This window comes from Leiobunum rupestre, chromosome 3 (assembly GCF_980474605.1).
Source record: "Leiobunum rupestre chromosome 3, qqLeiRupe1.1.hap1, whole genome shotgun sequence".
NCBI classification, from domain to species: domain Eukaryota; kingdom Metazoa; phylum Arthropoda; class Arachnida; order Opiliones; family Sclerosomatidae; genus Leiobunum; species Leiobunum rupestre.
In genome coordinates, this window is record NC_143386.1 from 39,804,282 (window position 1) to 39,865,229 (window position 60,948).

General features: G+C 35.2%; 6 protein-coding genes across 10 annotated transcripts; 3 read left to right on the forward strand and 3 right to left on the reverse strand.

Moving 5' to 3' along the window:
• The first annotated feature begins 15,037 nt into the window (after positions 1 to 15,037).
• LOC149951759 (uncharacterized) lies at positions 15,038 to 15,804 on the forward strand. The gene is made up of 2 exons (XM_090170108.1): positions 15,038 to 15,418; positions 15,607 to 15,804. The coding sequence occupies exons 1-2, from the start codon at positions 15,127 to 15,129 to the stop codon at positions 15,711 to 15,713; spliced, it is 399 nt and encodes a 132-aa protein (XP_090026234.1). The 5' UTR covers positions 15,038 to 15,126; the 3' UTR covers positions 15,714 to 15,804.
• A 14,539-nt stretch (positions 15,805 to 30,343) lies between these two features.
• LOC149951760 (zinc finger protein 711-like) lies at positions 30,344 to 34,603 on the reverse strand. Its single transcript, XM_090168192.1, has 4 exons — positions 34,411 to 34,603; positions 32,592 to 34,350; positions 32,371 to 32,511; positions 30,344 to 32,300 (listed from the first exon to the last, which is right to left on the reverse strand). Exons 2-3 carry the CDS (start codon positions 34,312 to 34,314, stop codon positions 32,408 to 32,410), a joined length of 1,827 nt encoding a protein of 608 aa, XP_090024318.1. The 5' UTR covers positions 34,315 to 34,350; positions 34,411 to 34,603; the 3' UTR covers positions 30,344 to 32,300; positions 32,371 to 32,407.
• Positions 34,604 to 36,786: 2,183 nt separating this feature from the next.
• LOC149951761 (uncharacterized) lies at positions 36,787 to 38,841 on the forward strand. The gene is made up of 2 exons (XM_090168193.1): positions 36,787 to 36,932; positions 37,003 to 38,841. Exon 2 carries the CDS (start codon positions 37,037 to 37,039, stop codon positions 38,756 to 38,758), a length of 1,722 nt encoding a protein of 573 aa, XP_090024319.1. The 5' UTR covers positions 36,787 to 36,932; positions 37,003 to 37,036; the 3' UTR covers positions 38,759 to 38,841.
• A 69-nt stretch (positions 38,842 to 38,910) lies between these two features.
• Positions 38,911 to 40,609, forward strand: Adat1 (Adenosine deaminase, tRNA-specific 1). Of its 2 annotated transcripts, none has more exons than XM_090168195.1 (5): positions 38,911 to 39,256; positions 39,321 to 39,912; positions 39,973 to 40,257; positions 40,318 to 40,389; positions 40,494 to 40,609. In XM_090168195.1, the coding sequence occupies exons 1-5, from the start codon at positions 39,103 to 39,105 to the stop codon at positions 40,579 to 40,581; spliced, it is 1,191 nt and encodes a 396-aa protein (XP_090024321.1). In that variant the 5' UTR covers positions 38,911 to 39,102; the 3' UTR covers positions 40,582 to 40,609. The 2 variants fall into 2 exon arrangements, with proteins under 2 accessions (XP_090024321.1, XP_090024320.1); XM_090168194.1 differs by having other exon boundaries at positions 38,914 to 39,256; positions 40,446 to 40,609.
• On the reverse strand, positions 40,584 to 41,479 carry LOC149951763 (gamma-aminobutyric acid receptor-associated protein-like 2). Its single transcript, XM_090168196.1, has 3 exons — positions 41,262 to 41,479; positions 40,965 to 41,193; positions 40,584 to 40,908 (listed from the first exon to the last, which is right to left on the reverse strand). Exons 1-3 carry the CDS (start codon positions 41,293 to 41,295, stop codon positions 40,773 to 40,775), a joined length of 399 nt encoding a protein of 132 aa, XP_090024322.1. The 5' UTR covers positions 41,296 to 41,479; the 3' UTR covers positions 40,584 to 40,772.
• A 2,424-nt stretch (positions 41,480 to 43,903) lies between these two features.
• LOC149951764 (P2R1A-PPP2R2A-interacting phosphatase regulator 1) lies at positions 43,904 to 48,365 on the reverse strand. Of its 4 annotated transcripts, none has more exons than XM_090168197.1 (10): positions 48,216 to 48,365; positions 47,718 to 47,860; positions 47,542 to 47,650; positions 47,395 to 47,474; positions 47,247 to 47,298; positions 47,035 to 47,154; positions 46,867 to 46,961; positions 45,996 to 46,051; positions 45,856 to 45,937; positions 43,904 to 44,942 (listed from the first exon to the last, which is right to left on the reverse strand). In XM_090168197.1, exons 2-10 carry the CDS (start codon positions 47,840 to 47,842, stop codon positions 44,759 to 44,761), a joined length of 903 nt encoding a protein of 300 aa, XP_090024323.1. In that variant the 5' UTR covers positions 47,843 to 47,860; positions 48,216 to 48,365; the 3' UTR covers positions 43,904 to 44,758. The 4 variants fall into 4 exon arrangements, with proteins under 4 accessions (XP_090024323.1, XP_090024326.1, XP_090024325.1 ...); XM_090168200.1 differs by having other exon boundaries at positions 46,867 to 46,958; positions 48,216 to 48,364; XM_090168199.1 differs by lacking the exon at positions 48,216 to 48,365 and adding an exon at positions 48,033 to 48,056.
• Between the last annotated feature and the right edge of the window lie 12,583 nt (positions 48,366 to 60,948).

The window sequence follows — 60,948 nt, forward strand, 5'->3', positions numbered from 1 at the left end:
CCTTTTGGGAAATTTCAAGTTACATAAAGGTCTACTTATCCCCCGAATTTAAACAAAATCATTATCTCTAACTATAAATAAATACATTCTTTATGCAGCAGCTCAAAATTAAATGACAATAATATGTTGTTAAGAAAGATAACTCCGTTTCACTCTAGAAAATGTGTAAAATAGTAACTATAATGCTACCTTTACGATATTCATGTTTTCAGGTTACGATATAAAAAAATGATTTGAGAAAATGGTAGAATAATGGAAGGTCGTGATTCTGTTTGGGGTTATTGCAGTCATAACACGCGATGTGCCACATTAGTATCGATGTTCTGTACCCGCTTGAATAACTTATCGGGTTAATGATGCGCTCAACTGAGGCTACTTTCAACTATAAAATGAAATGGGACACAAAAACCCAAATTGAACGAAAAAAATAAATTGTATATCGAAAAAAGTATTTTTTAAATCCAAATTTGAATAGAACCAATATGGAACTTCGATTAAAATTGAAAGTCAATTCAGAGCCAAATTTACGTTAATAGAAATAATTTCTTTATATTATGTATAAAGATATTAAATATAATATTATGAATAAAAATAAAGGGAGACAACGATAGTTAAAAGTTGTTTCCCTTTATTTTTATTCAGTAATTTTGCACAAGTAGCTAATAGATTATGATATTTTTATTGCAATTATTCTTATAAGCACATTCGAATTTACGTTCATTTTGTTTTGGGAAAATATTACCTAATTATCCATGCATTTATAATTTGTACGTTTTCCAATGAACTTTAAAAACCGTATAAAATTTACATTTGATTACCATTTAAACTTCGTAAGGGATTTCAAAAAAATTACCCAATAAATAATTCGACTATGAATATTTAATATAATTAAAGTTAAGTAATTATGAACTGAAGAAGTGTCAAATATATATTTTATGTAATTTATATTATAAATTTAGAAATATCCAAAAAACCACCAACATTTAAATTCAACAAAATTGTTTATTTAACCTCATTCATTTTGCCGAATTTCATTCGAATCAAGTTTTAATGTAAATCTCACGAAATATTTTAATTTAACTTATATAAAACTGTAATAATAATTAATGAAACCAGTAAATTGAAAAGGTACGAGGCTAATTAAAATAAATTACGATTTATAAGCTACCTGTGTGGTAGTCCTAAATTAAGGCTAATTACATGAAACCAAATGTAGGTAATTAATGGTTATATAAATGAAAATACGTTTTGATGAAACACTTACCAAACCAGAAAGAGTAGCTACATCGAGATTATGAATTATTAATAAATATTTTGTAAATTTAAACCAGCTTTTATTAATTACCTAGTACCTAGTTAAATACTCATTATGTAAATAAATTAAAAGGAAATTAATTTTCATCTCCAGGTAATTAAATATCCATTAAAATGATGTATATGATTCAAAATTAATTAGAGATGTTTGTAAACAAAAATATTAAAAAAATAAATACAAAATTAAATATCGTTAGTGTTGTCGTGCAAATGATATTAATTTTAAACCAATTATTGTATTATAATATTTTCAAATTAAAAAGCTAATAAAATGCGTATGCCAAACATTTGAAATTAATTTAAATTATATTTTTTCGATTGTATCATAATCAAATTTCATAAAATATAACGTAATTAAATTAGCATTCAAATTCCAAATTAAATTATATTTAATTCTTTACATCATAATTAAATTACTATTCTAATGGAGATTAAATTATATTTTATCTTTTGCATCATAATTAAATTCCCATTAAAATTATAAATTAAATTATAGTTTACAAGTAATTAAATTTCCATTCAATTTCTAAATTAAATTATATTTTACAATCTATAATTTATATCACAATTAAATTCCCATTCAAATTCTAAATTAAGTTATATTTTACATCTATAATTTATATCACAATTAAATTCCCATTAAAATTCTTAATTAAATTATATAATCTATAATTTATATCACAATTAAATTCCCATTCAAATTCTAAATTAAGTTATATTTTACATCTATAATTATATCACAATTAAATTCCCATTAAAATTCTTAATTAAATTATATAATCTATAATTTATATCACAATTAAATTCCCATTCAAATTCTAAATTAAGTTATATTTTACATCTATAATTTATATCACAATTAAATTCCCATTCAAATTATTAATTAAATTATATTTTACAATCTATAATTTATATCACAATTAAATTCCCATTAAATGCCAAATTTAATTGTGAATTTGTGATTTATCATTGCCACGATTACTTATAATCTAATTAATTTCCTATTCAAATACCATATTTATTTATTTATTTATTATAATTTATACCATTATTAAATTACAATTCAAAAGCCAAATTGTATAAAATGTTATCATTTATATGTTACTAAATTCCCAACAAAATAAACAAAGTTTATAGCCGAAAAATATGAAAAATAGTAACTTACCGTGATATCAAAAAAACCTTATTCCAAATAAAGCCAACGAAAAAATCTACGCTTTAAATATAAACCTGTACAACATCAGCCGACCTCTAGTTATCAAATGATTCCGTGGACGAAAAGCATCGCTCCGCGGACTGGGACAGACCGAGTGTTATTTGTTTTTGGCCCTGCGAGGGTTGCGAGGAAGACCATCCAAAAAAATGGGGGTAGAATAATGGTGGGTAATCAAGATGCAACTGCGAAAAGAATGCATCAAAGACAACCTGGCTGAATTGTGGCGTGACTGATGAACAGTCTTTGGTTATTCGAATGAACGACATTTTCAATCTTGATTAAAGAGATAAATCTGTTTTATTTTATTTTTTTGGTATCTTTTAAATGTGTTGAACACTAACAACATTTTCACACTCCGGTAAATTTCAATCGGTTGTAGTGTGATTTTTCGTATAAATATGAAAAAAAAGGTCTTTTTATACAAGAAGAAACAGATATTTTGTTGCCAAATTGTCGAAGTTATAACTCAAGTGTTTAGTTTTTAACTTTTGACAACAAAGTTAACGTATCTTGTGGTAAAGGCTTAAATTATCTATTTCCGATTATATTATTGGGTGCTTAAAGGGAGTATAAAATTACGTATTTATGGTGGATCACCTAATTTGACATATCCGCCATCAGATTTACTGGCGCTAGTTACGTTCATAACAAATACTAGGCCTTATTAGCTGACGATTTTGTAATTGTTTTAAAGTATTAGTTTTAAAAATAATAAATGCATTTATATTTAGGGTGAATGACGTCAAGGTCGAACTTTCCTCTGACACTGGAGGGGGGGGGATAAAAATCGTCCAATGAGATAACCAAAATTTTAGAAATTGACAACTTTATTTACGTAATAAAAGCAATTAAAACATATTTTCATATGTTGTTATTTTTGTCGTTGTCAATAACAATATATGAAAATATGTTTTTAATTGCTTTTATTACGTAAATAAAGTTGTCAATTTCTAAAATTTGGTTATTTTATGCGTAAGTAGTCAACCATTAAACTTAACTAATGAGTTACCAAAAGAACATTTAATTGGGTAAGTTTTGTCTGTAATTTCGAATGTCAATAAGGAATAGATTATTTCATACACGTTTGTATTTCTCACTTGTGTAATATTACTAGTCACTTGTCTCATGATTTTAAAACTATTTTATTTTATTTTATATGAAACTATTGCTTTTGTATATTGCACTACTAGTCACTGTACACTACTCTTCACCTATGTTTGACCATTGTATCTCGATACCTACAAACAATTCGATCCGGCTTAGTAGGTCTGTTGATTTAAATAAATACATAAATAAATGAAGTCTCAATTTAAAATGAAATTCAGCCTTACAATCAAAATTTTTTAAACTAATTTTTTTTATTTTGGAATTGATGTTAAGAGTATAAACATTCTAGACGTACCGAGCGAGACGTACACGTACCCGAATGTTGAAACTTTGCAACGTTGTTTCGTAACTTCCATAGCTTTGTTTTGATCCGGTAAAAATATGAGGTCAAAACAAAAGGCGAACACAAACCGTCTGCGGACGTTTGATGTTTCAACTGCACTAGAGCGAAAACATTTCTCCGTATACAAGACCTAACCTGTCAGTCGGATAGGATACAACCTACTTACACTTTACTCTATTCCCGTCTTTGCTTTCAACTGTTACGTTAATGGCTAAAAATGAGCTACAATCATTAAAGGTTTTTTTGGTAAAAATAATTTTATTGTTTTGGTGAAGATACGAAAAAAAATGCCTCGTAAGGCTTTCTTAAGTTAAACCAGAAGAATATAACATATCTCTTATCAGATAAGTATTCCTATAGGCTTCGTGCGTAGTTAAAATTTTGATCACAAGTATCGCCGCCTACCGACCGAGTGTTTAATTGAATATATGAAAGCTGTCTGCTTGATCAAAATTCTCTCTGCGCAACAGCTGGAAGTTTGAAACGAAAAACATTGAAATTGAAAAGTCGTCTGCTATTTCTTCACATATTTAGTTGACGGATATTAAGGCAGATGGCGTTATATTTCCTAAGCTCGAAGTCTATACTGATAACATGTTATTCGCTTGAAACACATACAAACTTACTAAATATATTACATCAGGAAAATATGATTTGAAAATAAAGTAAATGTCCCTACGCAGAGTAATTTTTGACCTTTTAGTTAATTAGGAGGAAAACCGACGTCACTTTAAGGGAACAAATGAAATGACGGGCTGATTTCATCGAGGGGCAGGTCACTTAATTGATTAACGACGCACCCCTCAAAAGATTAAATCCGATTTAATCGTGATTATTTTGATTAAATTCAATTTAATCACGATTAATTTGATTAAGTCACGTTTAATCATGATTAGAATGTTTAAATCTGATTAAAATGATTAAATCTGTTTCAAATGATTAAATCCTAGTTAAAAAATTATATCGTGATTAGTATGATTAAATCGTACTTTAGTTTTGATTTTAATGATAAATTATCTATTCGACCGATTATATTGATTAAATCGTGATTAAAATGATTAAATCTAATTAAAAAGATTAGATCATGATTAGAATGATTAAATATCGTTTAAATTATTAAATCCTGATTAAAAAGATTAGATCATGATTAGAATGATTAAATCTCGTTTAAATTCAGATTATATTTTCTAATCTTGATAAGATATTTAAATCTTGATTACCCTGATTTAATCACGATTACCCTGATTTAATCATTTTACTATGATTAAGACGCACCCAAAATGGAAGTGACCTGCCCCTCGGATTTCATTTTGAAATGTGGAGCCTGTGCTATGTATTATAGCTGTATGTGGAGCCTGTACTATTTATTATAGCTGTATGTGGAGCCTGTATAAGTTTATATTTCTTGTTTATTTTAATCTTTATTCTGCGCGATGTTTATACCCCTCATTGTTTACGTTATTGATTTCCATTTCGTGGTTGTGGTCCGTTTTTTAAAGTCCACTGTTTTGATGGGATGATTTCTGATCGACTTGTTATCTGTTTGGATGGTGGTGTTGTTTATTTACGGGTTTTTCTAAACCACTATTTCTTGAACTGTATTTGGTTTTTTTAGCAGTTAGGCCATTTCTTCATTTTCGATTTCTAGACTTTGGCAACTTTTACTTTTCGTAAATCTGTTTTATATCTTCAGGTTAGATTTGGTCGTATTACGTGTGTCTGTTTTTTGCTCGACCTGACCACTAATACTTTGTTTTCATTCTTTATGGTTTTATGTTCTTTCATAATTTTTCATTTCCTATAAGGGGCAACAAAAATTACTATCGTTATCGTTAATGTAACATTATGGTAACTATTTTAAATAGAGTTGTAAGTCGGAAAATGTTCCGTATATTTCCGAAAAAATAAAAAAAAAGGTTTTAATTCCATGATTAGCCTAATATTAAACGGAGTGACGTCATCACAAGAAGAAAATATCACCCGAGCGAGGTGCTGACAAAGGCTACGTGTGACGCGGGAGCAAGCGGACTCAAAACGGCAACAAAGCCCGTAATGCAGTCTGCCTTGTGAACAGCTCTCAGTTAAACCTTTGCATGTGAAGAATAGGAAGTGTCACACTTATGTAATAATATTATACACTTATGGTAAGACTAACCTCTAGAATAGTCTAGAATAAAAACCCTTAAAAAGTAATTGATCAAAAATTAATGATGTTTAAATTTTTTATTTTTCTGGGAAATGTTTCTCAACAACAATTCATGATACTGTCAATCGATTTTGAGAATAGAGTAGTGTCAGTGCTACATAATGCAACGTCACCCATGCTTTTTCCTATAGAGAAAAAACGCGCCTAAAATGGCGGCCATGGCCAAAGCTACGAGGTGATACTACTCTATAGTAACTTAATTTGTTGTAATGATTTATAATAAAAAGTACTGCTACTACATGAAGTAGCAGTACTTTTTATTATAAATCATTACAACAAATTGAAATAGAACCATGGAACAAAATTTTAAAATTCAAGAATAGTAACTTAAGGTTGCATCAAAAATTTTATTATTTATACTAGGGATAATACCAAGGTCTAATTCTTGTATTTTCTCCGACTCGATGGTCAATTTTATAAATTTTGGAGGCTTTAAAATTTTGCAGTGTCGCGTAACGCGATAATCTGTTATTTAAGGTAATAGACAATTAAATCGATAGTTGGTTACCATGGTAACAATTAAGCTAATATTTTCGGAGTTCCAACAGGAAGTGTGTAAACGCTATTGACTACGCTCAAAGCAGTGATTTCGAATTTAGGGTACGAGGTCTGTATTATCTTTGAACTAACTGTCGCTGAATTTGTAAGAAACAAGTTGGCAAGCCAAAATATACCTCTCCTCGGAAGAATTGTCCCTAGTTGTATTAATTTATCGAGATGACCCTTAATGATATATATCCGCAATTCAGAGTTATTTACTGAAAACGTATCCTGGTTCTATCCCACCCGGTATAAAATTTTAATTATAATAAAAATAATTGAGACGAAACAACCGAAATTAATTTATTCAGAACGCAGAGATTTCGAGAAACTGCGTACGCAGTGATTACACTTAGCACCGAAACTGCGAACGCGTTCGCAGGACACACACACAGACAGACAGACACACAGACAGACACACAGATAGACAGACAGAGAGACAGACACACAGACAGACAGACACACAGATAGACAGACAGACAGACAGACAGACACACACACAGACACGGTGATTGTATAACCCCTCCTAGAGGACATAGTCCCCTCGGAGAGGTAATAATTGTGAGATCTACGTAGTTTCCATTAGGTTTCGTTCAGCAGAAACTACCAATTAGTTCCTCGGATTAATTAATGCGGCGATGTTTCGTTTTCCCAAAGACTAAACAAAAATGCGTAACTCACTCTGCGCATGTGTGAATGTATCATAAGGAGCAGCCATGTTTAAAAACATGATTAATGTCTACTGAATGTTACACTACCTTTAAGAATTCATTTCATCTAACCATCGACCACAGCGACACCAAGTTTTGTTCGAAATTAACTAAAATAAGCCGTAATTTTCCGATTCCAAGCAAAGAATATAAAGCCCCAGGAATGGAAGGTGTAGCTCCGTTTAGTGGAACTTTTGCGCCTCTCGTTTTTAAAGAGAGACCGGGTTGCGTTGACCGTTTCCGGTTACTCTGATTTGCTTTGCCGGAAGTTTCTAGCTCGGCCAAAACACGCGGCCAATAATATCAATCCTTCCATTCCGGGGGCTTTATATTCTTTGTTCCAAGTATGGCTTTTTCCTCTCTACAAGACATTAGAGAGGCTCCAGAAAACGTGTAGAGGGAACTTGTTGAAGGTGCATGCTGTACACCGAAAGGTAAGTCTACAAACCTATAAGTTCCCCCTACACGTTATCGGGCGGTGACTTAACCTGCTTATTATCGCTACGCGTGGAATTTGGCAACGCCATCTGTCACAAATACAGTCGCCAGAAAATCAGTCACGTGGTAAGTGTAACTGACTCTATCGGCGTTTAAAAGAGCCTAGCGCGTGTTAGAAATATACTCCTTATAAGCTTGGAACATCCCTTACATTCCGATAAAGATGATATAGTAATTCATCAGGAATCCATACTTCTACTTGGAATGCTTATCCTGGCGTGTCGCGTATGGTAAAATCACTCTGACGGCTTTGGCCCCGCCTACGAGATAAAAAAACACAGCTGCACGCGCTCCCCTCCCCTCTCACCACGTTGTTGTTTGTTAAAGGCCTAGGTTTTCTTCTGCCTGTCACCCTTTAAATTAACTTTCCTTCCAAACAAATACCCTGGTGGTAGGCTAACGTGTTCCGCTGTTGTAAAGTAAATTTGTAGGGTGACAGGCAGAAGAAAACCTAGGCCTTTAAGTTAACAGCATAGTGACGTCAAAAAAACCGTCTGCCACATCGAGACGAAAATCTGCCGCGATAAGCATTCCAAGTAGAGGTATGGATTCCTGTATTCATTAATAAATATTTCGTTAATTTGAAATCTTCGGGTAACTCGATTTAAGCGAATTAGTTATTTGAAGTTTTTTAAAAGAGCTTTTCAACTTCATTTATGATAAAAAAAAATTGTAAAATAGTCCCCATATAGTTATTAATTGTTTACTATTTTGAAAAAGCATTGAGTAATATTTATTTTAAAACTAAAATAATTTTTTAAACAAATTTAATTTTTTTGAGATACTTGTTTTTGGAACTAAGGAAATACTGGCCTTTTCGCCACTACTATCACAATTCATAGTAATATTTAACTTTTTAAAGGCAAAACCACGTAATTAAATTTCAGACGATGGCTAAGAGTAAAAATCCATCTTCCATGACCCTAAAATACATTTTAAAAATAAGCGTAAACAATCCGGTCTGGTAAGTTGAATGAGATAGCTCAAACATAAAGTAATTGACGTAAGCATCGAGGACGACCTGGTCCGGAAAACAAGGAACCAGTCTGATACAATTACTTATCAAAAAGCCATTGTTGTCTGCTTTACCCAAATACATTCTTAAAGCCGACGTAACATAGGAACTCATCTGGACCATGCAATATTTTCTTACCTATTTATTTATAAAAAAATAACGTCGTAGAAGAATTTGTTGATTTCGTTTTCAAAGACGCAAAAACGCGAAAGTAAATTAGACTCGACATTTGAATGACAGAACAATTGTTAGAGTGGGAAAAGGTTCGGGGTTAAAGATACTCTCTTGGCAGTAACCAGTTTCTCGTCGGTCTCACGTACGTTAGACCGGACATTCTGGTTTTCTAATCCGCCCATCTCATATCCTGCTTAATTGTCTTTTCTCTCATCCACAATCGTTATCGTTTATTTGGGATGAGTTCATGGCTTATGATCCCTTCTGGTCTGCTATGAACTTCCTCGAGTCGAGTGCTTAGTCAGTTCGAGCATAGTTCACCTACATCATGGACACTAGAGATACAGTGTCCATGCTTACATTCAACGGGACTAAATAATAAAAATATTCTGGTGGAAATACTTCGGTGGCGCCATCATTTTTCGGTTAATGTAAACTTTTAAGGTGCCTTATAAATAAGTTATTCATAATAATTCTTTAAATATTTAGAATTTTAAATAAATATGAATCTAATTAGGTTCTTGCTAAGAACTATCTAGAGCGAGGGGTAAGACAGTCTGAGATAATCTGTACACCGAGTTCGTGCATTTAGCACTGTCAAAGGTACATATTATCAAGAGTTCGCGAGTTCCATTTAGCACTGTCAAAGTTACGGCAGTGTACACCGAGTTCGCAGAGTGTCTTACCCCTCGATCTAGAGCAGCGGTTTCCAATTTTGTTTTGCCATGGAACCCTAAATTATCCACCTAATTTTGGCGGAACCCCAACTATTTTTTTTTTACTTATCTTATAAGACTCTTGACACAAACAAAGATGGCCCAGCTGCGAACTCTCGGAACCCCTATGACCCTTGAACGGAACCCCAGGGTTCCGAGGAACACCTTTTGGGAACCGCTGATCTAGAGTCCTAGAGTCGTTTCGAGCTCAGACCACGTACATTCAATGGGATTCGTAACGCCACACTAAAAATATTCATCACCTAATGGTAGCGGATAAATATTGGTGGCGCCATCTTATGTCCGTTTGTGTAAACCTTTAAAGGCCGACTACATAAATCTTCGGTTTACTCTGTCTTTCACTGGAAGTAGGCTGACTGCATGGCACACGTGTATTGCAGTAAGCCTACTTCCAGTGAAAGACGGAGTAAACCGAAGATTTATGTAATCGGCCTTTAAGGTATCTTCAAAATATAAAATATTGTATGAATAAAGATGATTTTTACTCTGAATATACTGAAGATGGCGCTACACAACACTAGGGGGTTTTCCCGCGTCTGCTTAATAAAGCGTGTTCCACTCAACACGTGCCACCGAGCGTGCGACGCGTGCCGTTATTAAATAGTAGCGGGAAAACCCCCTATAGTGTTGGGTAGCGCCATCTTCAGTATAGTCAGAGTAAAAATCATCCTTATTCTTACAACATTTCATATTTTAAATTAATATGAATTATTTAATAAGAATTTTGTTACGAACTATCTCAGCTCTTTGACCACCTATGCACCACGGGACTTGTAACCTCAGATTATAAATTTACGTGACCTGACGATAGCGGAAATATTTCCGTGGCGCCATCATTTATCCGTTAATGTAAACTTATAAGGTATTTTTAAAATATAAATAGACAGTTTATACTAGGAGCAACAAACACAGCACCCCACACAAGGAGAACGCAACCCGTCAAAAGTCGTGCATTTTCATTGTCTAGACGCTTTAGCGCCTGCGGCCGTCGGAAGGGGAAAATTCGGAAATTGTCTTCCCCCTTTCCGTAAATCGTTCAGCGTCAGGGCTCGTACAATGAAATTTGTACACAACACTGCGTTAGCGTGTTCAAGGATCCTTTATTGTGTTTGTTGCTCCTAGGTTCAAAGGCCTAGTTTCACTTCGAATCCCGAAAAAGGGTTCATGTGGGTAAGTGCCTACCCTTTCTGACCCCTCGATTCATATCGAGCGCTTGCTGACCGTACCGCTCTCGCCGATAATCAGCTTATCTCTCCGCCACTTCTTCGGGTCCAGCGCGCTACAAATTTAAATAGTTCTTTTTATAAAATAACCTTGGCCATCTTGTTGAAATGTTGCCTCCTCGCTTCAGCTGTGGATCCGTTTTCTCTCCCACTAAAGAGCTTATGAACTCATTCTTAGGCATTGGCTGAATTATTCCAGGGCAACATTTCAACAAGTTGGGCAAGCGTAAAGACATTTTATAGCCAAAGGTATCTGCCTTAAGTGTCCTATGGGATGACACTTTTATTGTATTATTTATTGGCTTTCAAAAGTTAAAAAGAGGATGCAAGGAGTGGTTATTGGGGCTCGTTCGGAATTTCGGTGAAGGAGTGGGCTATTCCAAGAAACTTTCACAACGAAGTTCAACATTCCTAACCCTACCCGGGGACTTAAAGTCGCTAAAGGTGGTAATAGCCCCGGGAAATGAACGAGTTAACCCCGAGCAACGTTGCCAGATTACGATAATTATCGTACACGTCAATAATTTCGAGATAATTTTTGGGACGTACGATACTTTCAATGGCGTACTATATAGTAATTCCACTCACGTTTTTTAATTGGCTGAAATCTAGTTAAAACTGCGACTTTTAAACATAAGTTTTCAATTGGTCGTACTTTAAGTGTTATTAAAAAAAATATTTCCCAAGATTAACTTCAGTATTTAACACACAATTTAAATTTACCGCCAGTTTTCAGGCATACGATCATTTTTTCTGAGATCGATAATTTTTTGGATCTGATACGATCATTTTTTCTGAGATCGATAATTTTTTGGATCTGATACGATCATTTGAGTTTCAGGAACTGGCAACGCGTCCCCCGCTTTTCGTCGGTCCTTCTAAGAAAATTAGAAGTCAGATTTTGTTTGAAGAATGAAGACCAAATGTTTTTAAATTGTGGAGTTTGATCTCATCTTTTAACCTACTACGCGGGTAATCACGTGTTATAATTAAAGTACCGTTAGAGTCCGGTGTTTCAGTCCGTCGGACTTACGTTAACAACAGCTCTCAAAATAAAGCTACTTCGGTCACGACCATAGGTAACATCATCCTTAAAGAGACCATGGGCCAAGTAATGATTTATCATTACTTGGCCCATGAAGTAATGGGAGCTGACGACCTAGAAGCTTTATTTATTATAAAAATAATTTGTTTGAACAGAATGAATTAATTTTATTTTTAATATTTCGCGCAACAAAATTTTATGGTTTTGATAAATTTTCAATAGGTGTTTCTATAAAATACGGGAGTGGATGGGCCACAAATGGCAGTAATTGAAAATTTATCAAAACAATAAAACCATAAAGTTATTTTTGTTAGAAATAAAATTAATTCATTAAATTCAAAGATAATGTGTTTCTTGATCCTACAACTTTGATCACTCTTTCAGTAGAAGTATTTTTCGACGTTTTTATTAATTAAAAATGCAATTTCAAATTTGGAACTATGACGTAATAGAATGTCACCCATGCTTTTCCGTATGGATAAAAAATTATCTACCAGCTACGAAGTACCATTACCCAATACCCATGCATTACCAAAACCAGGAACTCTACTTGGAATGCTTATCCTGCCGTATCGCGGATGGCAAGATCACTGACGGCTTTGACCCCCCTACGAGATAAAAAATCACCTCAGCGCGCGCTCCCCTCCCACGTTGTTATTTGTTAAGTTAACATAGTGACGTCAAAAAAACAGTCAGCCACATCGAGACGAAAATCTGCCGCGATAATCATTTCAAGTAGAGGTATAGTTTCCTGCCAAAACGTATGAAATATACGTCAAAAAATTTTAAAATGAATTTTCAAATTTTAAATTTTCAAAACACACTAAATATGCATTTAAAATGTCAAAACGTATTTTCGCATTTCAACTACTCGATTTTCCAAACCCGACTCGAACATACGAGGAAGATTCCTTGATAGAAGCGAGTCTTCGATTTTTCGATTTCTTACACGAATGTGGTGGTGTCAACCAAACTTTATATATTGTTTAATCCTCAATCGTATTTATTTATTGTTTAACTGTTAATTTTAATTTCAATGTTTTACCAAAATATGTTTAATTGCACTTATATGTGGACTTATTGTAAATCTTTTTCTGGATACCGGTTCACTTCCTTCTCAAAAAATACTATTTTCGAAAATTTAATTGGGTAAATAAATGTAAAATTATAAATAATTATAACACGAGGTCGCCTCACTAATGGCACCCGTATCATATAAACCGATACATATTTTTTTTTAATTTATTTCGCGAAATGACGATAGGCCAAAAAATAAAAGGTTTTTTATGAAATCTGCCGGTTGTCATCTCGTAGCGAAGGCGACGCTAAAGACACCGTAGACACGTATTGTCCCTGCTGACAAGTGACAAGAGTTAGTCAATGTAATCTAAGGAAAATAGTAAGTTACACTTGACACTAACGCGAAGGCAGTATTACTATAAAGGTTGATTGTCCGGTGAAGTGGGAAAGGTTAGATGAATAGGCGAGTGTGAGTTTTACTTTTGACGCTTTTCAATTAATGCTTAGAAGGAGCAGAGAAATTTTAAAGGTTGACCGTCTGAAGAAATTTTCGACCTTTCGGTGTCGAAAAAATCTTAACGGAAGTTCTCGTTCGGTAACCAAAATGAACTGACCACGAAACAGGCACCAAAAATTAAATAAATTCTAATCTAACCAAACTTGACTTTTCTTTAAAACTAAGTTTTAAGTTACATTCTACAGTTCGCGATAACCCCAATTCCATAAAAATTAAACTAAATCCAAAGGCGTAACGTGTATTTTGTGGTCGGCCAAATGAGAAGTCGGACAAACGAAACTCTTCCAGGCCCGTATTATGGCACGGGCCCGACGGGGCCCCAAATAGGTTAATTAAGTAGGTATAGGTCAATTTTCCAACTCCTATATAGGGGCCCCCTCAGCTCACTGGGCCCCAAATAGGTTAATCCGCTCCTGAACTCACCCAAGAAAACCGCAAGATAGAGACACCTAACGGAGAATAGGTGCAAATTCAAAATGTAATTAAAAAAAGCCCATGGATACCGGCCCAGATGATGGCGCCGCGCCGCTAACGAGTAATCGTTTCATTTATGCACCATAAAAGCAACGTCTACATAAATCCAAGTTTTTTTCGTATTGTAGTGGTACTTCTGTTTAAAAATAAATTATGAACACGTAAATTACCGTAATTTTCTTTATTTTTAAAAAAAAGGTTTTTTACGATTAAAACAAAGAATACAAAGAAGAAACGCTTTTATTGGGTATTATACATTTTATAAATTACCACAAAAGGTTATAAATGCCCAAAAATGTTCAATTATCTTCATTTTGAGATGCATTATCAGTATCATCATATTTCTAAGGGTACTCACTATCGTTTTCATCCTCATTAGATTCATCGATAGTTAATTGAACCGGTATAAACAGGGCTATAAATAAGTATTCTTCCTATTAAACGTATGAAACTATTCTAACACGGCCTTCGACTCCTTGGAATTTCGCAATCAAAACGAATCTAGGTGGCGCAGCGGTGCCTAGCTCTTCGAGTTAGTGCGTTACGCGGTTTACGCCTATGATCTAGTGTTTGCTGGAGTGAAATAACATTATTAAACGATGCAAAAATACTCGAAAAATACACTAAAACGCGAATAACGTTAGGTTTTGAGTTTTGTAATCTTGCGCGACGTATTTTAGGTATATTTTAGCCCGAAAGATCAAAGAAAATTGAGAAACAGTGAAACACGAATACGATGGTAGCCCTGGTAATTACCAGGGTAATTACCATTTTCGTAATTTACCTGAGAAAATTGTAAATTACTGTTACCCTGGTAATTTACGCGGTAAATTACCAGGGTAAATTACCGATTCGTATCTCTATGAACACGATAATACTTTGCGCGTGTTTTCCACAACACGTTGCGCGCGATTTAAAAACTCACACATTTAAATTCCACAATTTAGGCCTAACGCTTTCAGGACGCAAAATTTTCACCGTAACAAAATGGAAATATCAATATTATTTAACGTTATTTTGGTCCTTTTTCTTATTACTCTCCTCAGAGTTTTAGTAATACCTAAATTAGTAAATGATGGAGCTTCATCGCTACTACAAGAACAAGTCGATGTAGATTTTCATAACGGATTGTTCGAACGGATACTAAACGAGCAAATAGCAAACGATTTACAAGTATTGGCGGGTACGCAAAGCCAAGAAGTCGAGCAGCAACATGATTTGGAGCCCGTACAACTTGGGGGCTACAAAAACAAATCGCATCAGAATTCGACATTATTCAGTAAGAAACGCTTTGTTAGATTGTACATGAATGAATATTTGCTCGATTTGATCCAAGTGTTGTTTCTGTAAAAAAGTCCTTTAACGATATCACAATTAATTCGACGCAATTGAATAACCAAATGGAGCAATACTAGAGAAGGCAATTGGTTAATTGAGTTAAAAAAGGTTTTCTTTTGTCGTTTCTAGTTTTGATTGTTGAAGTTCAAGTTCACGTAAATGTTGAAGTTCAAGTTCACGTAAATGTTAAAGCTCAAGTTCGAGTAACGGTTGACGTTACATTTGAAAAAATCTAATTACGAAATATGATGGTCAAGAAAGGAGAAAATGATAAATTTATCATCTGTACAAAAGTGATATAATAAATTATGATCAATGTTTGATTGACGCAATGGAAAATCTTTTGTCAGCCACTTTACACCGGATATACCAGCCGGAAATGTTTGGCGGATGTTCCGTCCAACGGCAGGGCTTCCAACTAAACATTTTATGGTGTGGCCCCCCAACTATTCTCAAGGAGAACGCAGCTAGCCTTTAAACACGCCAACGCAATGAATTAAAGGCTTTAAAAGTCGCTTGATGATTTAGGCCTAAGGTGGTGCCTTGGGTATTAGCCTAGCTGATTATTATTCAGTTGAGCTCGGGCTCTAGTGGAATTCATGGGTCAGGTTATAGTGATTAGTAGCCACACTAATAATATATTATTATATTTTTATTTTCGGGTAAAAAAAATACGGTAACTATATTAAATATCAAAAATTAAATTAAGTTCGAAAATATTTGTCATTATTAATAATATAAGTAACATAATAACATAAGTATGGCACACAACGAATGGTTAATGATAGTCTGTCGTGGAGTGATTGCGAAATAGGAAGTTTCCGAACAGGAAACTCGTCCCTTCCTACTCTCTCCGTTGGCCAAATAGTTGGTTAGTTTAGATATGAAATTCGAAAAACACTAACTTCAGAAATGAAGCCAGTGTTTATAATAGTTATTTTTATCTTCCGATTCAATAATTCTTCATTATTATCCAAAAGTAAGCGTTATTTACACTTTCGAAAGCATTTCAATTTTCAATAGGCCTTGGCTGGTCCGTCGATAAGGCTGACGGCGGACCGTCGGCGATTTTCCAGGCATACTCCAAATACTAGGAGCAGTTCGCGGAGAGTTGTCAGTCCGTCGGTTACGTTGCGAAACAGACTATAATTAAAAAAATTGAATTGGGTGAATAGTTAATTATGTTACTTATATGCCAATAATAAAAATAGTTTCTACTTCATTTCTTTCAGTGTTGTACTTATGAAATTATGTTACTTACGATATTAGGCTATAAACACGAGTAATTATTTTTTTCAAACAATAGGCGGAAATTTTGTCTATTTTAGGGGGATATAATAATAATAATAATAATAATAATAAGTTTTTATTATATCTGTCATTTCTGACCATCTCTCTGTCGATAGAGGTAAGATCATAAGCCTACAACCTCTAAGTTTGAAACGCGCATAGCGCCCTTTGTACCACCACTGGACGGGCGAAAAAGAAGAAATCAGGCGATAGTATCGGCACCTGGTAGAGATAAATTGAAGCTTCTTCCTTCCCCCTTTCTCTCTCTACGCACCTCTCTCTTCCCAAAGCAGCTGGCATCATGCATTGCGGGACGCGTTACGTTTCCCTTTTCCGCCACCGGGTGGATTTAGCGCTGTACTTTCGCCTGTCGTTTGCTTGAACCAATGACATTGGAGATGGACTCGGATGCGAATCTCGAGCATTCAAACGGAAAAAGATAGAAGTTATATATTTTTTTTACCAATAAGCCAATTACCACCGTAGGTCAAAGGTTATATCATCCTTTAATCGGCTTAACAAAGTCCTAGACGGAATTCGATACCTTCCAAAATAAATAATCCCCCCGGAAATATTTTACAAGAACAACTCTACCCCTCCCATAAAATTGTCAAAAGACTTTGCTGGAGCTAAAACAATACCAAGAAGGATCAAAACAAAAGTGGAAATTAGCAGAAATTCTACATCTGTTTACTCTCTTTACTCTTGTTTTTTTCGAGGAGTAAAAAGTGTAGGTAGCTCCAAAACTCTGACCAAGACGAATAGTTCACGATGTAAAGTAATTATCTCCACCAGTACAGTGCCGTATTTCCGCCTAGGTCAACCTAGGCCGTGGCCTATGGGTCCATCCTTGGAAGGGTCCCTCCAGTGACCGTAATTACTGCATTCGAAGGCATAAATTCATAATATCAATCGTAATTTATATTGGAGAAATTCCTCGCTAGAAGATTTTGTTTTAAAATTACCAAAATTTCTGCCTGGCAGTTTACGGACGCAGCCTTAAATCGCAATGTTGCGTAATTATCGCATATTTAGTCGACGATTGTTAAGAGCTTTTATTTAGTAATTTAACCGTAGAGCTCAGACTTCTACGTTGAATCAGAGAAATTCAGGCACAGCCTAGTTCCAGAGATAAGAGTAAAGGCAGCGCGTGAAAAGGGGGCCCAGACTCCTTATCTGCCTATGGACCCAGGATCTCTAAGTCCGGCCCTGCCACCAGATAGTTTAATTTAGTGTAAAAGGTGTACACCTTTTGTTCCAGAACAAGCAAAAAGTATCCACCTAATATTTAAATATGTCCAAGGTAAAATATTTTACTACCGGACGATAATATACTACTCAGTTCTGTTACGAGTCCAAGTCGGAGCTTGGTGAGATTGTCAATGACAAAAACGAGTTTCAATAACCGTACCGCCATCTATTAGTTATTATATGATACTTTATAATAACAATGAGAAGCCTGAACTGATGCCATAGGTCACCAAGGTCGATTCAGTGATTAGCATTAAAACAATAGAAAGTGTCATACTTACTGTTATTATGTTACTTATGATGAAAGTGTACTGGAATAACAATATTCTTAGATAGAACGATTAAATGAAAGATAAAGTTGAAAAGTTTCCTAAGTCGGTATCGGGGAATTTTCCATCGCTAAATTGTACGGGTATTTAAATCTTTCAGATGAGAGCGGTAGAAACCTTGAGATGCTTGAAGACCTAATATTTGACAGATTAAGCAAAACCATGAATATCGAACTATATCATTACCCTTTCTACCATCTGCGGCTAAGATGGGCGGTGCCTTTTGCGTCTTACGTAATCACTTGAGCCAATCAGGAGACAGACGATTGTCATTGACTCCATCCACAAAACGTTTCCGGGATTGCGCGAATTAACTGGCGAAGAAAATGACTCGTGATTCTTAGAACAATACCTGTACTTTAACGAAATTACTTGATAATCATAAATAAAGGAATTTATTATTAATATTCTTACCTATTTTCGTACAATCAGAAAGATGTGTATTCAAATTTTCGAAACTAAATTTATCGGTAAGCCTTGGCAGTGAAAGCTAGTCAAGTACTCAAGTTTCAAATCATTGCCCTTCGATACAATTTATGACCAACGTCATAACGATTAAGCCCCTCCCATCCCAGCGACTACCTAACAGTGTTTCCACACGGGCGACTTTATTTTTCCCTTTTTTTGGAGCGGATAAATTAATTTTTCCCGTTTTCGAAAACCGTTTTTCCCGCAATTTTCCCCGCTAAATTCTAACCGACGGCACTTATGTTAACATCGCTGGCGCCGCAGAAATTATTATTTTTTTTTTAATTTCTGGGATTTTATTCGATTGGCAGCTTCCTCCTCACTAGTGGAATATTCTTCTGACTCTTCGTCCATTTCTAAGTAGTGTCAAATTTTGTTATTATTTAGTCATCGCTCTTATCATATAATATAAATCGTAAAACTTACTCGTGCCACTGCCTTCTATTAAACTCTGATTTCGGGCGCTCTCCGAGTCTGGACTTCAAAATGAATAAGTGATATGGCCCGGAACTTCGTAACGGCAAGGATACGGGTAACCAAGGATAGGATCCTTGGGGTAACGACCCAGCCGGGCCGTAGCAGACGATTCTAACTAGAACAAGAGCTGATTCGAGTACGCAGTGAACAATATTGCGCAGTGATTCAGTGAATCTAGCGAGTTCAGAAAAGGTCTAGAAATAAGCATGCACTATATAGTTTTCTCTGTCGTTAACTTTTCCCGCGAAATTTCCCGTTTTGAGTGATTTTCCCCGCTTTTTTCCCTTTTTCCCGCTTTCGAATATTTTGCAGCTCTCTTAGTCAGTTTTCCCCGAAAACGGGATTTATTCCCGCAATGTGGAAACATTGCTACCTAATGCAGTTCGATATTCATGGTTGAAATGAATACATTCATGGCAAAACTAGCTTGTAGTTTGAACGGAAAAGTCGGCAGTACCTAAACGTTAGAGAATAAATATTTAAAATCGGTTAAAGGGAATATAACCTGTATCATTTCTGTCGCACCAAAGTGGTTCCAATATTGCCCACTCCCTCCTATTGCTTATGATCAGTGCTTCCCCTCTGGGAAATTTGAAATTCCCTTTTTCTATATTAAGTTGCCCTTTTTTCCCCTTTTTATAATATGAGTTAAATATAATATTTTAACCTTATATTTAAGTCAAGGAATATTTTCAAATAAATGTATTTTATTAGTATAGACCACGAGGCTTGAAAGGGGGCTACGGCCCGGAAGCTCGCCAAAATAATTAAAAATTTCTTTTAATACAAGGAAAAAAAAATAGTCATGAAATATCGTGTCTCTTTGAGTTATTTTTAATGTTATACAAAACCATGACTTTTAAAACTATAAATGTTAAAGATAACAATTTGTTAATTTACATCCGATAAACGAAAATGAAACCGGAAAGAACTCGATACAGAATTGCAGACGAATATTTCAAAGCGTCTATTTTAGCAACAAGAGTCCAAAAAGTATTCCTGAAATTTCTTCTATAGTCAATGTGATGGACATGATATTCAGGTGTAGGTTAATTAATCACAACGTGTTTAGTAACTATAGGAACTGTGCAGCTGATTCCCTTACTAGTCAAAAAAGCATTCAAGTTGGAGAAAAGACTAGACTATATTTATTTTCAATGAACTATATTCTACTCATAATAGCATATGTAACATAATTACTCATAAGTATGCCACTGTACCTTTATTCCATTCAAAAATCTTCACTAACGGTTTGTTTCACCACGAACCAGCAAAAAGGTGGACTACGTTAGATTTTAACCTTTTTATTCATCCTAGTAATTTTGGGAGTCACACTATTGGCTTCTAACATATTTATTTAAGCCAATGGAAAACCTCTAAATTGAGACGAAATTTTTTGCGTCGGAATTTTAGTCAGCCCAATGTGGCTTTATTGAAATTTATAAACTCGCTCGGTTTGTGCGGATGAAGTTAAATTATGAGTAATTTAGAAAAATAAAAGGTTGGGGAAAATTATCAATAAGTGATCGCTTTCCAAAATGGAACAAGTCGTCGAAGTGGAATATTCCACCAGCGTTATTAAAACCCATATCAAGCCTAGAAGAGTTAGGCCTAGGCTCAAAAGAATCTGCAAAGAGTCACTCCAACCTTGTAGATGCGCCAGAAAATCTCAACCTGAATTTCAACTATTTTTTCCAATAAACTTGCTTCTTTTATTTGACAATGCAAGTTTATTTTAGAACGTGAGTCTCCGAGAATTTCATTAATTTGCAAATTAATTACATTAATAGAACTTGACACTATATTGTAGTTCATTTTAGCTCCTAAGCCTTGGTTGTTCAAACCAGTTTTTTACTAAAATAATGGCCGTCGGTTTATCAGACGTAGAGCTAATTATACGACGGCATTTTCGGCATTTGAGATTTGATGACGTCAAATATTACGTCAAATATTACGTAGGGTACGGATGACGCAATATCTCTGAAACAAACCGTTAGTGAAGAAATAGAGCTAGTGGCATACTTATGAGTAATTATGTTACATATGATAATAGTGGTAATTTAATTTTTTTTTCCAGAAAAATGGGAAATTCCCTTTTTTTCCCTTTTTCTCAAATAAAAATCCCTTTTCTAATTTTTAAAGTTGAAAATTCCCTACAAAGGGAGAAATGACTTTTTTGCTTGGTTTCTTGTAGAGGAAATAATCCCTAAACTTTTTGAACCTTCCACGTTGGAAGTTACATTCTATTTAAACTAGGACGTCACAAAACCCCAAAGGGTATTTTGACACAGACTTGAGGGGAGCGAGCGAGACGTGAAATAAGAGCATACAAGAAATAGTTATTAAATTGAGCAAACATATTTTATACATCGCCAAAGTTACAAAAGCTCTAATCTCTCTAGTTCTTTTTTTTTGGTTGGTAGCCCGGGTTTACTATTAACCTTCAAAAGGCGCTCAAAATTGAAACCTGGATCGAAGATTATGCCATCCAACGTTTAATGAGTAACGCCTGTTAAAACCGTAGGAATAACGCCTGTTAAAACCGTTGCAGCAAAAACAAATCGTGCCTCACCCCAAAACGTTGCTGCCAAAACAAATCCTACCTTCGCTACTCAATCGCCACAAACAACCCCTAACAAAAAAGCAGCCGCTCCACCAGCAAAGTACGTTATAATTAAATTTAAATTTAAATAATGTAAATAAACAATTTAAAATTAGTAGTTAATTACCTAAAACCTAATTAAATACCTAATTAAAATATATAAAGAACTAATTAAATACCTAATTAAAATATATGAAGAACTAACTAAAATAAATAATTAAATAACTTATTTACAAATGTAACGATCTACAAATAATTCATTATTTCCAAAGGAAACACCTTTTGGATGACCCAGCGTTCGACAGCGACGATGAATTCAACGAAATGGCCAATTTCATTCCAGTTACTTTAATGCCTGGGCCCCTGGGGAAATATTTGTAAAATTAGGCAGTAGAGTCATTGAAATTGAAGTTGTGGAAACCATGAATTTCATTTTGGACAGAATTAAATAAAAAAATGCATAAGAAACCGCCTTTCATTCTTCTCATCTCCCTCTCTCCCGCAAAGCATAAAAAAGCCTTTCAATCCCCTCCCCTCTTACACATACTTTACGTGCACTGACAGGTTCTCTATCGAAAGTCGCCTTACACACATGCTATCTAGCGATACTATTAGACCCAGGCTTCGGACGGTTTCTACTCTCTCGCCTTTTACGCGCGCTGCGCTGCCAGGTTCCCTCTATACGCGCGCTATCTGGCTTCTCTCTCTCCCTACTCTCTCCCTTTATACACGCGGTCCCCGTTTGCGCACGCTTCCAGGTTCACCGGGTGTTCACCGGGCGCCAGGCTTCGGGCGGTTTATACTCTCTCGCCTTTTACGCGTGCTTCGCATAGGTTATTTTGACGGCTTCGGACAATCACAGGACCAGCATTTTTTCCCCATAGCAGTCGTTGCTAAGGGAGCTACGCTCTCTTCGCTCAATAATATACTACTCAGCTCAGTTAAATTTTCAAACTCCAGCTAAAATACGGCTCTAGCCGCTCTAGTGATTATAGACTAACATTTTGGTCTATTTTCAAAGCATATTTGTATAATTTAGCTATTTTTCCTCTACGTAGAGACGCTATCGCCATCTACGATGAAGATATTTAACTAGATTTGTAATTTTTCGTCTTTAATATTAATTAATATTCATTTTATTTTAATACGAAAATTAATTAACCGTCCATCGTTAAGTATTAAAGTTTCTGTTAAATAAATATTATTTAATATTATTTTATTTATTGAAAAATTATATTAACCATTTTACCTAACCTCATCAAAGGATTCCAATATCGATCGCTTCCGTCTGATCCGTCATCCGGTGCCCAAATTCGTAGGGTATTTTTCTCGATGAACCTTAATCCGTCTCTAGGTTTCGTGTGTAGTATAAATAAAGTATCGCCGCCTACCGACAGAGTTTTAAATTGAATATATGAAAGCTGTCTGCTCGTTCAAAATTATCTCAGCGCAACAGCTGAAAGTTTCAACCGAAAAGCATTGAAATTCAAGAGTCGTCTGCTAATTCTTCACATATTTAGTTGGCTGATATTAAGGCAGATGGCGCGTTACATAGTGGTTCGTTGAAGGGGTAATCGCTGGATAAAACGCGTATGTTATATTCCCTTTAAAGAGCTACATAATCGTTTGAATTTCGAAATAGCGTTTGAAAAATGTCAAAAATTTGATTGATAATATATCTGAGAGCCAGGACCTGCAAGTTACTGTTTATTTGGTGCTTGTTGAAATAATGGAAAATTTTTACCTGTAAAAAGAACGTCTTGTTTTTGCTAAGCGTAAAAAAGCTACCTGGTTAAAAGGAAACACTTGTTGCATACCGTACAAATTTCCATTATTTCAACAAGCACTATATAAACAGTAGCTGGCAGGTCCTGGCTCTCGGAAACATTACATCTTGGCGATTTCCTTGAAGATGTTTTATTGAAGTACCTATTCTAATCATAGAAATCGTATAACAAACTAGAACGCTTAATCGAATGGCTGGCAACCCACCGATTAGATTCTTGACTAAAACGACAGTAGCACCATCAACGCCGCGCGCACGAAGCTTTTTTTATCTAGTGATCAGGTCTATTTTGTGAATAACGTAGGCACTGATGCAAATAACCATTTACAAGTTTTGTTGATTCATTAGTGGTCTTTTCCACTTCCTTTAACGGTTTGAGCTGTAAGTACAAAGCGAGACAAGGCTGCAGCTATCCAGAATGTGGTTTTCGGATTCATTTTTTTAGAAAGGTAAATACAGCATTTCTTTGTTATTTTACGAGATGATAGATTATCTTTTGAATAATTGTTGTAACTTATCTTTATTATTTAAAAAAATAGTGTACTATATTTAAGGCTAGTTAGGAAGACTTAGGCTTAGCCTTTGCTAATGTTATGCAATTACCTAGATAGCTCATATCCAAAAGTAAAATTTTTCTTCACTGTTTGTTTGGGAATTTTACATTGGTCGCATAGGCCTAACTATTTATAATACTTAGTTTATAATAAGTTTTCAGTTTGATTCTGTTAAAATTAGATGTACTTTTGTTTAGAGAAACTGCATCTTTGCTAAAGGATTATATAAGGTATTAACCAAGTATATTCTTGCTGGCTCTGAGGATAATACACAATGTATATACTAATTTAAAGTATTAAAGAGATAGTGCCAACTCAGATTCATTTAAAATTTTGTTCTTTGGCTTACACGTTATGATAGATAAGTCCTGAATCAGAATATATATACATATTAGCACTTTCAATTAGTATTTAGTTTTATATTTTAATGTAAAATAATGGTATTTCAATAGCCGCGCAAAGCTTCACAGATTGTTGACGTCATGAGTTCGGTCGATTTCGGGGCGCTCGAGCGGCGGGGAATTTCCAGTAGTCTTTTTCTACTATCGCGTAGAGGATTTGTAAGCGCGATTTTTGACTTCCTTCTCGCGGACCACGCGGTTCGAGATTCTCGAATCACGACTTCACGAGCCGGCTACGTGTAAAAACAGTAAAAATATTATTTTCAAAATAGAAATTGAAGAAAAAATCGAGAACAAGGTATTGTTTAAAAATTATATCATTATTTCTTATACGTATTCATTATAACAATATTTATATTCTACGGAAAGATGCCACCGAAAGCACCGAAGACCGTGTATTGTGCAGTTCCTTCCTGCAGTAATAATAACAACAAAAGTGGCTTATCTCAAGGGGGTCTCATGTACGAAAATAAATGCTATTGGCCGAACCAGGTGACGTCACTTGTAACTTTGAGAAGCCTAGCATTTTCCGAACCAGTGACGTCATGTACTACAGTAGAAGGCTGAGTAAGAGACCTAGAATCAGACGACGGGTAAATCAAAGCCCCCTTTTCGAGGCAACCTTTTCTAGTCCAAATTTTACCAACCTTGGCTTATCTTTCCATTACTTTCCATCGAATGAGGGTCTTAAAGCGTGCGAAAGCGGGAAACCTGGATCAAAGAAAGTGATGGGAGTAAAATGTCCTCCTGTAATCCCCTAAAAATTCTATTTCCAGCTCGCTCTAGTAGCAACCAATAAACATGACGTAGACAGTATGTGATAAAAAAAAGTTACGCTATCTTTCTATTTTAAAATTTGAAATTAATCTTGAATATTTATATTTATACCAAATGTTTTATAGCAATATTTTTCTTTACTATATTTTTAAATAATTGATGAAAAAACTTCATATACGTAGAAAATTCTGACACTATCTCTTTAAATATAATTTATTATACGTTTGATTCGCTCGCGTTCTTCATGTCGAACAGTCTCATCGGTGTCGTGTTTTTTTTCTCAAAGCATTGACAGGTCTTGTGGATTTAATCTTTGCGGCAGTCAATATGAACCCATTATTCCGACTTTCCAATCATTTTATCTCACACAACCTTCACAATAGCTTCATTTTCAAGCGATTTATTGCAGAAATAACAGAGTTCGCTGAGTGGTAAATTTTAAAAGCAGTTACATGAAGGCGCAAAATTGTAAGACGCGTTTCGGGTACAACGTTAAAACCTCGAATGCGACACAACGATTGCTCGTATGTAATATGTTCATTGAACATTTTTTGTAGGAAATAGCCGGGCCCTAATGTTTGTAATTGGGTTTATAGCCGAACATACAATACTAACGTAGATATTCGCGTTACCTGTGAAAAGATATGCTTTTGTTTGAGTAATTACTCAAAAAAATAATGCATTTTTGAACGATTCTTCATTTTTTAAAAAAAAAACTAGCTTTCTATGATTTGAAAGAAACGCGTTTTCTAGTGCGTTCTTAGCGATTGGAAATTATGGTAAAAAGAAAACTAATTCTAACACTAACCTGTGAAAAAATGTTTTCTTTTGTGTATTTACTCTTACACGATTTAATTACGCAATTTTGAGCCATTTTTCAACTTTAATTAAACATAAGTCGCTTTAAAGATGTCAAAAAAACCGCGTTAGCGTCGAGCTAAAGTCGGCCATTTAATCTTAGGCGAAATAGAGTGTTAGTTCACCAGTGCGGCGCCGATGGCGTAACTTTCGTTGCCAGCCTAACGTAAAGCATGGGCCAAAGACAGGGTTCTTTAAAAGTTCTAATCGGAACCCGCGACAAAATTTCAAAAATCGTTCTAGTTTGTTATCCGATTTCTATGATTCTAATACTTCTTAGGAGGATCTAGTTGACTTTGTAGTTGATGGTGGGACTAGCAGATATTTCAAAAGGCTAAGGGTAGGGCTGATACACCTTTGGGTTTTAGTAAGAGTTCGCAGAGAGCTATCAGGTCTCTTATAAAGAAAATGGTTTATTGATATGGTCATTTGTGAAATTAAAAAAATTGGCGTAACGAAAGTAGGAAGTGCCACTTTTATGTTTGCTCCCGATAATTTTTGGCGGAACAAAAAATTGTATAAATGATACTTCTAATAGATGTTTCCATAAAATCCCCATCAAAGTCAAATACAGAGTTTGTGCTGAACTTCCATTAAGTTTTTCATTATATTGTCCAAGCTGTTGTCAAATTTCTGGCAGCAATGTTCAGAAGGAAGGTAAGACCCATAGAAATCTCATAGGTAACTAGAATGCTGCCGCCTACGGCCGAGCTTGACGCCAGTTCGCCTTGAACCTTCAGCCAATGAGAGGCCGTAGAGTTTTTCCGCCAATGAGTATAATAATCATCCTTGGTTCCGTTACTATAGCGGGAGATAGGTGACGTCATTCTCTCCGGTGACATTAAATTCTTGGCAGAACCGCTCTTTGAGCTCTGATTGGCTGAGATCTGGCGTCGTCTGCCACGGCGTTTGGGCCATTTGCCAGTTACACGGCAGCATTCTAGTTACCTATGAGATTTCTATGGTAAGACCGGTAAGACCACGGGAACGGCCAACTTCGATCATGCGTACCGCGCTTTAGCGGCTCCGTCAATCGCTTTGCATCGAATGTTAATTTGCATGTATGAATAATCCCGATAGGGGCGCTACATACGACCAAAAGCCTACTATCGCCAAAGGCGGGGAATACAAGCGAAATCGCGGAAAAATGTTTTTCTTCGGTTTTCCACTTTCCTTTTTAGAAAAAACAAGGTATAGTAAGTTAAACTATCTTTTTGCAATATATTTATGTATAATTCATAGTTTTAAAAAAATATTACCTTTTAATATTAAATGAAGAAAAAGAAGGCGCCATATTAGAATGCAGCATAGTTTGGAAGGCTGTAGAGGTGTTTAGAGCGTTTTGATGCATAAATAATGTATCTCTTAAACTTTATAAATCTTTAATAATAACAAATCCTTATTAATAACAAATCTTTATTAATAGTATATATATATAGCAAATTCACGAGTTTATAACCGTTCTTAGGTAGTATTTTCTGTAAATCTAATTAGTTTTAAGAGTAAGAATAAATAAAACTAATATAATTGAAGATAAAAGATGCTTAGGTACATCTTTGGAACTAAATAGGTAAAATATAGAAATATTCATCACAATGCCTTCGTGTTGCGTACCATATTATACATCAAACTATGTAAATAGAAAAAACCTACGTTTTCACGAGTTTACTAGCGAAGAAAGCCTTAGAAGTTTATGGTTAAAAATTATTAGTCAGGATGATTTTGTACCAAAAGATACACAGATGGTCTGCAGCCTGCATTTCAAGGAGGATGATTTCTGTTTAGGTTTGTACCTTTATTATGGAAAACATTTTCAGTCAGATAAAATTACAAACCGGCCCTTACTAAATATACAATATTATTCTGGGTTTAAAAAGATGAAAGCTTAAAACTTCTTGAAACCTAAAATTATAATTTATTGCGCTTATAATATATTTTAACTTAATATTATTTAATTAAAAATGTTAAAATAATATATTTACCCTGAAGTTATATTGAATCTTCTTTTCACTTTTTGTTTTATTTATTTATTTACATGTGTTTCAAGTATTACGCAATAATACTATGTTGCAGGGGCGTAGGAACCGGGAGGGGCAGGGGGGGGGGCAATGTCCCTCCCTAGAATTATGTTGGTAGGGGCAACTAATGTTATTGCCCCCTCCAACATTTTGGTCAATTGAAATTTTCAAAAGGCTCAAATTATTATTTTAAAAGCATATACAGTTTATAGAACCTCAACTGTGTTTAAATTTCAGTCTTTTCCCGCCAATTTACATGGTAGTAAACAGTACACATGCATTCGGAGAAGCTACACTCCATTAAAAATTCAAAACCATTCTCCAGACCACTTTTCGTTTCTCTTTGCCCCCTCCAACTTCTAGAACGTTCCTACGCCCCTGCTATGTTGCTGGCAGCATCTAGAGGAAGTTCTTGGTTTCTGTTTAACTATTTTGTAATTTATTAACACCGTTAAAAAATTATAATCTTTAAAAAAATATTATACTATTATTTAAATATTAATCTATTTTCGGTTCAATTAAATGTTTTTTAAAATTCATTTAAAAAAGTTGTTTTTAGTTGATTTTTCCTATCTGACTAAAGTTAAATTTTGGTCGTAGTGGAGCCCTGGCGGGAAAATATATACACGGTAAATTCAGGCGATTGGCGGGGCCGCTAAAGCGCGGTACACGCGATCGAAGTTGGCCGTGCCACAGGCAAGACGGTCGGGGATTATTTTATGGAAAGACGTATAGGGAAAATATTGCTTTGGCAGGGTAATATTTCCATATCACATCTTTATGTGAAGTAATAAACGCAGAAAATTTTGAGCAGTGATTGCACATATGCTTTATAAGGTGTGCAAATAGCATTTATTCGCGTCCGAAAACTATCGCTACGCCCCCCTTGGTTCGCCATTGAAACCTAGAGAGGTAGTGGCTAAAGCAGACGCTTTTAGTTTTTCCTCATCCGTTCATCTTTATTCGTAAATTTGCCTTTCTAAATATTGATATAATTTTTGCATCGTTTGTTTATATTTTTATAAGTTTATCTAAGAAAAAACGTTCTTATGACTTTTTAATTTGTCTGTAGCAGACGCTAAATCATAGGCGCTACCTCGGAGAAGCTCGACGGGGTCTCGACCGAGAAACGGTTTGAAAGAATTTTTGGATTGCCTCCAAAATTCGTCTGTTGGTGACGTCACCCAGATGAGATCCCATTGATTTTCAATTGGATCTCATCTCAGTGACGTCACGATGTTCGTTGGCAACGAAGTTACCAACCTTAGCTCTTAGCAACCACGGCGTATCGATTTTATAGCCTAAAATTTACTAACCTTGGGAGAAGCTAGCGCTGTTACGCCACCAGCTAGTCTCGTTTCGAATATCAAATATTTTTCTTACAGCCACGTGAAATACGAAATCGATTATTTATAACGTCGAATAGTTGAATAATAATGTGGAATTTTGTTTAATATCTTATGTGGAATGCTTTTTAATGAAAATAACGGTTAGTTAACTTATCAAATACCAAATACTATTTCGACTACCAAATATTTTGACGTATTTAGTTCTGGTTTCACTTTGCTGTTTTAGAAAATTCTGGCCAATAACAGAACTTACGAGTTCCCTATCTTGGCGATTTTGCCGTTACACAATCCCCTCTTATTCGACTAGTTTTGTAAACTATTTGAAATCCAAATATTTTTTATAACCGCAAATATTTTAAGTGTTGTCGTCTGATACGATTTTGAAAACTTGTAACGTCACAGCTGTAGTGTTAATAGTGGCCGCCATGACAGTTACCGATTTTTATCAATAGGCAAATTACAATGGTGACGTCGCAGGGTTTCAGACGACAACACTCTATTCGATTTCGTATACAATCGAATAATTTGGTGTAACCAAATATTTAGCATACTCCTAATGCATTAACGATTTATATGTTTGGCGGGAAAATCGCACTCGTATTACAGGTTCTATTTTTACGTATTAGATGGATCCGCCACTTGTAGATATAATATTTACTTCTGATAAAATTTATGAACTTTATTTTTAAGCATACATTTACATCCTATATCTAACATACAAAATCAGCTAAATTAACATTAAAGAGTCACAGACTGGAAAGTAATTTATTGATCTCACCTCATCAAAATTTTCAACAGAACTTGACAATTTTGGCACAATTTCTTGTTTTCTTATGCAACTTTTTGAATGAACACGAAGATTCCCCAACTGACTGAACCCTTTTCCACACACTTGACAAACGTGAGGACGTTCACCTGAATGAGTCATGCGATGCCTTTTAAGCTTGCTGAGTGAAATAAATATTCATTTGCAATCTTCACACTGCCGCTTGGGATTTTTTTCTTAACACAAATTGCATACACCACAATGACAATTATGTGTATCCATGTGATTACGCAAACCCCTTCTATCCATAAAACTTTTTCCACAGATATCACAAATAACATTTCTTGGCGTTCTACGTTTATGTGTTTTATAATGATTTAGAAGTGATCTAACTGATGAAAAGCTCTTCGTACAAATTTTGCAAAAATTAACAGTCTTATTACTTTGAGTACAATTAATACAGTCTGTATTTCCACAATTGCAATCTGTTTTTTTTTGGACATTACTTTTATACACAACAAATTTGCTAGAACATGAAAACGAAGAATTTGAATCATCGCTTTCCTCATCTGGAAACGTGGTGGATGTTTCTTTAATAATTGAAGTTTGTAATTGTTTTCAGATTTGGAAGAAGGTATACAGTTAGCCCTAAGAGCATTTTTTAATTGAGAATCTTTCTTCTTAGCGTTAACATTTTTCTCAGCTTTAATTTTAACTTTTTTAATTTTATATTTCGCAAAGTGATTTTTCAATTCTTCATGTTTTGGAAAAAACTCACCGCACAAATGGCATTTATAAGAATACGTGTGATATTTTGAGTGCCAAGTTTTCATATGAATATCCAAACTTTCCAAGACCACAGAGGAACAAAGATTGCAATTAAAGAAATTAAAATTACTTAAATTTTTCAAATCATTCTTAAAAGCTGCGAATTGAGTTTTAGTAACTTCAGTTTTTGAAATTTGAGTGTGGAAACCAATGTTAAATAAATCATCTTTTCGATGACTAGCAAAATGCTTTTTTAAATATTTAAAACTCGTGTTAAATTTATCACAAGCGTGACAGCAATAACGTATTAGCAAATTGTGAATGGGTAGATGCTTGTTAAGGAGCTCGTAATTTTCAAAGTATTTCCTACAGAAAGTACAAGTAATACCGTTATTATAAAAAAAAAGAGCCCTTTGCGTTGATAATTTGTTCGAGATTGTGGGTCACAAAATGGGCTTGCAAATTCTCTTTTTTATCAAATCTGTTATCGCAAATAACACACAAGAACACTGTCGGGGCGTGACTTCCAATGTGCTGATCTAGATCATCGTACGTGGTGAAAGTAACGCAACAATAACCGCACGTAAATGCTCCAGAATTAACATCAGTTTCTTGATTACTAACAGATTGAAATTTATTGATTAAAATTTCAGAATTTTCATATTCAGAAAGCATTACAGCTTTAGGCATAGATAGCCTGTTATATTTGATTATGGATTGATCATGAATAAAACTTGATTCATCTTGATCCAATGGATCTACCAATATGTCAGTGCCTTCATTTGGGGCTTAAGAATTAGTTGTTTTCTGTTCTGGAAGTTCCATGTTGCGTATTTGATTTAAAATTCCTACTATTTTAAATTGACTAGCAAAGGCTTGTAGTTAAAAATATTTTTATACCTGGTATTATCTTTGAGGGTGTTTATTGATTCATATACAAAAATAAAATACCTGAATTTAACTTTTTATTACATTTGGGATTATATCCACCCTAATCTTGCATTATTTTCAAATTTGTAACTTCAGAGAATAGACCCAACCTACCTTTGCTACATTTTTTAACTACATGTATGCAATAAATTGATCTATGGCTTGTGCATATCCCAATTGCAAATAGTGTTAAAGTATTCTGAAATATTTTAGAAAAAAACCAAGGTAGTAAAATTAAAAATTTATTATTGTATTTTTCTATACAATACCATAAAAATGCCAATAACTACTGATAATTCATAGTAATTAAGACAATTGTTCTCTCCGTTTGTGACTTTTAAGGTGAACGAAAAGATTTCCAACTTGGTTAAAGGCTTTGCCGCAAATTTCACAAATATGAGGTCTTTCACCTACAAAAAAAATAAAAATGTTTTATAAAACCTCTGATAAAACTACTAATAAAATTAGTTTTCCAATGAAAATAATTTACCCGAATGTATAATGGTGTGCCTATCTAATTTATGCCTTGAAATAAAAATTTTCCTACATATTTCACACTGAAATTTGGGATTTTTAAGCACACAAGTTTCACAACTTCCACATCTGCAAGGGTCTTTATGAACCATTTGAATATGAGTATGCAGAGAAGAATGCCTCGTATAAATCTTTCCACATACTTCGCAACAATATTGTTTCAGTTCTAATTCTCCTTTGTGAAGTTTCTCGTGCCTCAAAAGTCCTTGTCTTTTTTTAAACTCTTTTTGGCAGATTGAACAACGCAATATCTTGGCCAGACCTTTGATACAATGTTCACACATCTCTTCTCCGCAAGTACAAACTGATTTCGCGTGCTTGCTTTGCACGTGATATTCCAAAGATTGAGGCCATTTAAAAATTTGATCACATTTGTCACATTTATGTTGATCAGTTCCGGAATGCTTCTCCAAATGTTTAGTTAGGTAGTGAAGACTATAAAACATTTTATCACAGAGAGTACATTGAAGTTTCGTGATATGTTTCCTCTTAAAATTACATTTAGTGCATGTTTCCAAACCACAAGTGCATGGATCGTGGTATTTCTTCATGTGGAATTTTAAAAGAAATGCAGAAGCCGAAATACTCATGCAAATATTACACTGATATTTTGTGTTAATCTTTTCTGACTCTGTATCACTGGCGGAGACTTTTTCATTTGCTGGAGGTGTAGTTGTATTTGACAAGAATGAGCTTGGTAACATAGGCTGAAGTGTAATGGAATTCTTAGAATTGGGTGGCGTTGTATCTGTTTCATTCCCCACGTCCGGTCTATCATTTAAACTTTCAAAGGTAGTTGAGACAATTGGAGTAAGCCCATTATTCTTTTTGTACATAAGTCGTTGAATATGACACTTCATATCTTCGGCTGTTTTGAAATGTTCCCCGCATACAAAACATTTATAAGCTTTGTCTCTTAAAAATCGTCGATGATATTTCAATAAGTGAGTGTCAGTTCTGTCAAAAACCATGGTGGAACAGAAATTGCAATAGTACCATTCTCCATCTAGTTGACCTTTTACAGTCAACTCCTTGGAAATCATTCTATAAGTGTCTCTCTGCTCTGTAGAGGGTTGTCGTGTATGGTACATAAGAGAAAACAGTTCTTCGGTCTTGTGCCACATAAAATGAGATTCTAGTAACGAGGAATTTGGAAATGTCATCCAACAAACGTGGCAAGTGTAACAAAGAATAGGGGAGTGCGTATTAAAATGCTGTTTTAGCAATTTACTGTTCTTGAATGTTTTAGAACAAATTTTGCACGTCAACTTGGAAGGTGAAGTTAGTTTAGGTGTAACAGTAATGACAGTTCCATGATTAACTTGCACACAGATCCCAACTATTTCTTGTAAATCATGACTTTGAAAATGATGTATCAGTAAATCCTTTTTTTGAAAACCAGCATCACATACAACACAATGATAATTGTGAGTACATACTTGACTTTTCAAATGATCTGTTAGACTTTCTGCATTATTACAACTGCTACAGAAATGAGTGTTTTGTGGTGGTATTTCTATGTTAGTTTCATGATCTAGTAGTTGAACAACATTATTTACAGGGACTACTTCCATTTCCTCGGGCTTAATATTAATAGAATTGTCTTCTACATCTCCAGTTATTATTTCGTCCGAAGGTTCACCTTTTAAATAGAAACCCATTCCTCCAACAGAATCCATAGTTTTGGGTTTTATGACAAAAGGCAAGGATCAAATCTAAACAAAACTTTTTTTTACTACTAATGTCTTAATATATCATTAATATAGTCAACTTACTTAGAAGTTCCAAAAAATATATTTTCTCGTTATCTAAATGATAAATGTTAAAACGATTCCCCCACAGCAAGGTTTTTTATAACAACCATGATGGATAATGGTAGTTGAGTTGTTATACCGGCCCCCCCAGTTCCTAGATCATTCTCTGAAACTCGATCTATTCCAGTCATTAGGATTGGCAGCTCTATATACAAATGAGTAGACTTAATATTCTGCTTATGACCAGCCTTGGAAATAAGGTTTTATTTTAAACTGGTCCTTATGACCAGTGACCCCCTAGCATATGAATTATTAAACTGGTCCTTATGACCAGTGACCCCCTAGCTTATGAATTATTAAACTGGTCTAATATAAAATGTTCTAATGTCATTTATAAGCCTAAAAAACCTATACTACATGTTTAGAAGTTAGAATGTTAGATTATGTTGGTAACATTAACTTTACACGTATTCAAAATAGTTAACTTTATTTTATGAGTACCACAAGAGTAGTACAATAGAGACTTGGCACTCCGTTACTTTCGCCATGGCCGCCATTGTGGTCATATTTTTCTCCCCACGATAAAAACTATATAAAAAAAACTGTGACGTAGCACTGCCAAGTCACTATATAGTACTATCTCACCTAAGACTACTACCATAGCCTAGAAGACCCTCGTAATTTACCGTATTATCTCTCTTTCTCTAGGCCCCGTAACTCCAGAGTCTCCGGTCTGTTACCGCGTAGCCAGGTAGCCTACCGTACTCCAGGGAAAGCGAGACTAGAGGATTGAGGGTTTGAGGCTAGAGGGGGTAAGACAGTTTGACTCGTTCGAGAGATGCAAGCGAAGGGACTCTACATAAAACATCGACGTGCGGCCGCGGCGGTTGTAAGCGGAGTCGCTGTACATATAAATCCAGTGAATAGGGAAATCAAAATTGATATAAACCTTAAATTAATAGGAATTAATTATTAAACTGTTTTTTTGTTATTATTTCGAATTAATAAACTGGACACGGTGACCAGTGACCCCGCAAATTTTGAATAAATAAACTGGTCTGAGCAATTAATTAAATGGTCTTTGACCACCTGACCACCGTTATTTCCAAGGCTGCTTATGACGCGAGACAAACTCATCTATGGACAAACTTGACGCCATCGCTGTTCTTCTTTACACATAGGAAAGACCCTAGGAAACCTTTCAACAACGTATGACCAAAAATAAATAGACATCATTTATTTATTTATTTTTGCTATGACGACATGACCTCACCACAAAAACTTTTGCCCGCAATAACATTTCTCTGCATATCGTTTCATAAAGTTCTAAAACAATAATGGATCATGACTGTAGCTCTAAAAATGTTTTTAAACGAAAGAAAACTAAAGGCGAGTAATATAATCTTGGGTTATCTATTGAAATTCCTTATTTCTCACCCTGCTATGGAGCCCAATTTTTACCGACTTCCGGCGCGAACTCAGTAAAAGCCTCACGAGAAAACGGGCTATCGAGAAACGCCGAGATTTCGAATCTAGGGTACGTAGTTATATTATCTTTGGTGAAGCAAAACCACTCTTAAAATCCACTGTCCATGCAAGGAGGATTAAGGGAAGGGGAGTTGTATTGAGGCTCCTCTTATGGCTGTATCCGTAGTCAGAGAGCGTGAGACGCCCAGTGGGTGGGAGCGGGAGGAAAACGTATGTAAAATACCGGCTCGCGTTCCTGTTTTGAGCGCCCTCTAGTTAAAAAAATTGTTGAAAGTTATTATTTCGGTTTTTATTTTGAGAATTCGACTACTTTGGTGTTTGTTTTTATAATGCCGTAAATTAGTAAACAATTTGCAAAACTCAAAATATTTTTTATATGGAAAATGCTCTTACTTAAGTTATATGATATTAATCTTCGCGTGATAAAAAAATTCGAATTTTATTTACTTAGTAAATCTAGTCGACATACATTTTTAGCGTATTCACGACGAAACACCGAAGCAGCAAAATTCTCAAAATAAAAACCGAAATAACCTTCAACAATTGTTTTGAACTAGAGGGTGCTCAAAACAGGAACGCGAGCCGGTATTTTACATACGTTTTCCTCCCGCTCCCACCCACTGGGCGTCTCACGCTCTCTGAGTCTCTGACTACGGATGCAGCCATAAGAGGAGCCTCAATACAACTCCCCTTCCCTTAATCCTCCTTGGTCCATGGATAAACGCACCATTCCTGTCTGGAATTCGTCACCCAAGAAACTATCATAATTTATAATCACCTCCTCTTTTCCTGCACAAACTACGGTTGAAGTTGCCTATCCTTATGACTGAATTTATTACGAAACATTTACTACATGTAAGCTTATACCTGCCAGTCCCTGGAAAAAAATTCCCGGGGATGGATCTTTTACGCCATCTGCCCATCTCTCGAAGTACTGTTGAAAAATATCATGTATGTGTTTTCTATGATTCTGTGTTGCGTTTAGAGAGAGATGTAGACAGATATTTAATTTCAAAAACAATTAAATTCGCATTATCGTCAATAAAATTAAACAAGTAAATACAATATAGTTTATATATACATATTTAATTTCATATCTAAACATCGATTTTAATTTATCATAAGGGCACAGGCCTAGATCACTGCAGAGTGGAATAAAATGGATTTCAATGAAGCCTGGGAAGATACTTGTTCCGCAGTTGGTTTGGCAGCCAGGAATGGTGACGTCAAAGTACTGAAAAGGCTGCTTGATTTGGGAAGACCTCATGATGTATGTGACAACAGAGGTTGGCGTCCATTACATGAGGCTGCTGCATCTAGCAAGAATATCCAGAGCTTGGAGGAGCTTCTGAAATGTGGCTCCGATGTCAACTGGAAAACCCATGAAGGAGAAACCGCTCTGCTTTTAATTTGCAAAAGAAGAAATGATACTGAAGCGTATGAAGCTGTTAAGCTGGTCTTAGATTGCGGTGCAGATCCAAACATTGAGGATAACGACCAAGAAACCCCTCTTCTAAGCGCAACCAGAGCAGTATTAGAAAATACAGTTGACCTACTTATATCATCTTCCAAACTAGACATAAATAAGGGAGATTTTAGTGGATGGCGACCTCTTCATCAGGCTACGAACCTGGGAAATATCAGGATGATAAAAGCTATGCTGGATGCCAGTGCCCAATTGGATGTTCAAGATGAATGTGGAATGACGCCGCTTTTCACAGCTGCTCAGTTTGGAAAGTATGACTGTCTGAAGCTACTGCTAGAAACTGCTGACACCAGAAACCAATTGGATTTGGTTAATAGAGGTGCCCAGGATTGGGCCACACCTCTGATGATTGCAGCTCAACAGGGATTTTTAAATTGTGTAGAGCTGTTGCTCTCATACAATGCCAATCCAAATCTTAAAACCTTTGACAATGTAACAGCTCTACATTTAGCTGTGCAGGGGAAGAATGATGACGTTCTTAAAGTTTTACTAAACGTAATGGATCTGGATGGACTGAAGAAGAACTGCATTTTAAAAATTGAGAGGAAGGAAAACAGATATCGAGCTCTCAACCGACCAGAGATGATTAATCCTTTGCAGCTTGCTATTGAATGGCATAGTTATAAATGTTTGGAGCTACTGCTGGAAGCTGGCTTTCCAGTTAACAGTCTTTTTAGTCGAACTGAATTACCACACGAAGGTTTTTTCCCAATACCACTGCCACCGTATGATACTCCTCTCTCGTTAGCTGGCAATTATAGTGATATTGAAGCAATCCAAATCTTACTCAATTCAGGAGCTAATTGCAATAGCACCTGCACTCTAGTTTTGCATCCTCTCATTGCTGATTCTTTGGGGAAATCAGAAAATAATCAAATTCTTGATCTTCTAGTCGAAAAAGGAGCCCATGTCAATTACCACCGAAGAGGACCGTTAGCTAACGATTGCTTATTGGCAGCCAGCTGGAAGCCTTCCAAATTAATAAAATTGCTCAAATTTGGTGCGGATCCCGCCATGTTTTTCACTGATAGTGTTTCCAGCAGCGTTTTTGTTGAAAGTCTCTTTCGCTCGTATCAGTCTCAAGAGTCAATCATTCGAGTTTTTGACATTATCTCATCATTCACTCTTCCAAATAAAATTATGTTGGATGCTATTTCATCAGCTGCCGATGTTAGCAGAGATAATTTTGGAAATGATCATGATCAGAAATTATGGGATGATCTGCTATCGAGAGCCAGTTTACCCCATTCTCTTAAGTCTCTTTGTAGAGTAAAAATTAGAAAGATATTTTACACGCTCTATCACACTTCTTTGGAAAAAGAATTTATCCTTTTGAGTGTGCCTGTTCATTTAACTAATTATTTATGTTACGAAGAAATAAACATAATAGACTGAAAATATAGTTTACTCAAAGTAAAGTTACAAAAATATTGTTCATGTTGTAGTTTTGGGTTATTGTTTTTCATTAAAGAAATATTTTGCATTTACTTTTCTTTTAGTAAGTTTCTTAAGAAGCGCGCGCTTTCTCATCTAGACCACGTGGGTTAAGAACTACTGAAATGCGATTGGTTCATCCTTTAAATGTCTCCCTGCAAACAGCAGTACGATTGGTTCAATCGTCTATTTCCTTTCCGTAGACTGCATCACGGTTGGTTCAATTTTTAAATGCCTGTCTATGGCGTTTAAAACGTTTTTTTTAAGCCTTGGTTGGTCATAATAATTAAACAGTACGTTTTAACATGGATAGTAAATTATTTTTGACGAAGGAGTTCGCTAATGTTGTTGCTAAGAAATGTCATGAAGCGTATGTTAAACTACCTAAATCAGGAAAACCAGTTGATAAGAGAGAGTGGACCTTGTTATCTGGCATTGTAGTTACTACTAACATGACTGGTGTGTGTGTGTGGTTTTTAATCTTTTCTATAGTTTAATTTAATTTAAAATTAACAAATTACAGATCCAACCGTATTGATTGTGACGACGGGCACAAAGTGCTTAGGCCAAACAAAATTAAATGAAAATCTAGTTAGTGACTGTCACGCTGAAGTGCTAGCACGTCGCTTATTCATCGGTTACTTAAATGATGAAGTTAAATTGGTTTTAAACAACTCTAAGTCAAATATACTATCACTTTCTAACGACTCGGAAAAACTTTGCACACTAAAGCATGAAATTCAGTTTCATTTGTATATCAGTCACACTCCATGTGGTGACGCTTCAATTTTTCCCAAAAATATTCCAACCAAAAGATCTAATGAAGATAATGATGTCTACAATGCAAAATGTCTGAAAGTTGACCAAATAGGAGATGTCCATCGAACTGGAGCTAAATGCATCACAGTAGAAGGTCAACCACAAGATTCCAAAGAACCTGGTGATAAATACCACGTTGTTGGAGTAGCTAGAACGAAACCAGGACGAGGAGATCCTACAATTTCTATGTCCTGCAGTGATAAACTTGCCCGATGGAATGTTTGTGGTCTGCAAGGAGCATTGTTAACAAAATTTATTGATAAACCAATATACTTAACCAGTATCATTATTGGCAAGTAAGAGTTTTGTAGAAAGTATGAAAACATGCTCAACATTAAAATTTTCTACAATTACAGTTGCCCCTATGATGAGAGTGCTTTAAAACGTGCTGTAATAGAAAGAAACAAAAGTATTTCTAACAAGGAGTTACCACATGGTTATATAAAATCAGAACCTGTACTACTTAATTCTGACATTGGTTTTGATTGTGGTAAAAATACAGTGACTGAAGATAATTCAAGGGCGGTACCTTGCAACTCTTCCATTCTATGGTGTAATATTCGTAACAAACCCTTAGAAATTTGCGTTGAGGGTAGACGACAGGGTGTTACACAGAAAAACATGAATAAACCATCTTCTTGGTACGCAATGATAAATATGAAAAATGGATTTCACTATTAAAATTTCTCATTGTTTTACAGGTTATCAATTTGCAAAGCTAATTTCTTTAAACAACATATAGAGCTGTGTAAACTGGCCAAAATTGATAATAGGTGAGGCTTTCCAAAATAATTTAATGTAGAGTAATAATTTCATGATTGATATGCAGAAATTTGGAAACCTATGAAGAGTTTAAAAACTCGGCTAACAATTATAGAATCTGCACGGAAGTCTTCAAAAAGAACTTTTTAGGATGGACCTCAAAACCTGCCCATTTGAATAATTTCAAAAATCGGCATATTTGATTAATAAAAAGCAGTTTTTATTACAATTCTCAGAAAAATTTATACAAAAGTAGCTTGGCCAAAAATGTAAAGTTGGTCTGTTTACATTAATTACACGTATAAAATAATGACTTTTGATTATGACAATATTTGAGATTATCAAAAAATTCACAAATGGAATGACTAAGGCACAGCATGGATTAATTGGTTAATCAATCCATGGGCACAGGCTTATTTTCTAAAGTGAATAACATATTTACACTACCAAAAGTGTTTTCTCCACTATATATTATATAAAGGAAACCATCCTCGTCCGCATGGTGTCTGTATACATCTCCAATGAGAGCACTGCAATTGGAATTATTGAATTTCTAGCAATTTTCATTATGTTATTTTAATATTACCTGGATTGAGGTAAAACTCTACCAATAAATAGGAACATTGCTTTCTCAGGAGCCAGATGGATTCTTTTTCTAATGATCCACATGAATTGGGCAATGGATATGTCATCAGGAACTAAAAATTTTTGTTTGTCCACTGGTGGTACTGACGACCTGGGAGCTTTCTGGACAATAACAGGGACCCTGTCTGGATATTTTCTTTTAATTTCATCTGATTCAGCTCTACGAAACTCTACAAAATGTCAGTTATTTAAGATACTAACTCGCTTTGAAATAATTAAATAACGGGAAATAACCAACCCAAAGAATGATCCTGTTTAAATTTCCACTGCATTTTCACTGAACTTTGTGGCGATCATCAATTTATCAAACCAAATTATTGATGGGTGTTTTACTATAACGTTAATATAAATAAGCAAATAGCACTCATCGCTTTCTGTAAAGAAAATGCGTCAAAAGTGTGGAATATCACATGATAATGAAATCGATTCCAGGGCTCAGGCAACGTGTGCCATCTTTCGTAGTTTCGTACTAATAAAGAGAAAACGGAAAGCTTTCTGATTGACGTTTGTAACTTTGTGTAGCGAAGCGATTACGCACTTCCGGTACGTATACTCCCAAAATTCGCGCTCCGAAGGTTTGCAGTAGACGTCCTCCTGTAGTGCGCTGTTTATTTGGTAATTATGGAACTAGTTTTCTGAGTTCCGGCAGTAACTGGGTAAACGCTGTTGACTACGGGCAAGGCAGTGATTTCGAATCTAGACTCTAGAGTATTATATTATTTTATCTTTGCCTATAATAACGGAGGCAACGATCTTCGGAGCAGGTTGCAGCCAACTTCAGAAGTTCGAGTTCCTAAATTGCTCGATTTTTGTCTGCTAAGCAAAGCAAAGCAGTTTTATGAGCTTCTCGCTCTATGTAACCAGAAGGGCTCATTGCAACCAAAAGTGAATGAATAAGTTTCCCTGCGAAGCATGGCAGCTTGTACTTTTTAGGGATGTACAGCCGATATTAACAAAGTTATCTATCATAACAGTAGTTTATATGATAAAATCAATGTAAAAGACAGTTCAGTGCACTGTCATACCATTTTATTCCAATTTTTCATTAAAAAAATTTGTAAGAGCTTATTATCCATTTTACCAAAAGTAAATAGGGGGATAAAGTCTATCACTGCCTTCAGATTTTACCTTCCACCATGCTTGACACCCTTTTTGAAGAGCTAGTGATCACGTGATATTTCTAACCAATAAGGATAGCACATTACGCGCGAAGTAGTGCATTTGTGGTATTCCGGTCCACGCTCAAGATGAAAATTTTTAATTCTTTTCCCTGGCAACCATGTCACCGCCTCGCGATTTCAAATAGTCTCTCTGTCAAATGCTGACCATTATTTCCTTCGATAACGGTTGGTTTTAATTAATAAATACCATATCAATTGTAAAATAAACCAAAAAAGCTCGTAGCTATAGCTATTATTTCAGTTAAACTGGCAAATTATTAGGCCTTAACATCGTAGATTTACCAATTAGATGGCGCCACGCTCTCCACGATTTAAGTGAGTGTTATTCTAGTTACGGTTTATTTCTTTTCAAAAGTCGTGTTATGATTTTTTAAATGTCGCATTTTACTTTCTATCATATATCTACTTTATTTAGGAACTAAATTAACCAAATAATCGAAAGCAAAAGTTTAATATTCAAGTATTTTATAGAGAACTATTTTTCATCGTGGCGGAGTACAACCGAGTTCTTTGTGTCCCTGTAAAGAGGCGAGGGGGAAGTCATTCACGAAGCCCAAAATTTTTACCCCTCAAATAAGACGTCGTGCGGTTGGACCCAAGTGCCAGACTTTCTCCCCCTATTTACTTGATACATATTTTCTATCACCAATCGAACATCGTTGTTTTTTATTTATTACACTCCGACCCCCCCCCCCCCCCGTCTAAAAAAACTAGCATCTGAAGTCTGACCAAGGAGGATTCCTGGTCTGGCGTATGTGGCGCGGCCAATCAAATAAAATAAATTTCCATCCCCTTCTCGACCTCCCTCTTAACATTCACCTAGTTCGAACCCCCCTTGACGGATTTCTGGCTACGCCACTGATCGGTGCATCCCTAATACTTTAAGTAAAGAAATAAAATAAAGACCATTATATTTAACAATGATTTAATGTACAGTTTTTACACAAATTAACCACAGTGGCTAAGAATCTTTAAATACAATACATGTACAAGATGATCTAGGTTTTAGTTGACAATTAAATCAAAAACACCCAATAATAATCCATTTGTTGGGTCTGGGTAATTGACAAATTCATGGTTACGCTTAAGATTGGGAGAATTGCAAACTATTAACATATATTACAAAATACAGATGTATGGCAATGTAAGCGACTAGTAATTCTCTTTGTTTGTACAATTGTCGCATTGAATTGAACAAAAAATGCACACTAGTTCATATTAAAAAATGTGATATGTATTTCATCTATTTTAGGATAGCAACGCTTAATGATTTTTCTTTAAAATCTTTGCGAGACAAGTAGTCATGTTGACTTAATTCAGAATTGAGATTGTAAGAGGGGATTTGCTTTAGTGACCATTTACGGCAAGATGTTTATGAAAAGATCTACACACTGTAGCTCTAAACATCTAACTGCATTGAAGAGTTTAAAAGCATACAGTCAATTGTTTCAAGATATCACATAATACGGCTAAAATAGTAGATCCATATTTATAGATATGACAAAATGTTTGGAAGCACTAACATTTTTTGGCTGTTTTGTTTCTTTGAAAATCACGCAGATTTTTAATAATTATTAAAACCATAGCCCAAAAAATCTTAAAACACACCATTCTGTTTACACGAGACTTTAAGACACTCAAAAAAGATCAAATATAGGTCTATTTAGATTTCTTTTAAAAACACAAATGAAGGCTGATGGAAATTGGAAAACAAATTTTAATCTGTGAATTTCTAGGGATTGTATACCCCAAGTTCATTTTCTGCGTAATCATTACTGAACCACCACATGGACTGAACTTAAAACATAAGTTTAGCCATTCGTCCGCCCAACTATACTAATTCCTTACGTCAAAAAGTTCATTCACACTGACAAATCAGTGACACAAGTTTTATGCAGTCAAAAAATTACCGAATATAAAAAAGCTCTTCTCATAGGTTTTTATATAATATCATAAATTTTGATGATTCGATCTTTTAAAATGTACCAATTTGTTTGGTATATTTACTTTTGTTGGTAAATCAGTTTTGATGGGGTAATGCCCTGGTATTTGTTAATTTTTGTTCCTGGTAGAGGGAGAGGGGGAGGAAATAGGTCCTTTCTGTTAAGAGGATCTAAATTGTACCCCACTTTTGGTAGTTTTATAATTTCTATAATACATATAGAAATTTTCCATTTACTTTGTAATAACAATTTCAAAATTGTTTTATACACATATACAAGTACACTTAGATTTGCCTTAAGATTCTCATTGTTCCTAAATGCATATATTTTCTATATTTGACAAAGTTAGCAACTGTTTTATGCATATTATTTCAATTTGCATATGATAAAAATAGTTAAGCAAAAATTCAACGATGTACTATTGAATAGTCCATTTGTTGGAATATTCTGCGTTTTTGCTATAATTAATTTCTAAGGGGTAGAAGGCCAACTAGACCTAGTTAAATCTTTTTAGTGTTCGATGGAAACCATTAAAACAACCACAATTTTCCAAAAATGAGACTAAGAATTTTAAGCTAATGTATATTATATATTTAAATATAAGTAAACAGTCATGTAGATGATACATCCATTCTACATAGATTCTCTTGTTGGGTTGTAGGTGCGGGATCCAAGGGCTTAAATGTGTTACTCGGCGATCCACTGCTGGTTGACATAGAATCCGTAGTGTCTAATGTTTCTTGTGGAACAGTCTGATCGGGACTATTCACCGCATCAACACTCGTTGAAGACAAACTAAAAATGAACGGTACATAGTTTTAAGTTAGTAATTCTAGAATTAATATCCTATCTGAATTTGCAAAAAAAAACTAGATTTTTGGCGAAATGGATTAAAATAGAAATACATTTCAACACAAAATGGGGTATATTATCTAAAGCTGTGCGAGTCTCGTATTCGTAACTGCTATTTCTAGGACTTGAACAAGTACTCGAGGCCTAGAATTTAATAAAATTGGACTTGAGTTTAGTAACGAATATTTACTTGATGGAGCTCAACCGATTATTTTTAAAATTTGGCAGTTTAAAAATGTTTTAGTATGAATTTTAATTTTCATTAAACTTATAATTTAGTAATTAGTTATATAAATTAGACCAATTTTGTTTACTTAGACTCGACAACTTGAGCGAGTTTTATTTTCCAGGAATTGACTCAAATGAGCACAATTTTCAAGGAATCAGGACCCAACTAGAAACCCAATATTAAACCCTTAATATTATCTAATAAAAGGAAATAGTTTTTAACTAACGGATCCCAAAACTTAACCTTATGTAAACTACCCTTAAACAGAAGTATAAAAATATTTTAAGCTGTTGATGCTTTTCTCTGGATCTAAAGAAAATAGGGTATTATAGGGACAGAATACTTATTTTAGGGCAGTTTTGGGACTTAGTAGATAAATGGAAACTTCAACGTATTCTTAGGACCTGGTGGGACTCCTGAAATTTACGTTAGTAATCAAGGAAAAATTTTTTCAAATAGTTAAGTCTATAAACTACTGTTGTGAAAAAAATCAATAATTAAAATTAATTTGTTTTTCACTTGCTCCAAAATTAATTTCCGAGCAACGCTACTGACCAAAAATAGTAAAACTATGTGAGAGCCAAAAAAAAAGTTAAATAATAAAAATTCAGAAAACGTTGGTTTTACCTGCTTGTTGGTGAATGCAATGAACTGGGCCCCAAATTTAATCTCTTAGTAGGGTTTGTCACGGTTTCCATTTCAACATCATCTATAATTATATCCATTAGCAAGAGGCTCGTACAAAAATTAAATTAAATTATAATTACATTTCCTTTTCGTAGAGAAATGACTAGGTCTCAAGGCAATGGGACTTTGACTTCGCCTGTGGATTGAAAACTTTATGATCAACCCTACTGTCTTTGCAGGAAGTTCAAATCGAGTAACAACCAAGTTCCATTATAAAACAGTGGTGTACGAATACCAATTTTTTACTATAATCTTATATGATGGTCTATTCGTCTTTGTCGCTCACGAGTTTAAATTCTGAATCTGAACAAGGTATGATTATCGTATAGGGGATATCAATTCCAAATCAATTGAAATTAAGGATTTGTGTTAATTTTTTTTAGTTGCTGAAGCCCAAAAAAAAAATAACACAGACTTCCGGAAATATTTAAAAATAAAAAATTCACACTTTTTAGTACAGTTTTTCACAGATTGTAGTTTAATTTTACTTAGTCAGGTATCCTACCTTATCAAAACGGTATCGTACTCCACTCCAACCCCATTCTTGCTAATCAAGCTGGGCCGTCTACAACGCGACCTAGAGGACATTACTTAGCCGTGAAAGAAATTAAAAATACAAATCATTAATTTTAGTTGATTTGGAATTAATATCCCCTATTCGATAATCGCACCCTGAACAGGCTTAATAATACCATGTATTATACTAAGTTTAAAAGTTGCAATTTAGTTTAAATTTTTCTTTACACCATAAAAATGTATTTGACTTGCGCTACAATTATGAAAGGCACTGCTTTTACGTCTATGTAATTAGGATAATATCCGCTTTTAAGTTTATGGAAGAAACTCTGGTTCTCAATTTTTAACGTAACAGGTATTGGATTTTTCATTTTTATAGATCATACCTGTCCCCAGTCGACTTATCACAAAGGATTTATATTTAAAAACAATTACCGTGTGGCGAAGGTTTTCCTCGTTGGACTAGGAATGGGGCTAGTTGAAAATGCTGAACTTCTGATGGGTAAGCACGCAGATGGTGAAAAACACTGCTATACATACCGTGTATTTAGTGTTTAATCTATTCAGTTTAGATTATATTTAAGGTAGGGATTATTCGCTTACCTTCGCCGCTGCACGGGTTGGGGAAGGAGAATTACAGGAACCAAATGGTGAAGTGAATATGTGTAAGGGGTCTGTAACACACCTTGTATGTGTTTTAGGTTCGTTTATGACATTGTCATCCTAAAATAGGTTGTTTATAGTTGAGCGTTGTTTAAATAAAAATTTTAAGAGTACATTAAAATTTTGGTAACATATATTAAATTGAAACATACCAATGCTAAATCTTCCCACGATTGTGATATTTGGAGTTTGGATTGCACTTCCCTGTTTGGGATAATAGAGGTATTGGATTTTAAGGGATTGCCCATTGGAAAGGGCCTTAACGCTACAAATTGTTTTTTCAAACAAAAAGAGTTGTACTTTTCATGGGCTGTTTCGCGGCACATCATGTCCATGCCTTCTTCATGTTTAATTTGGCTAACTCGTGAAGGTAGTACTGCCTAATCAATCGAAAGAATATACATTAGTTCAAAGTATAAAAAATCGAAATACATTCAAACTTCTTACCGAAGGAGAGTGGGGTGAGGAATTTGGATTACCAGGGCTGAAACTAGCGCTGAACCTTCTGGTTCTTGGTATACTCAAAAACAATGGTGAGGGAACATAGTTTTGCTCCCTGAGAAACATTTGGAAAAACATTATTCAGACAATGTGATTAATTTCTTTAATTGGAGATGGTTTACCTTGTGGTAGGGGAATTTCCTAGCACGTTTATCATAGGGGCGCTGCTTGACCTTTTCAACGAATTACTTAATGTTGATGTACTATTACTAGTTTGTGAACTTGTATTGGGTGGGTCAATTTCCATTGTAAGCCATGCAAAAACCTATTAGAAAAAGGGATGTTGGGTGGGTCTCAGTATGTTTGATTACATGGTCTAATAAACTGATTATTTCAGATTATATAACACAATTTTTTGCATTAATTGTAATTTATAAACACCCTAAACTGATATAGACAACCAAGTATTGTTATTTGCTTGTTAAGCAGGCTTTTACCCTGAGGAAATGGGCCCCCAGTTACTGTAGGCCTAAGACCTTTTTTTCTGAGTGGTAGGCCTAATTTTAGCTTAAGACACCGGCGTTTCTACCGCGAAAAACTAAATGATTTTGTGAAAACATGTTTTTGAAGAACTAAACGTCGTGCCTGTTATATAGGGAAATTAAATATAAATAACTTACAGCTGTAGTACGTAGTTAGACCCTAAATAACGTCGGTTGCTATGCTAAACAAAGTTGACGTTAAAAAAATGTTTGCAAAACAGGATTTTTATTCGGAATCGAAATAGTTGCGGTTGAAAGCTGTAGATGGCAGCACGCTCTCCATGAAATTTATTTCATTGGAAGATAGAACTTCAAAAATTAAGTTTTGCAAACTATGGAAGTTGGAGATTGCGCTTCAATTTCCTGTATACTTCGCATTCAAACGTAATTATAGTCTTTGCATTTTTAATTGTTGTTAGTGTAAACTTGCCCAGATGACAAGATAGGAACATTTCCTTGGAGAATCCATTTTCGCGGTTTACCTTTCATTTTCGTTCATTAGACGAGCGGAAGTAGCATTGTGCCCATTTCCGGATAATATAGCTATAGATATATTCGCTTGAGATAATTTTGTTGTCTTAAATTTTATTTTTGAATCTAAACATTAGATCTAGAATATTATAAATCAGACTTAGAAGCTAGAGGCGGAAGTTAATTATTAAAACGAAATTGTCCGGTTATTGTCCTAACATGATCCTTAGATTAAACTACAGAACAGAATCAACAGAAGTTTATGATAGAAGTCTGGAGGAAAGATAAGTAGAGCCAACTCACCCGATTATTTGAAAAGTGGCTGGTAACACTGCGATAATTATTTTATTCTCAAGATATATAAATGGCGCTATTTAGTTTGTTCTCTAAATTTTAAAATTTTACCAGACATTTTCACAAATTGGCATCGGAATGCTATCGCGACGCCCTCTGTTGGTTGCCGTCGAAAACTAGATAGGTAGCGTATTAGCAGACGCTATTAGCGTGTGACTGCCAGTAGCGTATTAGCAGACGCTATTAGCGTGTGACTGCCAGTAGCGTATGGACTTTTTATGGTGCCCGATTACGTTTATAAGAGTATTAGGATGGATAAATAGAAGCATATTTTCATTTTATTATCATTTTACATTGATTTGTGTTCCCCCCATGGTAACATAGAGCAATTACTACGCCCAGATTTGGCCAACAATAATATATAAAAAAATCCCATCTTCACAAATTCTACTTTTGATTTTTCGTGATTGTCATTCACGCCTTCGATCGCCATCTATTCGCGACCGAAACCATCGCTACGCCACCTTTGGTTCGCCATTCAAACCTAGATAGACGCCATTAGTTTTTCCTTATAGTTATTCTTAAATTTGACTTTATGAATATTGATACATTTTAATATAATTTTTGCATCGTTTGCTTATTTTCTCCTTGCTCGTCGCTTCATTGGCATGCGTCATAGCTAAGCTCCGCCTTAAAACGGCCGCCATGACATTTTACTACGTCACAAACACCACGTGAACATATTAACTACGATAAAATAATCACATGAGTTCTAATGTCATATCCGGCCAAAACTTGTTATCATGGCAACGAAAATAGGCCACAAGCTACGAGTATTTTGATAAGTTTATTTAACAAAAATCGTTCTTATGACTTTTTAATTTGTCTGTAGCAGACGCTAGATCATAGGCGCTACCTCGGAGAAGTTGAAGCCGTTACGCCACCTAGGCTCGTTTCGGTCGCTAATAGGTTTACATTTAGTGAGCGAAAAGCAGACGAACTTTCGCTACGATAATGTTACTAGATGATGCTATTCTCTCTTATTTTTAGGCACCTGTGCATTCTTGATCGTATCTAGACTTCAAGTTACTCCCTAATGTTCTTATGGCACCCAAGGAGTAGATTATAACGGTCGAAGTGGCTGCTTCCAAAAAAACACATTGAATGCTTTTCCGTATTACACCAAAAAGATCGCGTAAAGTAGCGCCCCCTATCGTAGCCGCAGTACGAAATATTTTAATTTTAACACCCGACGATTTCTCAATTTAACCGGCTGAGAAAATTACCCTTTACTGTTTGCATAGAGCCATGTAGTGGCCAACGTGAGAAGTTCATAAACTGGTGGATTTTCTTCTGCTAAGCAGGCGATAAATCAAAAAGTGTCTGATTAGCAGAAGAAAATCCCCCAGATTATTAGTTTATCTCGTTGGCCGCTACGGGGCTCTATGCAAACTGATAAGGCTATAATTACTCGTAAGAATTTATATAAATAAAAAGCTTAATTAACTAGAATCGTTATTTAAAATAGAATTGGGAAAGCAGCGAATAATTTTACAGGTTTCCACGCACTTATCGCCTACAATCCTTAAATTTTTCCATAACCCATTGAAACACCCTGTATATTGTTTAATTAGATAATACAATATTACTAAAACCGAACATTCAGCTTCCTCCACTAATTATTATCAGTTTCCACCATTGAGTTGGGAATATTAATCCAGAGGTCCAATCAAAACGTCGGATTTCAGTATTTCGCGAAACAAGTTTTTAAAAAATAAGAGTACTGCCGTCTGCTCCCAAATGATCTGAAAACTTTATCATTCTACCCGTGGCGCCGTCTATCTCTCAGTGGTTCGTTCAAATAAGACGCGTTTTCCGGCAAAAAGATTTTTTTCAAAAATAATGGATAGCGCCACGGGTCATATGATAACGTTTTCTCGTCATTTTAGAGGAGACGGCACATTCGTAATTTTCAAAAACTTGTTTCGCGGGGAGCAGATTTGATTGGATCTCTAGATTAATATTCCCAACTCAATGGTTTCCACTACTAAACCAAAGAAAAACCCGTTACTACTTTTTATTTCGAACGTCTAGCAGACGAAATTATATGTGCACTCATATATGTTAATCTAGTAACACTGACTGTCGTAAGATGGAGCTACAGGCTTAGGTTAAAATTTTAGCTCGAGCTATGTTACCAAAAAGTGACATAATTACCAAAAGTGTGATAATCCCTGTACTTTGGTATGCTAAAGGCCTAATGAATGCTCGACTCGAGATCGACCATATAAAAGACTATTTATTGTCGCCTTTCTGGATCTTTTTTAGTCTATGGTATTATATCGTAGGTAGATGGCGATAGCGTCTCCACAGAACGACGAAAAATCAAAAAATACACTAACTTTGACTAGTGCTACTTACTTGTTAGTTCCTCCGTTCCTCCCTACGAGGCGTTATTTGTTGATTTTAACTTCCTTCCCTCCCCAAGGCATAGTTTCCCTTCTCCCCTCCCAACTTGGATTTCGCTCGTAACATTCATTAAGAAATAGGTCCCATTGACACACTTTTGGTAATTATGTCACTTTTGGTTACCGTAGGTGCGACGGGGCGCCGGTGTTGGGGGAATACAGTTTTCCATTCCACGATAAGGGTCATTCACATTCCGAAAACTATATTCATATTCCTAGCTTGGACGAAATAAGAATAAGGTCCATTTGACCTAGGAGGATGGAAATACTGGAGTGGAAATATTGGATTCATAGGCCTGGCAATGTGGGGAATTCGGACATAGGATACTAGAGACACCTAGCGGACACCGTAGTCAAAATTTCGTCCGCGTGTTCGTTGGGACTTGGTTAGAAATGCGTGCAGGTTTTAAAATCGTGTTAAAGATTTATTTATTTTGTCTTAAAATTAAATAAACATCTCCGAAATTAGTTCCGTAGAATCCAGGTAGAATATTCGTGTTTCAACTTGTACAAAAAACCGTTGTGAATAGAAATTTATAGTGACAAAAAATTCCACCTATTTTTACGATGGCGCTACTCTCGTATGTCCGAAATTGTATAGCTCTCGCGTTGCCGAAGCTAAAACAGCGGGTCCGTGATGGGGGAATACAAATTTCTGTTCCAGGTACGCAGTATTATATTCCTAGATTTGACGGCGAATGAGACGGGAACGACTGAGAATTTGACGCCGCATGTCCCGTTGCAAATAAACGCCAGTTATTTAGGCCCCATTCGTAAACTTCGTATTTTTCAACCAATTGGAAGTAAATACAATTAGAGGAATTGCCAAAAGTGACATCTATCGTACCATCCAGGTGCTACACTAGTGCCACAACTTTCTTTAATTATTCGAAATCGGTCCTTTTTTCATTTAACCTAGGAATATAATACTCGTACCCTGGAACAGAAAATTGTATTCCCCCACAACGAGCTCTCCGTTCTACCTAAGGCAGTTCGGCGGGAGTCAAACTATAGAACCTAAGATTTTACCGCCATCCTACGACGCTTAGAGAAACTGCATTTTTTGTTAAATTCGTCTGCTAGTTCTTCCAGACAGTGATGCCAGATCGTGATGGGTTCCAAACTTTGAAAATTTGAATCGCGATCTTGGCAAATAGGCGCTTAAATAAAACATCTTCCCAGAAATTGTCAAGAAGTAATATTTCCGACAGCCAGGACTCATAAGTTACTATTTATATAGTGCTTGTTGAAATATTAGAAAGCTGGAAACGTTTCTCGAACATAACATCGGTTTTTTGCTAAGCCTTAACATGCCAAAAAAGTTACCTGGTTAAAAGGAAACACTTAATTTGTTGCATTCCTGTTGCAAAAGCAATACGTTTAGTTCTAAAAGAATTAGTTTTCATCTTTTTCCGAAAGATAATTTCATACGAAATGAATTAACTCTGCCTCCATGAGAAGCCTTAAAATTGCCCGGTAATATAAAAAAAATTCCGTATAATTTTAATTATTTATACCATAAGAGGATGATAATAATAATAATATTATCTTCTTATACTTAGTTTTAGTAACATTATATATTTTACCTTAAAATATATTATCGAAAATTAACATTAGTATGTTCCTTATACACGTGAGCCGACGCATTTCTTATCTGACGCAAAATTCTCATGACATGAGGGCAAAAACGCACCTCCAATTGGCTTAATTTGACTTTTTGGCTAGCCATTCTAACCGTTTAACCGACCGACCGGAAATAGTTCCTTCCCAGATGAATTTGGAGGGGGGAGTAAAAACCGAGTATCTTTTATTGAAGCGTCCATTAGGTTTGTCCAATTCAACGAATATGCACGTTCTCACTGCCCAAGAACAACTAGCAGACGAAATGTTTGAATAAAATATCACGTTTTCACCAATAGAGGTCTATTCTATACTACGTTCTATGGTTTCAGACTGCCTTACGCGCGGCGGGCACAATACCTCTCCAGTGGAACATTCATACTCCTAGATTTAACTTCCCTTGCTAATGATCGAATACCGTATAACACCATAAGTAAGGTATCACCATAAGTAAGACAATTAGCAAAAATGGTCACCAAACTGATTTGCAGCACAGAACCCCCTATTGTGTCTTTATGAATACTTTCGATTTCGCTCAATAGCTGTCAACATCTGAGTGTTACAATAACTAGTAGAACAGAACTAAATGGAGGCTCTCTTTTGCGTAAATGGGTTCTTGCTTCGGTTTAGTATGATATTTAGGAGTTTTTTAATATTCATTTTAATATTAATTTAATTAATTTTAATATTAATTTAATTTATTTTAATAATAATTGTATTCATTTTAATATTAATTTAATTCATTGTATTATTAATTTAATTCATTTTAATCTTAATTTAATCTTAATTTAATATTAATTTAATGCTTAATTTAATTTTAATTTAATTATTAATTTAATTTTAATTTAATTCTTCATTTACTATTAATTTGATATTTATTTAATTATGAAATTATTATTTTAAGTTTAACTGGAGGTTAAACTATATAGAGGGCATCTATGATGCGCCGAATCAAAAAGGGCAGAGTCTAATTATAATTAAAAAATGTTCAACTTTAGTTAAAGGGCCAGAGAATCGTTTAAAAAATTCTGGACGAATTTCAGGTAGCTCCTCCCCTTCCGTCACGTAATACACGCCCATTAAACGATTCTGTCAAACGAAAATACCAAATATTTTTTATTTTAAATGAGAGCAATCAACCTTTATTTTCACAATACCCTAATCCAAATCTCTGCTGTCATTTATTGCCGAATTATCCTTGGGTTTCACCACGGTTTATATATTTACACAGGTTAGACTACTTCGGCGCAGAGATGGACGCTTATGAGCTACTCCCGCGTTTAGAGAATTTGAAAAATTCTACTTCGCGCCTACAGCGCCGGCTTGTGTAACGTTTCTGAACTATAATCAACTATTTATATTTAAAAATGGAGCGCCACCTTTTTTTAAATTAAAATGTATCGTAGATAATTAATAAATTTTAAAATACATATTATATAATTATATAATTATAAATACGGTAGCTCATTAGTGTATTTATAATTAAAATTTATAAAAAAATAATTTATAATAAATTAATTAGTACTGTTTATATACATTAGAGGGCGTACCAGTAGCATAGTAGAAAACAGGGTTGCCTGTCAGAAGAAATTAAGAGGCTCAAAACGCTAGCACGTATGAAGGTACAAGTAGTCTAACCTGTGTAAATATATAAACCGTGGTTTCACCATCAATGTTGAGTATTCGTAACATTTTAGTCAACTTAAAATTCGCGTTTTTAAATAAGCCGCTTAATGCTAAGTGAATTAGGTTTTCTAAGGTACTAATATATCCTTTTTTCTCACGGCTCTCAAGCGAAATGGGCGGCCATTATTTTATCAACAGAGATCGGTGCGCGGCTACTGATGATATGCCGATTGTTCATTATTGCTCGTACAGATGGCAGCAGCTGCAACTGCGAGCTTGCATATTTTCTTTTTTAAGGAAGTGGTGCGGGGATAAAGGGGGCAGTGCAGGCGCGCGTCTTTTCTCTGATGAAACAGGCTCATTAGGCGCGCTCGCGTTTACCCCCCAATTAAGAGCGATGGCGGATTTAATGAGTCCGGGGTTTTCTAGCATGGCTGCCGCGTTTTCTTTTGAGTCGAGCGGACGACAGGGGGCGCTATTTCTTAGTTGCGCTTTCTCGCGATAATTGTTTGCTGGCACACTTCTTATCGCCATAATATTGATTGCTTTCTCTCTTCGCTGCAATTCGCTCTCGATAAGAGTGTCAAAATAAGCTCAGGACCTATTTTCGCACCCTATCTCCCCCCGACGTCTTTTAGTTTGACTAAAGAGAACGTTGTTAAAGAGTTTGGCTGGTAATTGGAGATGAAAAAAAACGTTTTCAATTGTACTTTTAAGATTTTTTCCGTAGCTGGATTTAAAAAGGTTTTATCTGTACCATCTGACAGATACTAAAACAAAATTAAAATTTTGTAAGAAAAAGGGCAAAAAAGGGGGTCCAAATAGTTTTATTAATTTGTCGGCCAGAATTTGGATTTCTATTCCACACTGAAAGGTTTTTCTCCAGTTCATAGGTCTCCAATATCCCCTGGAAGATTTGGTTTTCGGTCCATAGTTCTCCAACAGCCCAAAGGTCTGCATTATCCATTGTAATATGTAGTCTCCAGTCTACACATTAAGATCTGATATCTAGTCTCCACTCTCCAATGGAAGATATGGTCTCCGGTGTCCATTCGATCTGGTCTCCAATATGCATTGATAGATCTTGTCTCCAGGTCTCAATTCGCCACGGAGGGATCCGATCTCCAGGTCTCCAATATCCATTGATAGATCTTGTCTCCAGGTCTCAAATAACCCCTGAGGGATCTGATCTCCAGGTCTCCAATATCCATTGATAGATCTTGTCTCCAGGTCTCCGATCCTCATTTATAGATCTGGTTTCCAGGTCTCCAATCACCATCGATAGATCTGGTCCTTCAATCTCTATTGATATATATATATATATATGGTCTCCACGTCTCTAATACCCATTGATAGATCTGGTCTCCAAGTCTCTAATACCCATTGATAGACCTGGTCTCCAAGTCTCTAATACCCATTGATAGATCTGGTCTCCAAGTCTCTAATACCCATTGATAGACCTGGTTTCCCAGGTCTATCAATCACCATCGATAGATCTGGTCCTTCAATCTCTATTGATATATATGGTCTCCAAGTCTCTAATACCCATTGATAGATCTGGCTCCAAGTCTCTAATATCATTGATAGACCTGGTCTCAAAGTCTCTATTACCCATTGATAGACCTGGTCTCCAGGTCTCTAACACCCATTGATAGATCCGGTCTCCAAGTCTCTAATTCCCATTGATAGACCTGGTCACCAAGTCTCTAATACCATTGATACACCTGGTCTCAAAGTCTCTAATACCCATTGATAGACCTGGTCTCCAAGTCTCTAATTCTCATTGATATATCTGGTCTCCGCCCCTTCTAAGGGTCTACGTCCACCGTTGTAAGTTTTAAAAATAAATACTGATTTGAACCACTTGAGGGCGCTGTCAATGTGTGAGAGAGAAATCTTAAAAAATATTAACTAACTATCGCTAATAAATTAAGGAAATTTGTCGAATGTTTTTGTACTTTAATATTTTAAATGTAGTCACATAATTCTATTATCGGTATTAAATTATTCTAGAATATTTTTCATCATTTGTTACTTTCAAGAAATAGTGTATTTTTCCTCGCTCGCATTTGATTCGATTTGTGTAACGCCCTTGGGGGAGCTTCCCCTCTGAAATATATTTTTTAATATAAATTTGGTGGTATTCTCTGATAAGCAGCGGACGAGACAAACGCCAGAAATATCAGAATAGCAATTTATTTTAACTCGCAGAAAACTGGGATTTTTTTTCCACCTCGTTGTTTCTTACCAATATTTTTATTCTTTCTTATTTCGATAGCGCGTTTATGATTTCGAAACCGAAAACGAAATAAAAGCGAAGTTCGTTTAGCGACGGCATAGCGAGATTGTTGTTAAGAATTTTAATAAAATTGAGCCAGTCTGGTCAGTTTATTAAGTCTGCTTTGTCTGTCTGTCCGGATTCGTGTTACCAACCCATTCTCAAATAAAAATCGCTTTATCTGATACGATTAAATTATCACGATATATCAGATATTAGATTACCTGAGTTTATGTTCAGATATTATCAGATTAGTTGCAAAATGCAAATCAGGTTGTTTAAATCTGAAATTAATCTGAATTATTCAGATCAATTTGAGATCAGATTGCTGGGTGAGGGGATATAAAAAATTAACTTAATCTGACTAACTGATTGTCTTCAGATATCTCAGAATAATGACCTGAATAATCATCAGATATCTCAGAATTATGACCTGAATATACTTCAGATATCTCAGAATTATGACCTGAATAATCTTCAGATATCTCAGAATTATGACCTGAATATACTTCAGATATCTCAGAATAATGACCTGAATAATCTTCAGATATCTCAGAATTATGACCTGAATATACTTCAGATATCTCAGAATTATGACCTGAATATACTTCAGATATCTCAGAATTATGACCTGAATAATCTTCAGATATCTGAATAACCTGAACAGTTAGCCGTTGGGAACACTAGCTGAGAAAGGTAGAACCAAAATTCCCGATCATGTACTAATTGATATCAGATTGTTGAGTGGCAGGGTATAACAGATCAACCTGATCTGACTAACTGACACCACTGTTCTTCTCACAAGGAGACTACCCGAGGTGGTTATCACCGATTTTGTTGAAGCTCGGGGGTTAGGTAGACCTTGTGGTGGTATGAAAATTGCCAAAGGGAAAAGTTGCAATGGGCTTTAGTTTTCCCATGGCAACCAAAATGTTTTTGATCTCTCAAAACCAAAAAATCTCCATTTAAAAAACATGGGATTTTCTCGGTTTCACTTAAAAAATTTGAAAAAATTAAATTTTCAAAACATACCCAAAAAGATGAATTTGACCTATTTTGGGTAAAATTGATCGATGATTTGGGGTAAAATTGATCAATTTTGTTTAAATTTTAACAAAATTTGGGTATCCGAGAAAATCCCATGCTTTTTCAAATGGAGAGGTCAAAAATAATAATTCCGGGTCGCAAGACAGCCGTTGTTACGTTAGATAACTATACAATTACGGAAAAAACGTTTGGTGAAGAGTTGAAACCCGGGTTCCAGACTACGCCGGCCCCTGTAAATCTATAATTGCGGGGCCCAGTGAAAGGTTACAACTGGAAAAAACTATACCTTTACGGAGAGAAAATTGGGAGAATATTCCGAATACTGGCCCTGGTAAAACCCTAACTGCCATCTAGGAGTAACAAACACAAGAGAACGCAGCTAGCCTTTAAACACGCTTACACAGTGTTGTGTACAAATTTCATTGGAAGAACCTTTACGCTGAACGTTTTACGGAACGGGGGAAGACAATTTTTCCCTTCCGACGACTGCAGGCGCTAAAGCGTCTAACCAATGAAAACTGTACCCAAGAAAATGTACGACTTTTGACGGGTTGCGTTCTTCTTGTGTGGAGTGCTCTGTTTGCTCCTCCTATAGCTGCCAGCAGGATATAAGATAATATAACTACGCCTTTACCGATGTAGAATTGGGACCTTGTAAATCAAAAATTTCGGGCCCAAAGAACGTCGGAGAAGATTATAGCACGGTCCCCAGACTGTAAGGGCCCCGCTGTCGTCGGGTCTGAAATAAAACTATTCTGCCATCTATGCAGCTAAATTGCAATTTAAAAAATTAAAACAAATCAAATCCGTATAAAATGTGTAATATTATTATGATTATTATTATTGCTATATTTAGACATTAACCAAAATTAAATATTTATATATAAAATTTATTTAGTGTGGGGTGTATTCAGCTTCAAGAGCTTACGCGATGACTTGTTCCATTTCAATTTTCTTGAAAAGGCCGGGTTTATCTTTGTGTTTTTTCCACGATTTTTTTCTCGGGCCATTCGGTAATTTTTAAAAAGCGCGAAAACCATATCGCCTTCCCAGAGATGCAAATCAAATTTCCATCGGAAATTAAGGTAAAAATAAATTCATGTACTGCCAAAGAAAAAATAATAAAACAGTCTTCGGTTCTCCATTTATTAGAGAATATTTTTCTTATTTTAAAATCCGCTCTCCTTAGTTTCGTTTATTTCGGTTTTATTCTTTTTAAGCATGTCGTTGAAAAATTGTTTCTTTTCCGTGGAATAGTGAAATTTATTATGGAGATAAATTTATCATTGTGCCACAAAAAAATCAATTTAAAAAAAATTATATTTGTTTTTTTTTTAATTTGTAACCAAAATAATTGCTCCTTTTAACCCGTATCTATAATTATCGCTTGGTTGTTTTAGAGCAGCGCCGATTGTAGCGCCACTGTGTCCGATATCGGAACGATTTCCACCCAAATAGTGATAACTTGGGAAAAATAAACCCATGACGTTACGCCTAATATCTTTAGCTAGACGAACTTGGAATGAAGCTTATAACGACGCCCCACCCCCATTTCGGGCTCCATCTTTATTATAGGTCTAGAGCGCCATCTTTTGAAAGGCATACGGAACATTATTACTATATTAATTAAATAAATATATTATTTTTTATGAATGCTTTATGTTTTGTAATATTAATATATAGCATATTAATTATTAAAGTAAAATTAAATAAAAACATTTGGCGTAAGTAAAATAATTTTAATTTATAATAAATAAAAATTATATTACTCACGGAAAATGATCGTGTTTTTATTTAATTTTACTTTAATATGCACGCGTAAGGTGTTTTACTCCATGTTTTTCACATACAATAATTATATTTAAAACCAAAATAATATAATTAATTGCGCAAGAGTGGTTTGTTTTTATTCATTTTATTTTGTTATTTTTAATTTTTATTTGTATTGTTAATATAATAATCAATGAATAATAGAAAAAGGTACACATTTTAGATTCGTTACTGTGAAAATTATAAATTCCTAAATTCTATTTTGGTCAATAGATGGCGACATATGAATCTTACAAAATAAATAAAAGCATGGAAATTAAATCTAAGCCTTTTCCAAGTCCTTCCTTAAGTAAATCGTTTCTTGGCTCGTGCACTGAATTTGGGTGGAAAAGTTTCGCTATTCTCTCGGTAGGAGCGCTGGTGGGCGACGCTATTTGAAGAATTATTTTTGGGCTTACGTTTCCGGCCCATAAATTTATTGATCAAAGATATCGCGTCGAAGTCTTTATACATTTAATTACTATTACACAGAAAACCTTTTTCCCGAAATGTTTAACTTTTTAAAAGATACCGAATTGATAATGTTTCACGATTTGATCCAATACCGCTAGATGGGGCTAGTCGTAGGTAGTCGTAAATGTTTTATATACGAAGTTACATCCGAGAGAGCTAAAGAGTAGAGAACATTTACTCAAAGCTTAATTTGACGGGCAGCTTTGACGGCTTTCCTAAATAAGAAAAGCTCTTATCAATGGCGAGTCGCGGAGGGGGGGGGGCTTTGAGCGCTTCTCATTGTTTTCCACCCCCCCCCGCCTTCAGCCATTCGTTTTCCTTATTGTTTTCAACGGGGATTTCTTTGAAGGGGGGGGGGGGGAGTCGTGAGGGAAAGCCGGCTTCCTCTCTTCTCGGAGAGAGAGCTCTTACTTTTTCTCTCTTTTTAATCTAGCCAATGCTCAACCCTTTCTTTGGGGCTTCACTGTCAATCAAGGACGCGATTAGGCCGAGCCCGCTTCTGGCAAAAATAGTCAGCCTTCGGCGTCGGTAATGAAAGGTGCTGATAAATGACTGGCCAATAGTCAGCTTGTAGGTTTTTATTTTTTCGCTGGACTACTCTTTTTGCTCGACGCTTATTCCCTCCTATCAGAGATGGGCACCGCTCTTCTCATTGTGAGCGCTTTTTTATTATGAGTGAGTTTGAGTGGCTAAATGTTTTTTTTTAAGAGAGCACGAAACGGAAAGGAGAGGAGCGCCAATTTCAAAGCTTAAAATAGAGGGAAAAGAGAGGAGCGCTTATTTT

Excerpts from the sequence above, each read along its gene's own strand:
- LOC149951759 (XM_090170108.1), top strand. The coding sequence starts at position 15,127 with ATGGAAATATCAATATTATTTAACGTTATTTTGGTCCTTTTTCTTATT. Across the intron at positions 15,419-15,606 it reads TCAGAATTCGACATTATTCA|TTTTGATTGTTGAAGTTCAA; the intron begins GTAAGAAACGCT and ends TGTCGTTTCTAG.
- LOC149951760 (XM_090168192.1), bottom strand. The coding sequence starts at position 34,314 with ATGGATTCTGTTGGAGGAATGGGTTTCTATTTAAAAGGTGAACCTTCG. Across the intron at positions 32,512-32,591 it reads GCACACCATTATACATTCGG|GTGAAAGACCTCATATTTGT; the intron begins GTAAATTATTTT and ends TTTTTTTTGTAG.
- LOC149951761 (XM_090168193.1), top strand. The coding sequence starts at position 37,037 with ATGGATTTCAATGAAGCCTGGGAAGATACTTGTTCCGCAGTTGGTTTG.
- Adat1 (XM_090168194.1), top strand. The coding sequence starts at position 39,103 with ATGGATAGTAAATTATTTTTGACGAAGGAGTTCGCTAATGTTGTTGCT. Across the intron at positions 39,257-39,320 it reads AGTTACTACTAACATGACTG|ATCCAACCGTATTGATTGTG; the intron begins GTGTGTGTGTGT and ends AACAAATTACAG. Across the intron at positions 40,258-40,317 it reads ATGAATAAACCATCTTCTTG|GTTATCAATTTGCAAAGCTA; the intron begins GTACGCAATGAT and ends ATTGTTTTACAG.
- LOC149951763 (XM_090168196.1), bottom strand. The coding sequence starts at position 41,295 with ATGCAGTGGAAATTTAAACAGGATCATTCTTTGG. Across the intron at positions 41,194-41,261 it reads TAAACAGGATCATTCTTTGG|AGTTTCGTAGAGCTGAATCA; the intron begins GTTGGTTATTTC and ends GACATTTTGTAG. Across the intron at positions 40,909-40,964 it reads AGAGTTTTACCTCAATCCAG|TGCTCTCATTGGAGATGTAT; the intron begins GTAATATTAAAA and ends TTCCAATTGCAG.
- LOC149951764 (XM_090168197.1), bottom strand. The coding sequence starts at position 47,842 with ATGGAAATTGACCCACCCAATACAAGTTCACAAACTAGTAATAGTACA. Across the intron at positions 47,155-47,246 it reads CGTGGGAAGATTTAGCATTG|GATGACAATGTCATAAACGA; the intron begins GTATGTTTCAAT and ends AACCTATTTTAG. Across the intron at positions 45,938-45,995 it reads TTTCTCTACGAAAAGGAAAT|ATGATGTTGAAATGGAAACC; the intron begins GTAATTATAATT and ends ATATAATTATAG.